The sequence below is a fragment of the Apium graveolens genome, chromosome 3 (genome assembly GCF_009905375.1).
Source record: "Apium graveolens cultivar Ventura chromosome 3, ASM990537v1, whole genome shotgun sequence".
Lineage (NCBI taxonomy): Eukaryota > Viridiplantae > Streptophyta > Magnoliopsida > Apiales > Apiaceae > Apium > Apium graveolens.
The window spans coordinates 192,551,668-192,623,756 of record NC_133649.1 but is presented as its reverse complement, the minus strand read 5'-3'; the positions used below and the strand labels follow the sequence as shown (position 1 = coordinate 192,623,756).

General features: G+C 33.3%; 1 protein-coding gene across 1 annotated transcript; it reads right to left on the bottom strand.

The window, feature by feature from the left end:
* Positions 1–38,860: 38,860 nt before the first annotated feature.
* On the bottom strand, positions 38,861–47,901 carry LOC141712994 (uncharacterized). Its single transcript, XM_074516171.1, has 8 exons — positions 47,410–47,901; positions 46,187–46,304; positions 45,726–46,069; positions 44,392–44,508; positions 44,118–44,234; positions 40,551–40,667; positions 39,487–39,585; positions 38,861–39,398 (listed from the first exon to the last, which is right to left on the bottom strand). The coding sequence occupies exons 1-8, from the start codon at positions 47,787–47,789 to the stop codon at positions 39,275–39,277; spliced, it is 1,416 nt and encodes a 471-aa protein (XP_074372272.1). The 5' UTR covers positions 47,790–47,901; the 3' UTR covers positions 38,861–39,274.
* Positions 47,902–72,089: the final 24,188 nt, after the last annotated feature.

Sequence of the window (72,089 nt, the reverse complement as noted above, 5' to 3'; positions counted from 1 at the left end):
CTTTTTTTCTTCGAGCGTGCCCTAATAAGGTTGAAGTCCTCTGGAGGCTCCTCGCATGCATAAGACGCGCCCTAGGTATGGGAGGTCCCTCTGGATGTCCTCCTCTTCATTTATACTCTTTTAATGTTTCATTTACTTCCCAGTTTAGTTGTGGGATTAACCTCCTTGCCAATCCTTTATAGCTGTTTTACTTGCACTACGGAGCGGCCATCCCGTGCTGCCATATTGGACGGGGCGCGCCCTGGGAGGGTTCGGGAGCCCGGATCATTCTTCGTTCATTGATTTCTTTACTCTTTCTCCCTTATCTTAATATTATATTTTATAGACTCTTTATCAACACTTGTTCTTCATTGTCGTTTTCTACTATAGCAGCCGTCATAACATTCTTGTCATAACAGTTGTGGCATGCCTCCATCACTATAATCATTATATGCTTTTAATATAATGACCGTCATAAGCCTTCATATAGAATTTTACTAGTCGCTGTTGTAACTACTAATGGTCGATAGTTATCACAAACGAATCCCATTCAAACGAATCCCATTCAAATAAATCTCATTCAGGGCTAGCCACGTATAGGTAGTACCCGGAGCTCTGAAGACGCGTTCTCCGCACTCGTCCTTCTTCTTCCTTTACGATGATTTGACCATTTCCTCGAAGATCCGATAAAATACCCATGACGATTTTATGGCATAACGATATAAACTTAGCATTAGGATATTGTACATTAGAATAAAAATGATAACTCTCTATAATATTTTGTGTATCAATAATTTTTCATATTCAAATCATCAATTTGATAATCTGACAAAAAAAATCATTCCGAATGAGTTATTTTGATATTAATTTTTTCCCAAACTTTTTTCCCCAAATGATGACGGGTCAATGTACATATAAGAAAAAATGACAAAAATAATACTTTTTCGGTACTAAGTGATAAGAATGCCCAGTTTCAATATTTTGGCCATTTTTACGGATTAAATACTCATTCTCATATTGGATATCTCAAAATATTTTATAACTTATTTTCTTGTGTAGAAATGCATTTTTCAAAATTATTCAAAAAACGAATTTGGTTGAAATGCCCCGTTTGGGAATGGGGATTTGGGCATATACCCCGTTTGAGAAAGCATATCTCATATACCTAGTCTCATAGAAAGCGTATTTCAACTTTAAAAAGTTATGTTAAATACTCAGCCTGAGATGGCGTATTTCAAATACCAAATCTGACAAAGCGTATCTCATTGGTATTTTTGCCCGCATTTCTCAAATTTGGTATTTATGTCGTCAATTTCAAAAATTATATAATTTTTGGCCATCACCCTACACATAATAATCTTATTTAATTAAAATATCGGACCATGTTTGTGGTAATATGGGATCCAAATCAAAATTCGTCATGTGTCATATTACATCATTTATGTAAAATTTGGGAAAAATATTAATATAAATATAAAAATAAATCAATTAATGTAAATATTAAATATTTAGGTAAAAACTTTTACAAAATTATATGAAATATATAGATTTAGATCATTTCTACTTTCAATATTATAAAATGATGCAATATTTTAAAGTGTTTATTATAAATATACATATTTACAATAGTATATATTTATTATAAATATTAATATTTATAATAAATATTACTCCATTGGTCCCAATAGGTTTTTAATATTTGAAACAGAGTGTTCGACACGCATTTTACTGATCTTATCTAATAGTTCCATAATTTATTTTGAATTTTTTTCCGAATAAAAATTTAAATATTTAATATTTTTTCATAAGATAAAAGTTTTTAAAATAATTTATAAAACTATATAAGAGGCTTAAAACGTGGTCGATCACCCCGTTTCAAATGTTAGGAATCTAATGGGATGGAGGGAATAATAATTAATTTTAAATATATTTATTTCCTGTAGCTAGTATCATGCCGTATATCTAAAGAGTAAATACAAAAAAAGAGTACATCTTGATCGTGTACTTCGTGTTCATATACATTTTGTCGTGTCATGGACTCGTTATACAAATAAAAGTACTAAATTTCCATGTCTTGTAAAAAATTATTGGGTCTAGCGACAAGCCTGAAAACCATAATCTTATAAAACAATGTCCTGGATGAAAAAATTAAGTTATGGGCACGTACCCTCACACACAATTTCGAAAACATTCATATTGTATGGACCACCATATGATTCAAGTAACGAGATATGAGGTTATTAATTTCTCTCCTAAAAGTTTAATTTAGGATTGGGAGGACTCCTGAAAATTTAATCTAGTAGGACATAATTCTGAGTTTAAAAAAAAAGATGAAAGTAAAAAAAATACCGAGCTTTTAAAAAATAATAGTAGAAAAGTAAATTTCACTCTAAAAATGGAATGAGGGGAAAAGAGAGTGGGAGAATAAATTATCGAAGATGTGATATATTCTAGTTGACTAAATCTCACTTTTAAAATATAATAATAGTACTAGCATGATAACTCGTGCAAAGCACAAGCACCATTTAAATTATATAATTCGATTATTTTAGTTTTTGAAATTGGGACTCGTAATTTTAAAATATTATATGTTATTAGTGCGAGATATTTGAAAAAATATTATATATATATATGAAAACTGATACTAATTTGAACTTCTTATATGAATTTCATATGTTATTATGAAAATATATTCTAATTTAAGAATTTCTAAATATTTTATATATAATTTAAAAGTGTAATTTAAATAAAAACAATATTGATTTTTAAAAACCTTATCCAAATATATTGACATGTGTGAGTGTGTGTAAATGCTCAAATTAAAATTAAGAATTGATATTTTATTCTAACTCTTTATACATATATTTAATCATAACAATGCATTCAATTCTAATATATATTTCCATTTTCATCCTCATGCATCCTTCATGTTTATACCATTTTCGGTAATATAGTGATACTATCATTACATAACGTAAGCTTTTACATCCTTATCGTGTATACATCCTCCTCACTCAGACATTCCTCTGTATCACCAAATCGACCATCATTTTAGCAAATACTTAGAAACAAGTTTGTGCCTGGATTTCAGCTACATTTCAACTACATATCCGCAGTCCGATTCATCTTATTTTTCATCCTGTCACAATATATATGAGTTTATAAACTCGCAATGATATTGTTTTCGCCTACTCCACATCAACAATACTATAACCAGCACCTTCGAAAATTGTCAAAATTTGACATGTGTAAAATTGTGGTAAAATGTGTTTCAAAATTTTAGTTATTTTGATGTAGATTTTAATAATTTTACTTTGATTTTTGTTATTTTTGGTGGTGTGGATGGCGTTGTTGATCTAATTTTAGTAAAGATTTTAGTGATTTCAGTTTGATTTGTAGGGGTGTGTGGTAGTGGTGCTGTGGTAATTATGTGTGGCAAGGAGTTATGATACAGTGTATACGTCAAAAATGATTTAAATGTTTATTAATCAGCTTATATATAATTTTTTTATTATATAATGATTAACAGTATGATATGTTATATATAATTCTTTCCCTAAAACTCTATTAGTAATCCAATAAATATAAATTTACGTGAATGTATACTTTATATAGTCTTACATTAAAAAAATTGTACTAACTTAAAATTTTGAAACTTTTAAAATACGGTTAATTAGTTATTTTTAGAATTTATCTTTTTAAGTTCAATTTTAGTTGCCCATAAATTCAATTCATCGAGCACCATTATTTTTGTATTGTATAAAATCTAGTATCATTTTTTTCTTGTTTGAACATTAAAATTAATATAGCATAAATGTTATTTGCCAAAATAGTTGATGAATTACATCATATATATCGAGGGTCTTCTTGTAAAATTGAAGCAATTGTGACTTTAAATTCATTTATATTCAAAGTCATAGGTTCCATTCCTATGATAAAAAAAAACATTTTCACTAATACATTTATATATGAAGTACATTAGTCATTTTGTAATTTGTTCAAAGTCAAATTTTAAATTAGTAGAAAATATATATTAGTATTTTCATAACTGATAAAAAAATATGGTGGCCTATATTAAATATAAACAATAGGCAACATAAATGATTCAAATAAATTTTAATTTATTTATGGAGAAGAATGTTTTGATACTTTTATATTAATAAATCGGAAAAAAAAATATTAAATTATATATAGTTAGCGAATTTTATGTGCATGTTGTTAATGAATTTTTAAAAAATATTAAACTTTATTTTGTGTAGAGGTTGGAGATGTGAAATTAATTCTTTTCTATTATTGAGGTTAAGGGTTCAATCCACAAGCCAAACATATTTCTTCAATATTGATATAAAAGAGGGTAAATAGGTAAGTATAACAAAAGATAAATGGATAATTTACTAAATAGTTTGAAACCCATGATTATCATCAAAAAAAGAAGGGCCTATAATAGGTATAATTTTATAAAAACATTTAAATTTTTCTGGTGGAATGGTTGGAAATCCGAGCATATTTATTTCCTAATAATTAGGTGAAAGGTTCAATTCTCATGTCAAACGTATGTTTCCAATATTAATATAATAGAGGGTAAATGAGAAATTTACTAAATATCTTGAAAACGCATGTTGGCCTATAACATGTATAACTAGCATAAAAACTCGTGTGAGGCACATGTCATATTCTAGTATAATTTTTAAAGTTCTAAGATCGCATTGTGTGCGATAGTAGCATTACTCTAGCAATATAGTTACATTATTACCAATTAAAATCGATTTGGTGTGTGTAATCTTACCTTGTTATCATCTATAATACTTGTATTTTTTTAGTTACGAATTAGTAACATTAATACTAAATATTTGGTGTCTGATTTATTCATATTTTTTCATTTAACTTGTCTTTTGTTGCACATTAGTATACGAGATTGTGTACAATATCTATAAAAAAGCGTATACCGACTTCCTTGTGTTTATGTTCAATGTTTATAAAGTGTCATTTATAGCTCATTTGGTATAAGAGTTAAATTTGATATATTAACATAAATGACAGAACAATATGCAAGAAAAATCATTATGTACCAAATTCTAAAAAGCAAAGTTTTTTTCCAACTAACATATTTGCATCCCTACATAGCGGTTTGGTGTGAAATGTGCATTGGTACATGATGTAAAATACATAACCACTAAGATTGGCTCATACTATTATTAGTTGTGTTTGTCGAGTTTTCTCTTCTGTACATTTGTTGATGTTTTTGAAATACCCTGCACTAATTTAAAAATGTAGAAATATAGTTTACAATTTCAGTGAAAGTGTGCGCTATTTACAGTGTTATCTAAGTTGCTTATTTTGTTATAAAAGTGTATTAGTTTATTACGGAAATTGCTCTACATCCCACATATTCATTCTCAAAAGTATATTTACATCCAAAAGTATGTTTTCTACAACCTCAAGTTGTAAGAGGCCACTGACATGTCCACAGTCACAGGTTTGGGGTTTCGACAAAAGGATATGTAATAAATAATCCTCGGTAGACTTCACAAAAAAATTGAAAGAAAACCCCACTACCACCCCTAAATAATATTTCCCTTCCAAACGATATTGAATCTAAATTTCATATTTTATAGTTGTAAAATAACATTTTGTTTGTGAAACTATGTATTTCCTTATGATAACAGTATTATACGCACATTTATTAAATTTCAAAATTTAGAAAAAGACAAATTTATCACGCACCTTAAATTTTAATTAACAAATTAAGTTCATAATCTGTTATATAATTAATGACTAATCAATTATATCTAATTTTACTTACTCGATTATCAATATTGAAAGTGATATTTAAATTATTTATATATTATAAAGACTAGCTATTAATATTATTTTACTAATATGATTAATATTTTTGTTAAGTTGTGATAATTAAAATATCAAATATTTTTTCACTACACGACACATGCGTACACACACATGTATCGTGTATATGATCTGTGTACACACATGTATCGTGTATACGATTGCAAATACATCATTTGGTCATGTGATCTGGTTGTTATATAATTAATGACAAATAATTTATATCTAATTTTGCTTATCAATCAAGCATCAGTACTGTAACACCCCCAAATCCGGGGTCGGGGATCCGGGTTGTCACGAGTTCCATTTCCCTTAATAACACCCAATCTTAATAAACAACCAACTACTGCATACTGTGACCCCACAATATACACACACACCACAAGTTATAGTCTCATAGATGAATATCAAAAATAACACAAGTCATTGTATTCCACAATTATAAGTCATTACACCTCAAAAGGGTTTCTGAAAAGATTTACATAATCTTTGCCATTATTATAATTCGTAAATATACATAAGTCTGGTACATCAAAAATTGAAAGTCTAGCCTATTGGTAGTTCATACCTCAGCTACAACGGCATTCACGCCTACAGGAAACTACGGAACATTTCCTATCCGCTCGCGAATTGGGAGCTTGGTCCTGTTCATCTTGTCTAGCTGTTATTGTGTGATGAAAGAATATAGCAAGGGTGAGCAACAAGTCCACCAAAATAACATGTATAATAATTTACAATATATGAGCATTCTCATAGTACTCATGGAAGTCTTGGTCAAGAAGAAATGAACCAAGTTTGATATCTTAATACGACGAAGTGGCAAAATATTCAGCATATATATACATATATACTTTTTAAAATCTTTAAAATCCTCTGACATGTATAATATACACAGAGTTCCAGTTTATAACTGTTAAAAATATCGTTGCAAGGTGATCTCATATATCTAACCTTGTCTCAACGTTATTCTGAAAATCTTTTTCATGCATAAGATAATCATTTACTAGATATAAGTTGAAAAGATGAAGTTACAAGACACTCCAATATACTTATATCTTTTCTGAATACTACTTGAACTACCCCCGTTCAAGGTATAAATAGTTCATCCCATAGATGAAGCTACAAGACAAAACTTGTATAGAATCAATATTTGAAATATCATCAATGTGAAATAAAGTTACGAGATACTTTATTTGATGAAAACATCATTTTGAAAACTTGACTCTGCCAACACTCAACAATTGCCCAACCGTAGCCTTTCTATCAAAGTGCTCTGGGTAGTGTTGCAGAAATATCCAACTGAATGATGAACTCATTACAGGAGTTTTCCGCGCCAGGAAAACCACTCACGATGATCAGTCGCAGTAGTGCAACCCCACAATTTTCTACATGTAGAGGAGAACAGTCGGATTTACTTGTCGACTGAACACTGGACTCCTAAGGAATGGACCGTCTTAGCGGAACTTCCGGGCCATTTGGGCCAATAAATAAGGTTGGGCCGGCGCCACTCGACCACTTACGCCACTCCTAGTTTAGATGAAATCCATGACTCTGAAACGTAAAGCTCGTCTCCCCTTTCCCCAAGTGGGAACTTATTGATATGACTCCACCAAGAAGTCGCATTTAGTTGGAAAGAAAAACTCACTGATATTTCCCAGGCGATGCCTGTTAATGGATCAAACTCATTCCAAGAATTTTACTTCCCGAGTGTTGGGTAAGTAATCAAAAACTCTTTCAAAAACAGCAACCTTGTTGCGAATATAAAAATACATCACGGAGCCGGATCCCTCAGATTTTTGAGCGAGTATTTAAATCCCCTTTGAAAGGAAGATCTTAAATTTGAAAGCGAGTTTTGGGATCCGCTCTAACTTTCAAAATAAGTTTTGATAAAGTTTGAAAATAATCTCTGAAAATATTTAAAGTAAGAATGATTTGACAGTATCAATCATTTTCCGAATACTTGGAGAATATTGAAATATTATTCTTTAAGAAAATAAAGAATATTATTTAATAAAATAAGCGGAGTCATAAGTCCTCGAATGAATATTCAAACTAATATTCATTAAATAAAATAAGCGGAGTCATAAGTCCCCGAATGAATATTCAGACTAATATTCATTAAATAAAATAAGCGGAGTCATAAGTTCTCGAATTAATATTCAGACTAATATTCATTTATTAATAGAAATAAAATAAGTTTCATAAATAGAAACTCTATTCAAATAATTAAACTAGTCTTTGATCGTAATAGGAGTCTTAAATGAATATTCAAAAAATAATATTCACTTATAATATAAAACTATTGATTAAACATTATTCGATTAATAGTTTTGAAAACTATTAATATATATATATAATATACTCAGGAACATCGTCTCCCGGTTAAGAGAAATGTTCAACTTCGGGTCCCATATATTAAGGGTATACGCAAGTACTGCTTATCTCTAGCATAGGTATTATGCAGTTTATAATCAATTGAATCAACCATGGGATATCAAGATTACGAAACAGGCATGCATATATATCATATCAACATGCTCCAATATATCGTAAGACTTGCTAATAATAACCATGCACTTATCTCAAGATAATGCATCAATATATTTACATCACAACAATAGTATAACGGGTAGAAAACTTACCTGAGCGTTCCGGGGTAGACTTAAGCTTAAAGTGGGTCTGGTAAACTATGAACAACAACATAAGCCGGAATTAGACCACGGTCGCTTAAGAAACTAGTCAAAACTCACTCATACCCTAACGGTCGCTTATACGCTTAACGATTTGCGTTAATCACTCGTGTACCCTCGGCTCCACTAATTTAAATAAATTAACCGCTATAAATTTGAAGGCGAATCTTTTACGAATACTCTACCAACTGACTAATTAATCTTACATAATTGTTTCGTACTCCATTTAGTCATTTAAGGACCTTAATCAAGGTTTCAAACTTAAGCTAGGGGTAATGGTTCGCTCGCGAAACGCCGTTACTTAAAACGATCGCTTCTCCTAAACCGTACATCGGATCTAAGCGAAACACATACCAAAACGAAGCTTACGACACAATCAAGTTAAAAATAGAAAAGTTACACATTGGTCAGTGAGCTTTCTATCCCAAACACTAAGTACAAAAAGTTGAATGAAAATGGGCATTACGACGGTTATGTTTACGTGATTACCAATATTCATACTACTCCAATTCCTTACCAATTCACTACAAACCACCCAACCATCAACAATACATCAAACACAACTTAAAACAAGTCAATGTTAGTCCATAATCTCAAGTTTTCCAACTCATTTAACCACAAACATGATCTACTATCCATAACTTAAGATTCATTAACCATTAACCAAGCTTCATATCCAAAATCACTCCAAATTCAATCAACCTACTTAATAATCAAAGATCATGCTTCGCATTTACAAAACCAACCATCAAACTCACTAGCAATCAAAGTAAAGGCTAGGGTTTGAAGTTTATACCTTCCTTGGTGTATGGTGAGTTGCTAGGAACCTTAGGGAGCCTTGATCTATCCTCCCACTAGCTTGATCTTTCCAAAGAAATCAAGAACACAAAATTAATTTCAAGAAAGTACTATTCATCATCTTCTTGAATGATTTATAGAAAATGCTAGGAAAGGATTTTGAAGCTAAGATTACTAGGAAGTATGTAACTTAACTAGGAGAAACTAGGATAATTACCATGTAAATTTGCAAGTGGAGGAGCTTGAACTTCCCATTTGTTAAGGAAGAAGCCGAGAGCAAGAAGCTTGGAAATGGGGGGAGAGAAATGAAATGTTGCTTGGTTGATTTTTGTGAATGAAATGAAATGCTTGGTTGAAAATCAACCTTTCTGTTAGGTCACACACACACTGTAGAGGGGGTGAATACAGTGTATAGTACACTCAAATCGAACTTTAAGAACTTAAGTAACAGAAAACAAACTTTATTGAAACAATAAACTCTGTTACAGTATGGAACTGTTACCTCTCAGTGATGAACAAATATCACGAGAGATGCTAGGGTTACAATGAATAATCTTCTCTAATAATGATAACACTTATAGTGTAAACCCTATGTCTGTGTTTATATACTACACAGTTACAAGATAATCGCTAATTGATATGGAATATAATTCTGCTTCCTAAAATATATCAATCAGATATCTTTTCTTCCAAGTATTCCATTCTTTACAGATTTCCTTCTTCATGCATATCTCTTCTTATGTTTATCTTGATCTTCTTTCCGTTAATCAGCTACTGTCCTTATCTGATCGTCCTTCAGCACTTAAGTTCTAATATCTATCTTCTGATGATTATCTCCTGATAACATAAGTACTGATATCCTTAAGTCCTGACTTCCAGTATAAGTACTGATCAACAGTTAAGTACTGATTTATCCTGTTCAAGTAAGATCTGAAAGCTAAACATAAAACATATTAGCCATGACATTATCAAATAATATATCTAACAATCTCCCCCAACTTGTAAATTAACATAATATACAAGTTTAACAGATATTTGATGATGTCAAAAACATTAAGTACAAATGCATGAGAATTTGACTAGATAACTATAACTTACAGTCCTTAAAGCTTTACCAATATTCAACTTCTGATAACAACTTCAGTCTGTACAAATATCAGAATTTAAGTAGTTGTAGATCTTCGACTTGGCTTCATCATCTGATCTCTCTGATGTCAGGAGTTGTTCTGAGATAATTCTTCAACAAACATCTCTCAGCATATCTGAGTTCATCAATCATTCTCCTTTTGGCATCTTTAAGCTCTGCAGTATCTTCACCAGTTTGAAAGATTGCAGCTCTGAGATCATTGATCTTTGCTTTTCTCAACTCCTGATCTAGTCTTATGACATAAGCTTTGTCAGACTCTAGATTGAATTCAAGTCCCTTAATACCAAGATATGTTCTGATCTGTGTAGTATTAGGCTTCATATCAACAATATCACCATTGTGATCTCTGTACTTTGGAACATATATGTTGTCAGACTTAACAGAATAAAGCCTTTTCTGTCTCTGAATCTGTTCTTTTAAGTAGTTTGCAGCAGTCCCTGTTATTCTGTCATCCACTTGAAGTAAGAAAAGTACATGCTCCAATTCTTCAAAATACTTCAATGGAATGGCATTTTGTCTTATATGATAAACCCTACCATCTGTCATGAAATACAACATGATGTATTCTTTCAAGTAGGTATGGTAAACCATCTGTACAGATTCCAGTTGATTCAATCTCTCAGGAGTTGCTCCAATACATGGTTCACTCAAGGAAGTTGGATCATTGGTAGTGTTGTGTACTCTTCTTTCATCAGCACTTCCCAATCCAGTTTTATCTCTAGCTTCCTTTCCAGTAACTACTCTTTCTTTAAAACCACTTGCAGTAGTCTTCAAAGATTGAGTCTGTTTTGCTTTAGTGAATCCTGGTAGGAGTGTCTTTGATCTATTTTCTGATATCAAGTTAACTTGAGCTATGTCAGAGGTTACTTGCTTCTTCTGAATATCAGAACTTATAATTTCTTGACTCTGAACAACTTGAGCCATGTCAGAGGTTGTTTTAAGAACTTTTCTTGAAGTCAGAGCAAGATCATCCTTTTCATCAGTAATTTCTTCTTCCTCAGGAGGTACATAAACCTTGATAGGTTCACCAACCTTTTCTTTACCCTTGGATCTTAGATCTATCTGTGGTTGTGATCTAGCCAATATTGTTTCAGTATGTGTCCTTTCTTTGATCACAATGCCTTTGAATTTTGGAAGTGATTTTTTACCAGAAGCTTCGGATTTAGATGTGACTTTCTCTGATTTAAGTCTGGCTTCTTCTTCCTTTAAACTTTCCAAGTCCATTCCTGGATTTTCTTGAAGAAATAACTGTCTTGACATTTCCTCATCAAGATCTAGAAGTTCATCAGAACTTATCCTTTTACCAGCAGCAGAACTTATTCTTTTCCCAGTATCAGAACTTGTCATGTGACTAGCTTGTCTTGATGTAAACCTTCTACCTTGACTATGACCGCTACCCATTCCAGAGTATCCTTGATCATCATTTCCATCATCCTTTCCTTGCAGTGTCTTGTTAGTTTTGCATTTGGACTTAATTACCTTCTCCCCCTTTTTGACATCAGCAGGTAGTAAAAGAGAGATAAGTAATTCCACTGAGGATTGGATTTCAGTAAGTTGCGATTGCTGAGAAGCTTGATTTGTCAGAATTTCATCAATCTGAGCTTGTTGTTTCTCTTGAGTTTTCTCAATATAAGCAATCCTGTCAATGGTAGGTTGAAAGAACTTTTTCTTATCAATTTTCCAAACTTGTTCCTGTTTGATAAAGTTCTCCTGAATCTTGTGTAGCTCTGCATGAGTAGTTGAATGAAGACCTTGTAGATGTTTAGTACTCAATGCAGTGACTCTAAGCTGGGTTTTAAAATCATCAGAATATAACATTTCATCAACTTTAGTCAAGTGCTCAGCAAGATGTTTTTCAGTTGGAACACATGAAACTGAGTTCCATTCCTTAGTCCACTCCTGACCTGCAGGAGTTTCACTCCAAGGTACTGGTGCTTCCCCGGTAACAAACTTCTTTACCAGTTCAGACTTAGGAAGAGTCTGTTGAGGAGTATGTCCTGAAGGACCTGCTTCATCAGCATCTACAGTTGGAGCAGCATAACCAGTATCTCCAGCATTTGCAGCATCAGAACTTAAAGAATCAGTATCTTATGATAAGACAACAGTGTGAGTAGCAATGGAGGCTTCAGCATCCTCTAATTGCTGATCTGATACTAAGTTCTGATCAACAGCCATATCCTGATGCTCACCTAAAGTCTGATAATCAGCATCTTGATGCAGAGAAGGTGTTGTTGATAACTCTGGAGTTTGAACAGCATCAGTAACAGGTGTTGTGGAAGGATTATTTGTTGTTGGAGCTTCTAAGAGAAATACTTCAGACACAACCAAGTGTTGAACATCAATATCAGCACTTGTGCCTGGATCAACAAGAGACACAGATGGTGAGTTAGCCTTGTCAGATACAGCTTCCTGAGATGGAGTTGATGGAGAAGAAGTGACTGGAGCAAATTCCTTGTCTTGTGAGATCCGAGATTCCTGATCCCCTTCCTTAGCTGCTTCCTCTTCATCATCTGAAACTGGCCTTTGTGCCCTCTGTTTCTTGTACTTCCTTGTTGATTTGGATTCCTTGGGAGTTTCAGGAACTGTCATTCGTCTAAGCCTCTTGAGAAGCCTAGAACCCCCAATTTCAGAATCCCTCTGAGAAATCTCTTTCTCAGCTTCAGTTACAACACGTTCTCTAGCAGGAACCGGTTCCTCAGAATCAGATTCATCTCTCAATGCAATCCTCCTTCTCTTTTGAGGTATTTGAGGAACATTCTTTGTCCTCTTTGGCTTGGAAGATGAAGATTTCACAGTAGGTGCTGAAGATGAAGGTTGAGCAGTCTGTGAAGTGGAGAGATAGGATTTGAGATATGTTCTGAGGGTAGGTTGAGTAGAATGAGAGGTAGGTACTGAGGTTGATGGATTTTGGGTGTTTGGAGTTGGTTGGACATCAGAGTAAACAGATCTATAAGTATCAGGATCAGCATTTACTAGGATCTGTTTTACAGACTGAGGAATCTGTAATGGTCTAACCACTTTTTTCTTAGTATCAGCATTTACCAGGTCATTAAAGTATCATTTTGCAACCTTAAAAGGTGGGGTTTGAGTGCTGACTAAATGAGGTTCATCAGTACAATAAGTGTAAATAAGTTGACAGAATCTAGCAAAATAAACAACATCTCGATCCTCTGTCATCCTATCCCCAATAAAACCAATTAAAGCAGTTGCAAAATCAAAATGAGTTTGATTGATAATTGCATACCCGATGTGCTGACTCATAATTGGAATAGCATCAAAATTCGAACATTTGTTCCCAAAAGCTTTGGTGATGCAATCAAAGAAGAAACTCCATTCTCTTCTGATATTAGCCCGTTTCAACTGTACAAGTTTCGTCAGACTCTTCTCATATTCCAATTCAGCCATTAACTCCCGAAGGGCTGAGTCCTCTGGAATTGAGAAAGTACAATCTTCTGGAAGATGTAAAGCCCTGCGTACTGTACCAGGAGTGACTACAAAGGATGAATCACCCACTTGGAAGATAATACTGGGAGTTCCACGTTGACCACCATCATCAAAAAGTCCAGTCCTCCAAAACCTCAGAAATTGTTGGCTTGAAAAGAATTCAGGTTGTGTTAATGCATACCCAACCTCACTATGTGTAAGAAGATCTTGCACAAAGTACAATTCAGATGGAGCTTCAGTGTGATCAAGAACTGCAGCATAGTTGTTGGGGACAAACTTAGCTCTATCAATGATTAAATCCTTTGGTGCCATGTGAAAAAAAATTGAGATTCAAGTATGCTTGTTAGGTGTTTGATATAATGTCTGTATGAAAAACCAATGTGAGAAATAAAGAGAAAGAGAGTAAAAGTAAGGAGAGAGATAAAATACGAAGAAAATAAAAGATTAAAGAAATCTTCTCTCTGTTGTACTTATACTCTGAACAAAAATGTTACCGTTGGACACCTGTCAGACATGCAGTAATAACGGGCAGTTACTGGGCTCGAGAAAATAGGAATCATTACTTACCCATTTGCCTAGTTTCAAGGGAAAACCGTTCCATTTATCAAGAGAAACAGTTTTAATTCAAAATTTAAACCGTTATCACTGATTGAATTATTTTTCACTGCATCATTAATATTCTGAAAATACATCACATGAAAATGACCAAGATAAATTAGATAAGTAAGTGCTGAAAACGAATCAGAACTTAATATAAAACAAAATTTATATGATCATCAGAATATCAATCAGGATTTATCAACACAAGATAAAATAACTCAGAGATAAAATCTTGAAGTAAAAACAACTTTCATTAATATATCAAGACAATACATTTATGAAATGGAAATTACATCAATACTTATACAAGATTTCCCCTAAGCTTCTAAACCGAACATCAACAGCCTTAGTCCTAGCTAAGAAGCCTGACAAAGCTGATGATGAAGAAAAATAGGAAGAAGACAAGATTAAATCATTTCTTCTTCTTCCTACTCTCAACAAACAGAATGGCGAGTCTGATGATTCGCTCTTGCTAGCGGAGAGCTTCCAGCCTTTCCTCCTCCAATCGCTCCAAATATGCAATCTTTGTGATTCCTTTCACCATAAGAGCACACAGCTTCATCATCTCCTCATCAGCATCAGTCTCAGGCAAGCTTTCACAATCTGAGTCATCATCACTCTCAGAACTTGATGACTCAGTATCAGACTTTATGAAAAGAGCTTTACCCTTGTCTTTCTTTGAGGAAGCTGCTTTGGGGAATTCTTCTTCAGCCTTAAGAGCAATTGTCCTTGACTTTCCTCCTTTCCTCTTGCTTCTTTGTTCCATCTCCAGCTCATGAGTCTTGAGCATTCCATAGATTTCGTCAAGAGTTGTTTCATCAAGATTGTAGTTGTCTCTTATTGTCGTTGCCTTCAAATCCCAGCATTCAGGAAGAGCTAACAGGAACTTAAGGTTTGAATCTTCAAGATAATACTCTTTATCAACCAATGACAAATCATTCAAAAGTTTGACAAATCTATCATATAAATCATTCCATGACTCATTAGTCTTTGAGTCAAAGTGTTCATACTCTTGAGTGAGTATTGTCTTCCTGTTCTTCTTAATTGTGACAGTTCCCTGACACCTTATTTCCAGAGCATCCCATATCTCCTTAGCAGTCTTGCAGTTAATTACCCTGTTTGACATTACATTATCAATGGCACTATGCAGTAAGTGTCGTACCTTAGCATCCTTAGCAATTGATGCTATGTCTTCAGCAGTATAATCACTCTTCTCCTTTGGTACGGTCTTTGCTGCTTCACCTGCAACTGCAACAGCGAGCTTGGTTGGTTTGTGAGGGCCTTCCTTGATTCTATCAAGGTATTCTGGATCTGTTGCTTCCAGGAACATGGTCATCCTTACCTTCCATATGGGATATTCAGATGGTCTCAGTATGGGAACTCTGATGGTCTCATACCGACTCTGAATTTGTGTATTTGGTGGTTCCTCAGTTTTGGTAGGCTTAGTTGGAGTTTCTGTGTCCGACATGATTGTGTTTGGATCTTTAACTGTATGTATGTTAATAGATAGGCTCTGATACCAATTGTTAGGTCACACACACACTGTAGAGGGGGTGAATACAGTGTATAGTACACTCAAATCGAACTTTAAGAACTTAAGTAACAGAAAACAAACTTTATTGAAACAATAAACTCTGTTACAGTATGGAACTGTTACCTCTCAGTGATGAACAAATATCACGAGAGCCGCTAGGGTTACAATGAATAATCTTCTCTAATAATGATAACACTTATAGTGTAAACCCTATGTCTGTGTTTATATACTACACAGTTACAAGATAATCGCTAATTGATATGGAATATAATTCTGCTTCCTAAAATATATCAATCAGATATCTTTTCTTCCAAGTATTCCATTCTTTACAGAATTCCTTCTTCATGCATATCTCTTCTTATGTTTATCTTGATCGTCTTTCCTTTAATCAGCTACTGTCCTTATCTGATCGTCCTTCAGCACTTAAGTTCTGATATCTATCTTCTGATGATTATCTCCTGATAACATAAGTACTGATATCCTTAAGTCCTGACTTCCAGTATAAGTACTGATCAACAGTTAAGTACTGATTTATCCTGTTCAAGTAAGATCTGAAAGCTAAACATAAAACATATTAGCCATGACATTAACAAATATATCTAACACTTTCAAAATATCTTTGCTTTTGCTTTAATAAAGTGATGATCTCACCTTGATTACATCATCACAAGGACACTTATTTAATCCTTATGGTTGGATGATGTCATCCTCCCCTAATCCCTTTGATTAGTGCTTAATTACTTGGCTGATGACCGCTTATCTGTTATACGGTTCGCTTAACTTTCGTTCTCGTTTGTCGTTTGAGGGATCATATCCGGGATCTTATTACTTGGGTTTCCCTAAACCTTTCTCAACATTTTATATTCCTTTTATGATCCTCTCTTATAATCCTTGAATTTAAATCCTTCTAATTATGTTACCTTATAATCAATTCTTTCGGTATCTGGTGGATTTTCGGGAAAAATTAAAGTGTTCGAATTTGGATCCTGACGATCTTTACATACACTCATATATTTTATGGACTACTAATAAGATCTCAGAATATCAATAAAAGAACCCCTACATAATGTGGCATGAAAAATTTCCTTAATCAGCATAATCAGCAAATTCACTATTCATAAATATTACAAAAAGTCCAAAATTTTTGGGGTTATTACAGTCTCCACTCCTTAAAAGGATTCCATCCCGGAATCAGATAGAAAACAGTTGGGGATAACTTTCTAGCATTGCACTTTCTAACTCAAGTCAATTTTTCCACATTGTGATTCTATTACAAACTCTAACTAGTTTGATAACCATGTTCCTAAGCACTTGTTCCTTTTTGATTCGTAACCCTCACTGGTTGCTCCACATAGGTTAAGTCTGGTTGGAGGTTTACGTGTTCATATTCCCCTATGTGTCTCGCCTCTGGATCATATTTCCTTAACATTGATATTTGGAACTCATTGCGAACTTGTTGCAGGTTTGGGGGTAGGGCTAGTTCGTTTGATAACTTCCCAATACGTCTTAATATATCCAAGGGTCCAACAAATTGTGGGCTTAGCTTTCCTTTCTTTCCGAACCCCATCCATCCTTTCCAAGGGAATACCTATAACAACACTAGGTCCCTTACTTCATAATCTTTGTCCTTTCGTGTCAAATCAGCATACTTCTTATGTCCATCTTGGGCTACTACCAGTCGTCCTCTGGTTAGATCTATTATATCCTTGGTCCTTTGGACCACTGCTGGTCCGTGCATCTTGCGCTCTACAACTTCATCCTAAAATAAGGGAGATCGACATTGTCTTCCCTCAAGGATTTCATAAGGCGACATCTCGATACTGACATACGATCTATTGTCGTAATAAAACTCAATCGGCGTTAAGTGATCATTCCAAATTCTTTCAAGTCTATTGTACAGACTCTCCTCATAGCTTCTAGCGTTATAGCTTTTGCTTCTCAATACCCACTCTTTTCTAGTTCGTAATCGTTACTATCTTCCGTACAGAATATTATTCTAGATATACCTTTACTCGCTAGAGTTTTATAACCTTTTAATAGATGCGTCAACTTTAGTATCATGACGCATTTCCATTCCGAGTACCACCATACTTTTACTACTCCTTTTTCTCGCTGCTTCTATTTTCCAAAGTTTGATCAATCATATAGAAGTAAAGAAATTTATTGAGAGATCACTATGATCATGAACACTTGTTATATTGAATAGTTAGTAAAGAAGGTGGCCAACCTTTAGTACTTGACAAATAATTAAACAACATGTGGTATCCTACTAGGCTTCTATCACACAGATAGATAGTCATTCGGCAATACCCCTCCTTCTGGAAGGGTAGTTCTTCTCAGTTTACATGAAATGAAAAGGAGGGAAAAAGAATGAATTTAAGAGCATTATATAAAAAAATACTACCACAAAATATCTGACTTGGAATCTACCTCTGAACTATAGAGGTTTATCAAAAGAGAATGAAACATATGTACATATATCAACATCAAATATTATCGCATCGCAATTCACGTGCCTGAATATTTACTATTTCGTCAATCGTTCTATGGACCCATGCTCTTGCAAAGCTTATAAACAATCATCTTTGAAACCCCCCTCGACATTGAAAATCGAATATGGGATTTCATTCTAGACATCGTCGTTACTAGAGTTCTACGCTTGCATCACAACCTTCCACGTATAGTAATACGACTCTTTGTCGATAAAAAAGAATAAATATTTAATAGGTAGATAATCGACCTAGTTTTTCTATCAAAGATAACTTATACATCAACAAGACCCGATTAGTGGTACTCAATCTCAACTTCCATACAATACAACTCTCACGGTTGTTATCGTCTCATTATTTAAGGAATCGTTGATTTATTACTATAGTCCAGCGCTGACCTACTGTAGTCATTCGTTTTAGCTAATCATACGGAGTCCATACCTACCGTACCGAAATCTTCTAGAGAGGCAACATAATTACCATTTCATGATTCAAGAAGAACACTCCTGAGCTTGGCGTACATATGACATGAAACAGATAAAATTGCAGAAGAGTTTCAATCAAAGAAATGATAGCAGGTTAACACCATTATTAACCATATGTCTTTATTAGGAGACATGAAGCTCAAAGGTTTATTTAGTCCTTTTGCAACATGGCTCTGGCTTATCTCAAGATAGGACCTTATAAGATAGGTAACCCGCTCATGGCGATTAACATGAATTAAATCTTTACCAAAGTACTATTACGGTTGAGTATCGCACAATCATCAGAAGGAATGTCATTCTTTTACACCATAATACAACCTTCACGGCTTTAGCCATCATCATTGTATTCCTCTGGCACGAGCACCTATAATTGCTCTCTTACACTTAGAGTGTCGGCCACCTCATTGGTCTTTCCTAATAGTAATAGTTCCTTATAATCAATGTCATTTTAACCACCTTCAACTTAATTTTCTACCTCATTTCTAATCACTGCTTATGTGAAAATGCTTTTCTTAAGTCCTGGTGAGAAAAAAAAATGTCACGATTTTTCCATAAGTCATTGCCTTAGTCTTTAGATGTGAACATTGTCACAACTGACTCTCTATCATACTTAGGACGTCTTTTATCTTGGGTCCTTGTTTTCATCAATCTCGACCCTCATTGGGTCGATCTATACATTCTTATAGTTTAACACGTGCCCCACCTGGTATTATTATAATTACGTCATATTTCCTTTATCAAAATTTCTATTCTTGAGAACTTTGAATATTACCTTTCTCCTTGTAAAACCTCTAAGGTTATCCTTAAATCCTTCATCAGGTACACCCTAGGTACAGGGCATATCAAGATACCATTTACTAATACTATAATCATTGTCTATATAGTTCTGAAAAATTTCTCCACTGATCTTTAAAGGTTGTTGTTACATTAGTCCTTCCAATTTGTACTGTCAAAACTCGTATTATCCCTATTAAGGTTGAAATGCCAACCCTTATACATTCCCCTAGGGTTTTTCTCAAGTTATCGGGGTTTTATCCTTAATTCCACCTTTAAAAGATACTTACACTCTTCCATGGATAAATCAAGTCATATATCCTCGATAGATTATCTTATCCAATCATTCCCACCTCGATAGTCTATACCAAAGTTCACAATAGCATCCTTATTCAAGCTGAGGTCAATCCATATGGCCTCCAAAAGATAACAATGGTTATCCGCTTTTCTTTCCTTATTTGGTAATGATAACAGGGATGTTCTGGAAGATATTGGTCATGTTCAATGTGAACTTTTTAGTTTTAACTATTCATTTATCTCAATTATTTATCTCAACCGTCATCTCAATGTTGGGATATCTTTTATACGTGGTGTCTCCCCTTCTAGGTATCAAGCCGCCGGTCTTACATACACTTCACATTCTTGAAGTTCACTTCCTTCATCCCATTTTCTTAATATCTTGTTATCCTATCTCCTCAGTCCATCCATTTTTCCTTATTAATCCATCGGTCTATCTCAAAGTTTCATCGAATACTCTCAACTTAAAGGGGATTAATTATACGTATCACTTACGCCTTCAAACCTTGACTTCATCTCATGATCAGTCACCATCGTGCTGATGATGACACACTTCTCTATATTTATTGCTAGGATTTCTTAGGGTTTCACATACAGAACTCCCTTAGCGCTTCTTAACTCTATTTCCTTTATACTCCTTCCACTTTCAGTCTTTTATTTTTGTTTCTATTACAACCATTTCATGAACCAACACAACATAAGCATTGATTTCAAACATCCCGTTATTCTGAATTCGTGTCCTTCAGACAAACCTTGACGACTTTCACAACCTACATTCATGATTCATCATACTTTTCCTCCTCTGATCTGGCTCTAAAACTTCTACACAATTTCTCTATCTTCCTTAGCCTTCCATCAGCGGGTGGCCTCTCTCTTAGGAAGGTAAGTGGAAAAAATAGTCTTTTGCACTTCGTCAATCATTTAGAATCTCAAATGATTCCTCTATTTCCTTTAGCCAGGCTCTTGCCTCGACTGGGTCAGCTTGTTCCTTGGAACTCTGAGAGCTTAGCGACTTAAAGGTCCTGAAAGAATTTCTCACCGCACTGTTTCCTCAGGGTGGTGGTTGGGGGTAAAAGTATAATTTTGGTTTAGGCAGGTCCATGAATTGCCCCATAGGAGTACCATCCTGGTTCTCCCTAACTTGCTCAATTTCTGTTTTCTCAGTATGAAATGTTTCATCCTTCTCCCATAATTGGGGTTATCTTATACGTTAAAATCCTCATTTTCCACTTCATTATGTTCTGGTTTCCTTATATCTTGATTGCGACCTCCCTGATTATCACATTCAGGGTTTGCCCCAAATCTTATTCCTCTTGGGGACATAATGCTTGGATTTTTTTTTGAGAATCTCTTTATATTTGTCTTACTTACTTTGCTTAAGTCTTTCCCTCGTACAGTCCTTACATGATTGTAAATTATGAATTCTCAAGTTCTATAAACTTCATGACATTCTTAAGTGTTAATAGTGCAATTAACAATATGAACTTATCACAAACAAACTGATCTGAACTGAAAGGAACGAATATATACAAAACTATTTGTTCGAGGGTACAACAACTAAACACATGAAAGAGAATTACATCATTTGATCTGATCGCTTCTATCCGAAAAGTACTACCACAGGTAAGCATCTAGTCATTAAAACTAATCATTCATAACTTAGGCTAATCCTCCAAAAGCGGTCTTGCATGAAAATCCTTGTTTGATCGCTCTGACTCTGCACACTATTATGGATCAAGAAATGCGGGCACGCACGACATCCCAAACTTGATTCATCAAGGAGGTGATGAGGTCTAAGATAGTCGCAAGTAGAGCTGGATCAATCTGACCCTTAAGATGGCCTCTAGCTGTAATTCAGGTTGTAGCCTCAATCATGTCCATGCTATAAGCTAATCTTGCCGGAAGTACCCCGCCCTCACTCCTTAGTCCAGTAAGTCGATCCAACAGATCACTCCTAACATTACGGGCCTTAGACAGGCCACCCAAAGTCATATGATAATCAGCGATAAGAGAAGCCTAAATGATAGCACCTAGCAGTCCATAGGGTGCAGGTGGTGCAGACCCAGGAGATCCAAATGGATAACCAAGCACGGTATCGGGTGACAATGGTGCAGGAGATAAAGGTGGCATTTCCTCAGTAGGTGCTGGGCTCTGTACAGGGGAGGGAACAGGAATTGGTGGAACCTCATGGATGTCTACAGGAACCTCTGGGAGAGGGTCTGATACTGATATAATTGGTGTTGTGGAAAGCCCCACTCCTTCTGTCCTCATTATCCTCAGTGCCCTTGGTAACTCTTCATCCTCTAGTGCCACCCTCGCGGCCATCCTAGTTCTGGTAGTCTCTATGACTACGGTCATCAATTCCTCAGCGGCCCTCTCTTTATTCGCGTCAGGATCCTCCACGAGATCCTCCTCAGCAACAATCCCTTCTGGGATTACATCCTCAACCATAACATTCTCAATATGAATCTCATCCGGTCCCTCGTTAGGGTACTCTATCGGATTCACAATCTGATCTCCAACATGTAATAAAACATCCTCATGCTGATGCTCCTGAACCTCAGGGTTCGATGCCCCGCTGCCCTATATGATAACAAACTATGTTATTATCATGAAATTTATAAGGGTTTCCATAAGGGTTTTAACTGTCAATACTACGTTAGGTAGTCTGACTATGAACTTGGCAAGAGTTCTTATTATCTTAGTGAACTTATCATTTTAATGACGCGTCATCTCTGAGGTTTATAACTCTGGGCTCTGATACCATTTATATAACACCCCCAAATCCGGGGTCGGGGATCCGGGTTGTCACGAGTTCCATTTCCCTTAATAACACCCAATCTTAATAAACAACCAACTACTACGTACTGTGACCCAACAATATACACACATACCACAAGTTATAGTCTCAGAGATAAATATCAAAAATAACACAAGTAATTTTATTCCACAATTATAAGTCATTACACCCCAAAAGGGTTTCTGAATAGATTTACATAATCTTTGCCATTATTACAATTCGTAAATATACATAAGTCTGGTACATCAAAAATTGAAAGCCTAGCCTATTGGTAGTTATTACCTCAGCTACAACGGCATTAACGCCTACAGGAAACTGCGGAACGTTTCCTATCCGCTCGCGTATTGGGAGCTTGGTCATGTTCATCTTGTCTAGCTGTTGTTTTGTGATGAAAGAATAAAGCAAGGGTGAGCAACAAGCCCACCAAAATAACATGTATAATAATTTACAATAAATGAGCATTCTCATAGTACTCATGGAAGTCTTGGTTAAGAAGAAATGAACCAAGTTTGTTATTTTAATGCGACGAAGTCGCAAAATATTCAGCATATATATACATATATATTTTTCAAAATCTTTGAAATCATCTGACATGTATAATATACACAGAGTTCCAGTTTATAACTGTATAAAACTATCGTTGCAAGGTGATCTCATATATCTAACCTTGTCTCAACGTTTTTCTGAAAATCTTTGTCATGCATAAGATAATCATTTAATAGATATAAGTTGAAAAGATGAAGTTACAAGACACTTCAATATACTTATATCTTTTCCAAATACTACTTGAACTACCCCCGGTCAAGGTATAAATAGTTCATCCCATAGATGAAGCTACAAGACAAAACATGTATAGAATCAATCTTTGAAATATCATCAAAATGAAATGAAGTTACGAGATACTTCATTTGATGAAAACATCATTTTGAAAACTCGACCCTGCCAACACTCAACAATCGCCCAACCGTAGCCTTTCTATCAAAGAGCTCTGGGTAGTGTTGCAGAAATATCCAACTGGATGATGAACTCATTACGGGAGTTTGCCATGCCAGAAAGACCACTCACGATGATCAGTCGCAGTAGTGCAACCCCACAATTTTCTACATGTAGAGGAGAACAGTCGGATTTACTTGTCGACCGAACACTGGACTCCCAAGGAATGGACCGTCTTAGTGGAACTTCCGGGCCATATGGGCCAATAAATAAGGTTGGGTCGGCGCCACTCGACCACTTACGTCACTCCTAGTTCAGATGAAATCCATGACTCTGAAACATAAAGCTCGTCTCCCATTTCCCCAAGTAGGAACTTGTTGATACGACTCCACCAAGAACTCGCATTTAGTTGGAAAGAAAAACTCACCGATATTACCCAGGAAATGCCTGTTAATGGATCAAACTCATTCCAAGAATTTTACTTCTCGAGTGTTGGGTAAGTAATCAAAAACTCTTTTATCAAAACAGAAACCTTGTTGCGAATATAAAAATACATCACGGATCCGGATCCCTCAGATTTTTGAGCGAGTATTTAAATCCCCATCGAAAGGAAGATCCTAAATTTCAAAACGAGTTTTGGGATCCACTCTAACTTTCAAAAATAGTTTTGATAAAGTTTGAAAATAATCTCTGGAAATATTTAAAGTAAGAATGATTTGACAGTATCAATCATTTTCCGAATACTTGGCAAATATTGAAACATTATTATTTTAGAAAATAAAGAATATTATTTAATAAAATAAGCGGAGTCATAAGTCCTCGAATGAATATTCAAACTAATATTCATTAAATAAAATAAGCGGAGTCATAAGTCCTCGAATGAATATTCAGACTAATATTCATTAAATAAAACAAGCGGAGTCATAAGTCCTCGAATGAATATTCAGAATAATATTCATTTATTAATGGAAATAAAATAAGTTTCATAAGTGAAACTCTATTCAAATAATTAAACTAGTCTTTGATCGTAATAGGAATCTTAAATGAATATTCAAAAAATTATATTCACTTATAATATAAAACTATCGAATAAACATTATTCGATTAATAGTTTTAAAAACTATTAATATATATATATAATATACTCGGGAACATCGTCTCCGGTTAAGAGAAATGTTCAACTCTGGGTTCCATATATTAAGGGTATACGCAAGTACTGCTTATCTCTTGCATAGGTATTATGCAGTTTATAATCAATTGAATCAACCATGAGATATCAAGATTACAAAACAGGAATGCATATATATCATATCAACATGTTCCAATATATTGTAAGACTTGCTAATAATAACCATGCACTTATCTCAAGATAATGCATCAATATATTTACATCACAACAACAGTATAACGGGTAGAAATCTTTCCTGAGCGTTCTGGGGTAGACTTAAGCTTAAAGTGGGTCCGGTAACCTATGAAAAACAACATAAGCCGGAATTAGACCACGGTCGCTTAAGAAACTAGTCAAAACTCACTCATACCTAACGGTCACTTATACGCTTAACGATTTGCATTAATCGCTTGCGTACCCTCGGCTCCACTAATTTTAGTAAATTAACCGCTACGAATTTTAAGGCGACTCTTTCGCGAATACTCTACCAACTGACCAATTAATCTTACATAATTGCTTCGTACTCCAATTAGTCATTTAAGGACCTTAATCAAGGTTTCAAAGTTAAGCGAGGGGTAATGGTTCGCTCGCAAAACGTCGTTACTTAAAACGGTCGTTTCTCCTAAACCGTACATCGGATCTAAACGAACCACGTACCAAAACGAAACTTACGACACGATCTAGCTAAACATGGCAAAGTTACAGATTGGTCAGTGAGATTTCTGTCCCAAACACTAAGTACAAGCAGTTGAATGAAAACGGGCATTACGACGGCTATGTTTAAGCGATTACCAATATTTATACTACTCCAATTCCTTACCAATTCACTACAAACCACCTAAACATCAACAATACATCAAACACAACTTAGATCAAGGCAAGGTCAGTCCATAATCTCAAGTTTTCCAACTCATTCAACCACAAACATGATCTACTATCCATAACTTAAGATTCATTAACCATTAACCAAGCTTCATATCCAAAATCACTCCAAATTCAATCAAACTACTTAATAATCAAATATCATGCTTCTCATTTACAAAACCAACCATCAAACTCACTAACAATCAAAGTAAAGGCTAGGGTTTGAAGTGTATACCTTCCTTGGTGTATGGTAAGTTGCTAGGAACCTTAGGGAGCCTTGATCTATCCTCTCACTAGCTTGATCTTTCCAAAGAAATCAAGAACACAAAATTAATTTCAAGAAAGTACTATTCATCATCTTCTTGAATGATTTATAGAAAATGCTAGGAAATAATTTTGAAGCTAAGATTCCTAGGAAGTATGTAACTTAACTAGGAGAAATTAGGATAATTACCTTGTAAATTAGCAAGTGGAGGAGCTTGGACTTCCCATTTGTTAAGGAAGAAGCCGAGAGCAAGAAGCTTGGAAATGGGGGGAGAGAAATGAAATGTTGCTTGGTTGATTTTTGTGAATGAAATGAAATGCTTGGTTGAAAATCAACCTTTCAAAATATCTTTGCTTTTGCTTTAATAAAGTGATGATCTCACCTTGATTACATCATCACAAGGACACTTGTTCAATCCTTATGGTTGGATGATATCATCCTCCCTTAATCCCTTTGATTAGTGCTTAATTACTGGCTAATGACCGCTTATCTGTTATACGGTTCGCTTAACTTTCGTTCTCGTTTGTCGTTTGAGGGATCTTATTCGGGATCTTATTACTTGAGTTTCCCTAAACCTTTCTCTATATTTTATATTCCTTTTATGATCCTCTCTTATAATCCTTGAATTTAAATCCTTGTAATCATGTTACCTTATAATCAATTATTTCGGTATCTGGTGGATTTTCGGGAAAAATCAAAGTGTTCGAATTTGGATTCTGACAATCTTTACATACACTCACATATTCTATGGAGTACTAATAAGATCTCAGAATATCAATAAAAGAACCCCTACATAGTGTGACATGAAAAATTTCCTTAATCAACATAATCAGCAAATTCACTATTCATAAGGATTACATAAAGTCCAAATTTTTTGGGGTTCTTACAAATACTAAAAATGACAATAAAATTATTTATATATTATAAAGATAAACTATTGATATTGATGTCTAATATGATATATTTAGAAATGTAAAAGTGGATTGTATATGATACATCATTAATTCATACTACAATATTGTATCATCAAAATTTGTAATAAAAACAAATATGATAAAATAATTAAATAATTTCAATAATCAAATTTCAAATATTAATACATTCATGTCACACATAAATGTTACATGATATGTGTCTGGATGATGATATGTATGCTTTAATGGCATGGTAGTATGAATTTGAACAAATCAATTATTAGACTCATGTTCAGTTCCCATAAACAACTTTCTTAATTACTAATAAACATTGGATAAAGTTGCCATTTTAAATTTAATAAAATATCTCATAAATTTACAAGCTAATAAAAATGTCTCAATCTTGCCCCAGGTTAGCCAATGGTCATTAAATAGCTATATTTCGGAATACAACTCTTATAATTTTTGAAATTTCAGTTTGTGCGGATTTTATTTAAAAATCAAGTATATAGCCCCTAATTATTTCAATAAAGTGTAGGAAAAATGTCAATGTAAACAACTTATTCTCAATCATTATCTTATATCATGCCAAGTTTACAGTCTCCTTTTTCAAGGCTTTGATAATTGAGGTGATGACAAATATTTTGGTTGTATGTAATCTTTGGGTTAAAGATTATTGATATCTATTGTAATTTGTGTAATTTCAAAATATATGGGTGTACAGCGATTGAAAGTGTCATAAATATTAGTATAAGATCATAACCTTTTTAGGTTCATATGAAAAAAATTATACGATAATTTATGTGATTAATTTAATTATTATTCTTTAAATAACATAAAAAGGATCAAATCAAGTCATATAACTTGGTAATTCTAAATATAAAGGTAATTTCAAATAGATTCACTTTCCTAATAGTTTCAGATCTCTGAGATAAATAATATGAAGATTTTTTATGATAAATACTTTGATTTAAGTTTTTACAATACGAAATAGTTTTGTGTCAAATTAATTGTGTGGGGTTCAATATTTCATTCAAAAGTTCACATACACATATTTTAAAATTTGATAATAATGCATATTTTTTTAATAAATTAAATATTGAAAAAAAGTTAGTTGAGTACTAGGCCCAAACTTTTTAATTGATCATGTGATAATTTGTACAGTCTTGAGTATTTTTTAATAACCAAGCCAAGTCCCTCATAACTCACCACAAATCAATCTAACAACTTTAATCTACATTATTTATTAACTTGAAATTATAAAGGCTGTTATTCACTAATTCATTTGGATGTAAAATGTTTGAAAAACCTCATTTCATTAGGATGATGTTCTCATGGAACCAATAAACAAACGTGTTAAATTTAAGAGTTAAAAAATGCATTTTAACTCGATAAGCATTTGACATCATCAAATTTTGAGTAGTTTTTAAAAATTTAGTGACATTTCGATGCTGAGTTTAAAATAAGTTTAATTATATTAGGCTGAATTCATTTGGATGTAGAATGTTTGAAAAACCTCATTTCATGGAGATGATGTTCTCATGGAACTAATAAACAAACATGCTAAATTTGAGAGTAAAAAATATATTTTAACTCGATAAGGCTTTGACACCATTTGTAAAAATTATCAAATTTTGAGTAATTTTTAAGGATTGAGTGACATTTCGATGTTGAGTTTAAAATAAGTTTAAATATATTAATCGGGATTAAAATTTGAAGATAGTTATACTTGTAAGTACACCTCTTCTTATCTCATAATTTTTTACTTCTTTCACTTTTTACAGTCAATTTGACAAAATGACTAAAATAAAATATTTTGTTCTCTTAGAATTAAATTACATATATTTTCTAACAATATAATTTTAATAATCATTTTCTATTATATATGTATCCACATTAATTATTTTTTTGTATACTTTTATGATTATCACATTTAAATTCATTAAGTAATTATAAATATCTAGTTAATATATTACAGTTGTTTTAGATATATCAAATATTTACTACTAATAGTATTTCACAAAGTTGAAAGATTTAAAAAATATAATACAAAGCAGCAAATGTAAGAATAAAAAGATGATTAAAAGTTATTCGTTAGTCTTGGTATATATAATACTAAATATTTATTTATTCGACACACATAAGTATATCTAATATGTGTATGATCAACAACTCATTTGGTTGAGTAGTTTGATTGTATGATATTTTATAGAGTAATTGCAACACTTGAGTTATGTGTATGATCAACAACTTATTTGATTGAGTAGTTTGATTGTATAGTTCGATTTCTACTAGAAGTATTTTTTTAATAGTAACTAAAAGGGCAATTTAGATATTTCAAACTGAATAAAACGTCTCACCATTTAAATTGAATAAAATTTCTAGAATAATATGATACAAAGTACCAAATATGAAAATAAAAAATGATTAAAAGTTATTCGTTAGTCTAATATATATGATATCAAATATTTATTTCTTTAAGACATACAAGTAAACCTATTATGTGTATGATTAATAACAAATCTGGTTGAGTGGCTTGGTGAGATGATGTTGTGAAGAGTAATTTTAATACTTGAGTTCGAATCCTACATAAAGCATCTTTTAATAGTAAATACAAGTGCAATTTAAATATTTCAAACTTAATAAAATGTCTCATCATTTAAATTAAATAAAATATCTCATTATATTCCCTATGTTGGGCTATTAATAATATAATATAATAACTAGCTTTATTACCCATGCAAGGAACGAATTTGCTCGAATCATGTTATTTCTTACTTTTACTGATTATATTAATTGTAATGTCTCGCATATTTTAGTTGTGTGGATCATTTCAATTACGAGTCTGTCTACTTATCAAGGTATGAGCATATTCAGATAAAATATTTTTTTAAATTTTTTTTACTATATTTATATAATACATTTTGTAAATATTTATGGTTTGGAGAATATGGAAAATGTTTTGAGAAAATCTTCCATACAACCCTTTATGACAATTAGTATTGAGTCTACTATGTAATAGAAATTGAATGAAATGATTAAAGATAACTTGATTAATATTTATAATGATGAAAGTTAAATATTTCTCACAAATACATGTTAGTTTATAACACTAATAAAAATTTGCAAAAAAAACATTGAGAACCAACCAACTACATATAGTATACTGAAATTTAAGTTGGAACATATTTACGAATTCAATGAAATAGGGGTTAATGTGTGTAAGGGTTTGTATAATGTGTGCACATGGGCACACATTAATGACTTATTTTTGTTCTATTTTTACGAGGTGGCTTCTTGTTATTGATTGAATTTTGTGTGCATACAGGGGGGTTCATTATCATTAATAAGAAGGAGCCAACCAAAATTTGACCACTCATATTTTTTGTGTGTCCTTGGACACATACACTAAAAATGGTAATGTAAATATGCAATGAGTCCTTATGTGTGTCGTTTCAAAAGATTCATTGTTTTATTGATGTTCTCATCCCGTCCAGCTTCGATGTTCACATGTTGTCCTTTTGTTGTTATCTATTGTCGTTATCAATGACTTCTTCTCCCATTCAAGACACAGGCATGCTCTACGTTATATATTATACCCTTACAGATGTAAGCTGATTCTAAAATTGTAGATTCATAAATAGTATTCTATATTCACAGTTTTATACTAATTACTGATTTATTAGGAAAGATATTTTGTTTGTAATATAAGAGTGTGATTGTATATGTATAGGTTTGGTATACACAATAATCTGCTCCCTTAAATCTTGGAGTCCTTCAAATTTATTATTTTTTTATGATCTCCTCTCATTGATAGTTTAAAAAAAACCAAGTTCTATTTATTAGAAAATGTAGGTTTTAACCATCCATAGTCAAGTCATTTTGAGTTATATTTTGAGTACTTGATTATTGCATGTGTACAAGCGTAATGAATGATACTTGGAGTGTGTTCTCTTTCAAGTGAGTATTTTAAAACACATTTAATTAGTAAAAATAATTAAGGGATGAATGAGATACAATCATTAAAGTCGGTCCCTTTATAGAGGAAATTTGTTGTGAAACTTAAAGTACCACATTGAAGTGGTAAAGAGCTTTCCTTAACTTTTTATAGCAAGACAATTATGTAGTGTTAACTTTTGTTAACTGGATGATGCTCGATCTTAATTGCGGTACACATGTTTCTCGTATATAGATTTATTATATAGCTATATAATAATAAAATGAAACCCTCAAACACATTTCCTCTCTCATCCCTATTAATATTTTGCCTCGGTGACATTGTTTTAACTCATTCAACATTGTGAGGTTTTTTCTTACGTCAATACATCATCACACTCGTTTTATTATGGGAACTGCTCTCTGACACATACGGTGAGGGGTAATTACACTCTAAAGAGACCGTATGTTGTTAGACTCGAGTTTATAGCTTTCTCCTTATTTGTTTACTCTTGTTTCTGTTTTACTCATCCATTATGTCATTTACACACATGCAAACACAAATTTAATTGTTTGTTATAACCTGTGTCTTTCTACGGATTTTTCAACACTTTTTGTATACCTTGGCCCCGTTAGTTCTTCATGTTCAGATTACCAAATTTTCATTACTATTATGAAGTAACACGACATGACGTGAAATGTTTAATTATCATCACAATTAATAATCATTCTGAACTTCATCCATTTTTTTCTTTGTTGATTTAATATGATTTGTCATAAAAAGCCCATTTTAGCAAAAATATGAACTTATAATATTATTTTCTATAAAACTAAGACCATTTTAAATGCTACACTTCCTACATAAGTTTTTAATAAATATATAAATATTTGTCAACTATAAAAATTTTAAAAATTTATTTAATACGCATATATATTTAAAGAAGAGAATAACATTCTCCTATAAATCTTGCGGTTCTTTCAATCATATTAAACAACTTCTTTATTAAAAAATGATTAAATCATGTTGTAGCGCATGGGTACGAGCATAAAGTTAGTATAGCAAGATTAGCTTAAGAAAAATTATTAGAATTGTGTTATGGAAAACGTTATGAAATTAATGGACTATGATTAATGAATTACAATTGTCTAATAAAATATTGTCAAAATTGTAAAATTTAATATATACATGTTTAATCCAAAATTTAATAATATAATTCAGTATAGCGATTATAAGAATATCGTTTTATTAAATAACAATGATCTCGCTGCAACGCTCATGTACGAGCACGAAGTTAGTATATTAAAAATGGGCTAATTATCATTCTCGAATCATATTTTCTTATATGAGTATGAAAATATATATTAAATTAAATATATACAGAGTTGCAACGCATAAACATTCATATAAAGTTAGCATATACAAGTATAAAGTTAGTATATAAAAAGTGGGCTAATTATATAATTCTCAATTCATATTTTCTCATATAAATATTAAAATATGTATTAAATTAAATATATACAGTGTTGCAATGCATAAACATGCATATAAAGTTAGCATATACAGGTATAAAGTTAGTATATAATTCTCAATTCATATTTTCTCATATGAACATTAAAATCCATATTAAAATAAATAAGCCGAGTTGCGGCGCACGAATACGGGGACAAAATTAGTATATCAATGTGTTAATTAATGCAAACAATAATTTGAATAAATGTATCCAATAAAATTTAGTATAAATTAAAAAATAATTATAAACTTCACACGAGTGTAAAGTTAGTATATCCAAAAGAGTTAATTATCGAAGTCTGAAATCATTTTTTTTTTTAGAATTTTGAATTAAATATAGGTTGAACCACAATAGGCCTCAAGCTCAATAGTTAATGTTATTAAAATGGTAACATTGAGCCTCTAACTCAATTGGTTGATGATACTAATGCTCACACATATGTCTTGGGTTCAATTCCCAATAATAACAATACTTTTTAACATATTTATCATATACAAGGGTAAAATAGGAATTTCAAATTAAATGTTTCTAATAAAATATTTCACAAAAGTTGATCTTGCAGTATTATATATATAGGGGGCTACTCCAATAAAAAACCAATTTAGAATAGAAACTAGAAATCAAATAATTTTTTTTAAAATTAATTCGAAATATAACACATATGGTATGCAAATCGATCGTTGAAAGATGTAGAAAAATACCGTGAAATCGGATTTTAAAAAAAATTACGGTTTGACGAGAAATATCAAATTAAAAATGGAGGGGAAAAGCTGAAATTGGGTGTGGGAGGGTGCAGGGTAGTTGTGTGGTGTGATTTAGGGGGGACCATTAGATTGGGTAGATCTAATGGCTTAGATTAGTTCTAAATTTCTATTTTAATTCTAGTTTGTATTTGATCATTCCCCTATATATATATAACTAGCATAAAAACCCGTGCGGGGCATTGGTTATTTTCTAGAGTTATTTGTACAAATAACGTAAAATATTCTCGATTATCTATTTATTATCAAACAATTGTAATAATAGCAAGTATAACTCATCTTAGTTTTTTTTTGTCGGGGTATAACTCATATAGGTTGATTAACTATTGTGTGTATGATTTATATATAAATTTTACTAATCTCCATAAATAAATCTGACATGTAATCGAAGTACAAATAAGATAGATTTTAATTGTGTTTACCCTACAAAAGGTTAATACATTTATCCATACAAGGCATGTATTATTTTCAAACACAGTGAAAAAATTATTTGTAGTGTTGAAAATGAGATGTACATACTTATCTAGTCAAAATGTTTGAAAAGGGTAGAAATTAATTTAGAGCATATATTTCTTGATAAAAATGATTGAACTGTAATTTGATAACTACTAATAATAAACTCCATATAGTTGAGATAATGAGAGTTTATTTTCTATAATAGTCTATAACTAGCATATCACAACCCGTGCGAGGTACGGGTAATGTTCTAATATTAATTTTAAAGTTTTGAGATATTGCGGTGTGTGCGATGTTCATGATTTGTGATGAATCCGTTAAACCTTAGCTACGTAGTTATTTGGTTTCCAATGAAAACCATCTATAATTAAAAAAAAAATTGAGTTACGAAATGAGTAGCCCTAATACTTAATATTTGGCATGTGAGAGATTTATCCAATTATTTTGCACTTAACTTTGTTGTAACTGTGTAAAGGACCATGATGAGGATGAGTCCTATACTATTGTGGAACTTGAAAAGATGAACAACAAATCCATGGATTTTATAGCTAAGAAATTTTCTAATGTGAGATTTAAAAGCAATCAGTCATTTAAGTCTAGGAGTAGAGCCGTTGATATTGGAAGTGCTTACAAAAAAAGGGTCTAAATCTGTTAAGAATATCGACTACAAAACTGGAAGTGTGGATATATCTAAGATAAAATATTTTAACTGCAATGAACTTGGTAATTTTGCCACTAAGTGCAAAAGGTCAAAGCAAGTTAAGAAATACAAAACTTATATGGAGTTAGAAGCAAAATATGAGGCACTACTCAAGAAGTAACAAATTGAAGCTTACATAGCAGAAAGGAAAATGTTGGAATGATACTGATGAAGATGAAGATGGTGAGTATGGTAACTATGTCTTAATGGAAAAATCATATGAAGCTGGTGACTCATCCAATTAGATACCAATTCTTCTTTTTATCAGTATGTCTCCTTTTGAGTATAAGCACACTCTTGAGAAGTTAAGTGTTGAAATGTAAACAAGAAACAATGTCAATTGAACTATATAACAATAATTCTGTAAATAGAAAAGATGAGTTATACATACCAAGACATTAGTTATTGTATGATTTAAAAATATCGGATTAGTAATAAAGAAAGCGATGTAAATCATCAAAATATATGTGGGTGTGTTTGTGTTTGAGAGAGTCGAGAGAAAGAAATATGATAAAAGAGATTTGAGAGATATATGGAGGATAATTGAAAAAATATCGAGGAGGGGAATAAAAAAATTTAAGGTGGAATGTTTTTATCACAAGGGGGGAATTGTCCGCGTCTTTTTTTAGATTTTTAGAAAATAGTTTAGACATCGGTTTTGTTTACAATTGATGTATAAAACACCATTTAGCATCGTTTCCAAATTTAGTCATGTTAAAAATATCTTTAACATCCATTATTTTTTACAACGATGTATATGGGTGATATTTATTGACTTTTTTCTTTAGTGCAAAACTTGCACAAGCTGAAAATTCAAAAATTACATGCTCTGTATTCCGAAACATTCCTAGATAATGACTCGTGCCTCGTAAGGGCTGTAAAATTCCATTTTTACCCTTATATATTGTAAAATTTCAAAAATGTTACCACTTTGTAATTTAAGTAAAATAAATAACATAAATTGTGTTGGTATCAATAATTAATTGTGACCGCTTCTTTACTAAGTTTATCCTGAAACCATTATACTATAATGAATTTTGAACAATTATCTATATGGAAAATATGTACTGCTAATGACATATCACTAAGTTTAATGATTTAAAATATGTAAGTTGATTATATCCACACATTACTAATTTATATTATATAACTATATATAAAAGATGATTAAAATTTATTAGTTAGTCACACCTAATTTGTATGATAAATAACGCATATTGTTGAGTGGCTTGATGGTATAATATTGGGTAAAGTAATTGCAAGACCTGTGTTCGATTCCAACTAACAACAAATTTTTTAAATAAACATTACATATAGGGGCAAATTTGTCATTTCAACTAATGAATAAATTGTCTCAACAATTTTATACCCATGTTGATGCATTATATAGATAAATATCGTCATATTACTTCGTAACGTATTCATTATTCTTTACTCGATACTGGACAAAACACCCTTGTTATGTTATTCTATTTTTTGTTGTACTTGAGATAAAAAAATAGTGTCTTGAAAAGTCAAGCTAATTATGTAATTTTGACATAACTTATTGTTAGTTTCCATTTCTAAGATTAATAATAAACGTTCTTATGGTCGAACTCTCCTTCATGTTTTACTATAGTATTTTTAATCATTTCTTTCTTACCGCTCATACTCGACACTAATGATTGTTATTAAATGTGTCCAAACAATCTTAGTAATATTTTCTTACTTTCTTCAAAATAAAAGATATAATTAATTAATTACGAAATGCATCATCTGAAATTATGTCCAACATTATGCATTGACTTGTATGTGGCAACATCCACCTATACATGGCAATATCCACAATTTTGCCAATGCCAATTTTTGATCATTTTCCTTTCATATAGCAGAACACTCATATCATATAACATTTCAAGTGTAATGATTATTTTGTAGAATTTTTCCTTCAGTTTGAATTGGACTTTCCTTAGCACATGACACGAATATATCTTGTAAAAATATCAAACACGTTTTACTGATATAAAACAGTACAAACATTCTGCTTATTTGATAAGATGTTTTCTCGAACTCGTAATTAAACTAAACATACACAATGTATCGGCTCACATAGACAAATAACGAATATTTTTCAGAAAATGGATCAGATTTCAAATTCAACTAAAGTGCACCGACTCTTTATAATCGTGACATATTCAAATATGTATGTATTTGTGTGTGTGTATTCAATTTTATTCAATTTTTTCGGCAAACTAAAAAAAATATAGGAATGGGTAAAAATTATTTTATATAAAAAATATTTAAAATAAATTTTTAAACTGAAAATGATTAATAAATAAGATAATAATTTGTTAATATATTATGTTTGACCTTATATTTTAAATTTTTTTTGTAAAATTAACACTACAAATAATCTAATAATGATATTTAAAGTTAAATAAAATGTCTTACTGTTAAATGACACTCATATATTATATGTATAATTAAAAACAAAAATGACAACTTGGTCTAATGGTAGATAGATTTATTGTTTATGAGTAGACTCTGGTTTTATCCTCATTAACAATATTTTTTAAAAATATAGAAAATATACAAGCTATTCTGTCACTTCACAAAAATAAAATATCTCACTATTATTATAGCCATGTTAGGCTATTATATACAGAAGAAGAGATATGGTACAAAATAGTAAATGTAAAAGAAAAATATGATTACAAGTTATTAGTAAGTATCAATAATTAAAATACCAAATATTTATTTGTTTAAAGATACACAAGCATTCTTAATATGTGGATGATTAACAAACACATATGATTTAAATGGAACAGTGGTTAGAGCTCTTTCAAATCAATTGTAGCACCTAGGTTCAATTTCCTAAAAAACACATTTTTCAATAAATAACACATACAAGGGTAAAATAGTCATTTTAATAAAAATAAAAAATCTCATGAATTTTATCACCATGTTCTCCTTTTATATATAGAAGAGATAGACTCGTATAATAATCCGTGCGAGGTACGGGTCAATATTTGGTAATGGCAGCGGGTATGATTTTTGAATTTCAGTTTGCGCGCTGTTTGTTTGAAAATAAAATGTATAGTTCTCCATGATTGATTTGAAGTGCACAAAAAATATCACTCGAATTAGCTTATACTCAATGATTGTTTAGACCGTTGAGTGATGAAAAATTGTGCAGTATTTACAGTTTTTTCTTTTCATGCTTTAATGATTCTAGTCATGATAGATATTTTGGGTATATGTGATCTTTGAGTTAAAGATATGTCGATACTAATTATAATTTGTGTAAGTCCAATATTTAGGGAGTCGGTGTAATTGAAACTTGTTGTACTTGAAATGAACAATGTCTCCGTCCAATTTCAGTGATCTCATATTAAATTGTCGATACAAGGTTGTTATATTTATGGCAGTGATGTGTAGTTAATAATATATGTATGTCAAATGAGATATATGTATTTAATAATATGTTATAATGTTGATCGTGTTGATATATATCACATAGATTATTTTCTATCATAGAGATTAATATACATAGATTATTTTCTATTATAGAGATTAATAGAGCATTATTTTAATCATTATCGACTTTTATTCGTGAATAATTTCAACCTTTTTCCATATACTAATTCAATAATTATATTTATTTAATTTCAACTCTGAGCCTTTTATCTGATATGATAAATAAGAGATTACATCGATATCAACTGGATTCAAAACATCTGCATGCAAGCACACATGTTCGAACAACAGATTTTGTGATGAATCGTGTCAAATTTCATATATGTTAAGTCTATAAAATAACCCATCTCTGTTCAAGTTAGTAAATTTGATAAATATCAATTATTGAATTGATCTTATAAAAAATATCAAACATATTTAATTTATTGGTATAAAATATTTTGTGTTATTGATCAAACTGTCTTTGTCAGACTCGTAATTTAAATTGACCAAAATTTACGTAATAAATCGGTTCACATAACCAAATGACGAATATTTTTCAAAAAATTTGGGCCAAATTCTGAATTAAAATTAAGCCCGAGTATTTGTAGTATCGTTAATAAATAATATTGGGTCAAATTATGATTATTTAACTGAAGTACACTGACTCGTGGTAGCTCAATTGGACGAGATGGCTAGATGGGAATATGGGATACAGGTGGTAGCTCCGTATGGGATATTTCCTCCGAGTATCTCTACAGTTGCAGAAAGTGATTAACACTAATATTTTAAAACGAAAAAAGTACATACAGTAATTGGGGAGTAAAGTCGGACGCTGTTACTTTTATCTTTTATTTTCAATTTTTAGAACCTTTCGCTACACAGCTAAATTTTCATACATCGATCACCGTGGTCCGTGTATGGACTAATTCGGTTCTTACTGATCTCCAAAAATTTAAATGACCTTGACCCAACACCAACCAAAATTGCCACCTTCCCTTGTAGACCGTCTGATTGGTCATTCTATACCAGCAACTAAAATGGAACTGAAATTACATTCATCCGAAAATATATTGTTAAATAAAGCAAGACTCCTATAATAAAAGAGAAATAAAAAAAAAAAAAAGATAAGCTGGCTAACATTGTCATCCAATGCCCCAATATTTGCTCATTTCTGTTATCAGCCATTATGATTTGATGAATATGAGACAGCACCCAACTACTGGTATCATATAGCTGCAGAAGTAACCTAACTGAAAAACCCCATATGCAAGGTACAAACTAAGCTCAGTCAGACAGCTGATACTTCAATCTCTTTTTCTTCTTGTCAGGTAAAATAACATTAAAAACGCCAAATGCATAGTTTACAGCATTTGGCAAATAGCAAAACTCCACCCTTCATCTATATAAATCGTCATTTCCCACATTTGAGATATTGAGCCTTATTAAACTATCTGCCAGGAGGGGGCTTCCTCCATAACTGGTCTTCATAACGTGTTTCCACCTTTTCATTTGGACGATCACCATCACACTTCCGGCATATCACATTCTTTGCGTAATTCAAAAAATCACATCTACAGGAAAAAACTGCCCTGTTAATTTACATGTCCAGGCAGTAATTATAACTGTTAAAATATCAGCTAAGATATGATAAACACTCACGAGGGACATTCCCAGTCTCCAGGGTTCAGCTCCCTTTTTGGACGCACTTCTTGGCAACATTTGCACTTCTTGTTGCTTGCAAAATTCATGAACTGACACCTACAAATTGTACATTAAATAAGATTTACTTTAGAAAGCACACCTGACACAGCAAAAATCCATTGGCAGCTTTCGTTAGAGCCAGACTTGAGGTTATTAGTTATTTACAGCGAGCTTAATTTGTTCATAACTCATGGAAAACAAAATTACAGAAAACTAAGCTGATTTGACGTTGTACAATTCTAACCACGTAAATAATCATCTTATTTAAAAAAAAGTAGAAATATACTGTATACAACATACCCTGTACCTGATGAGCATATAATTTTTGAATTCATATTCATATATATATTTATTTTGTTAAAAAATATTATTATATAAATCTTGGATATTCTTAATTATGCATATTCATTAAATTTATAAACATTAAATAAATTGATATAAGTTTATGCAAATGAAGAAACATAAAAAAAATTAATGAGAGGCGAACACAAAAGAGAATTTGTGGATGTTATAAATAGAAAAATAGAGTATAATAAATTAATGGGGAAGTTAGTGTAAGATGACTTCACCAATTTAATGAGAGCATACATCAACATTGATGACATCAGCAATTCAATGAAAGCTTGTCACATTGGCATTTATGATGTCAGTTGTACTCTATTTTAGTTATATTTATAGGTTGTTTAACCAGAATATATTTGATTATCAGAAATAGACTAACAGGGGGTTAACAAATTAGCAAATGCATAAAAGAAGCCCCTGTTGGTATATGATTTATGGTACATTTGATTACGCTGCTTTTAGACTAACAAATGCATAAAAAGGACCACTCACGGTGCTGAAAACAAATAAACCTTCCCTTTGGTAGAACAGTTCATAATGAACCATATAACAACCCACAACACAAAACCAGCTATGTAAGCTTCCTGAATAATTATAACGGTTTCTAAGCAAATGATGTGCGTAGACATTATATAGGTATTCCTTCACACTCGAAAGATGAATAATTATATGGAACTTACTCTGGACAGTTCCAATCTCCTTTCTTCTTTTCCACTGCATCAGCGCCAACTCTTTTTGGACCCTCCGCTTTGCATTTCAAGCAGCTTATATTTCTGGCAAAGTTCGTATAACTACAACTGCAGTAAATTGAATTGGCTTCATTTAAGTTAAAAACATGTCATGACATGTTCGTGGGGAAAAAAAGACATATCCAAAGGGTACTTAAATAACATCGCAACAAAGAAGATTGTTTTGACAAAAAAAATACTCCGTCTGTTTAGAGGTGTGCACTATGATAAATATGGAATTGTAACTAGTGTCATTTTGCAACAGTCTACACGTTTTTGTTTCCCAATACACCTACAAGCTGTTCGATTTTCTACCACAAACAACATTTGTACTTTAAATATAGGTTATGCTATATCATGAAACGACACAACCACCAAATCCTTCGATCAAATGAAAGAGGAAAGTTCATTAATGACAATGTAAAGAAAAGGTGCTAAATCATGAAGCAAATACATCACAGAGATCATACTACAGGATTTGGAAACCTAAAGACTCTCTATTTTGCTGAAGAAGTGATTCTATCATGAACAAACAGCACAAAGGATTTTATCAACTAGAAAGATAATGACTTGAACAAAAACTGCCAAGAGGTTACGTCAGCAATCATGATATGGATCAGAAGCAACTGTGAAGTCATAATCAACGATGGAATTGTACAGGTTATCAGAGATTGACTAGTATTAAAAATTGTAAGCTTTCCTTTATAAAAGATCTGATTGAAATATTCATTTAACCTCCGTCTTTGACCTAAAGCAAATCCTATTTTCTAGGAAGTATTTCACTTCGTTCAACTTCATCTCAGATTGTGTAACCCCGTTTCAGACTCGCTCTTAAGAGAACTCGTTCGGAACGAATTCCAGATATCTATTCTTACTTAGAATCGTTGGGATATAGCTGTCGCCTTCATTCTTACATAACTCTACAGCTTGGCTGATTGCATCACATTGAGAGATCCCATTATTTTGAGACTATTGAACAGCCTTTCTAAAATATCTCTTGGTTCTCAACTCACCAAGCTGTAATTTTGTTAAACCATGATATTATAAAGTTGAAAATCTACTAGATCATTATTCCGTAGAAATGAAATTTTGAAAGATGACCTGAAGCAAAGCATGAGATTAAAATAGCACTTTCATTTCTTTAAAGTTACCATTCAAAAACAGATTTTATTCTGATTTAATATGATGTTTAATTATATAAGATATAGATTATTAAGAATGTAGGATTGGCAAAGTGTCGTTTATGTGTGGTGGAGAGAAAGCTACAACTGGTTTTCAGGGGTTTGTGTAGCGAGCCGAAAAAGTAGTTGGGAGAGGGAGTTATAATATTTGCTTCAGTTATAAATTTTGCACGGATCATTGTTTGTCTTGAGTACAATAATCTTGAGTACAATATTTAGACTTACCATTAAAATTATATATTGCACACAGCTGGCCAATATATTTATAATAGACTGTTCTCTTACGTCAGTTGCCTATTCATCATTTCAGTACAATTTTAAAAGGTTGTTTCTATCAAGACACCTAGTTATAAGGTCAATTACAGAAATTAAAATACTCGCACATGTCTTCACTGAACCTTAAACTCTCAACCTCTATATATTTATAATAGACTGTTCTCTTAAGTCAGTTGGCTATTCATCATTTCGGTAAAATTTTAAAGGTTGTTTCCATCAAGACACCCAGTTATAAGGTCAATTACAGAAATTAAGATACTCACACACGTCTTCACTGAACCTTAAACCCTCAACCTCTATTACCCCCCCTGTAGTTAAGCATTTACAAGAAGATTAAGATTGTAACTAGCACATAGTAAGGGTAGGGCTATTAAAAAAATTCGAAAAATCCAATATTCATCCAAAATATCTGTATCCGCAAATAAGCGGATATAATCCGTATCCGGAACGCGGAAATTATCAGAATCTGATTCCGACAATTTCGGATGCTGATACAGATATATAGGCATATTCGTATCCGAAAATATCCAAATCTGAAATTAAATATATATATATATAATATTTAAATATTCTATATATGTATAAAATTATATAAAATTTAAAATGTATTCTATTAACTTTTAGTGGGTCCGTACATATACATATATATTTTTATATATATTCATAAAATAATATATTAATAGAAATTTAATATAATTGTTAAAAATTAGAGACATGTGGAAAATATCAGTTAGAGTTTAATATTTTAAAGATAACAAAATTTGATGACAATATATTTAAAAATTAATTTTTGAAAAAATTAAAATTGACTTTAATCACTTACTCTTAACGCAATTAAAAAAATTAGTTTTAATTTCTACATTTCTTTGGCAATTTTTTTGAAGTTTTGAATATAAAAAAAATCTGATTGAAAATCGGATTCGTATCCGGATAGTATCCATCGGATCCGGATTCGGATATTATCCTTTAAAATTCTCAGATTTGAATAGAGATACAAATTTTCGGATCCGGATAAGGATACAGATAGATTTGTATCCGAATTATCCGTTTGACAGTCTAAGTAAGGATCAACTAAAAATTAATTTGATTTAGAACCTAGGAAGCACCGACACTCCAAAAAGGATGTCGTATGCGTGTCGGACACGGCCGACACAGAGACACGGCACCGACACGGCTAAGTCCGTGTCCGACACGCCATGTGGCGTGTCGACAGAAAAAGGCGAACCGACACAGGTTCGACACACGACCGACACGGGTTCGACACGCGACCGACACGGCCCACCGACCCAGCCCATATTTTAAAAGCCCAAACCATCTTATATTAACCCTAATTTTATGTCCCTTGATGAACCGGAAATGAAAGTTGTTCTTTTTACACAAGATGATCAATAGAATGAAAATGTAGAATAGATGTTATAGTAGTTTATCACTTATTATAAAGGAAACACTATTATTATTATGAATGAAGTTGTTTAATATTTGACATACACAAATCTTATATTTTTTATATTTTTTTTTACTTTTTTTTGCCGTGTCCCATATCCAGGACACTTTGATAATTGACAAATCCCTATGTCCTGTGTAGCCGTATCAGTGTCGGTACTTCCTAGCTTAGAACAAACCTAGCATTAATACAATATATACTGAAAACTTTTGACAATTGACTGGCCTTAGTTAAGTGTGGCCTTTGTTAAGTGTTAGAAAACAAACAAACCAATCGGATGTTGCCAGATAATGTTAAGTAGAATGTAAATAGTTTCCAAAATTTCTCTATATACCTAAAGTGATTTGATGGTCCACGATAATTCAGAAAAATATGATCGGGAAGATTTATTACGTAATGAAGATTTTAAAAGGTTACTTAGCATAAAAAAAGAAAAATTTAATAGGTTGCGTTCATTTTAGCAACAAGCCACACCATATAGCTGAATCCCAGCATTTCAAGCCAGCTGTTATCATGGGGTTCAACGCATGCATAACATATAATAACCATAGGGTTAATTTTTGTCAAACAGATCAATGACAACTTGCCAAGCAACTTTAAATAAAACATATTTCTTACTCTCGGCAAATCCAATCGCCTTTTTTCATTTCAACATCAGCGTGAGTCACCTTTTTAGGTCCATCTTCACCACATTCTCGGCATTGCACATTTCTAGAGAAATTCATGAAATTGCATCTGTAACGACATTGACATGATGGCAATCAGTTCATATAGCAGGGTCATTTTACATGCAAAGTCAGCATTAAAACTAGAGCCGCCTTCTTAAGCAAGATCCAATACAACAGATCAATGACAACTTGCCAAGCAACTTTAAATAAAACATATTTCTTACTCTCGGCAAATCCAGTCGCCATTTTTCATTTCAACATCAGCGCGAGTCACCTTTTTAGGTCCATCTTCACCACATTCTCGGCATTGCACATTTCTAGAGAAGTTCATGAAATTGCATCTGTAACGACATTGACATGATAGCAATCAGTTCATATAGCAGGGTCATTTTACATGCAAAGTCAGCATTAATACTAGAGCCGTCTTCTTAAGCAAGATCCAATACCGACGGTTTTCCAAATACCAATTATTTTTATGAGAGAAAAAAATCTCTTGCAGGACAAATAATAAACAGAATCAACTAATATCAAATACTCCTTACCATTTACAAATGAATGTCATCAATTTTGTGTCAAATTTACTTGCATAGTAAGAGGATTATGATGTTTAAGCATCTCCTTCTTACCATTTACAAGTTGTGACGGACACCTTACAAAAATTGAAAGACCAGTGTATCACTTATTCCCACATCAAGGGTGCTAAAGAAACCGCCATGCATGTACATGATTAGTATATTATGGCTTCTCCCAGCACGTTAAAGTTTCAAAAAACAAGAAAATAGCTTACACATAGATTTTGATTTTGGGACATAGCATGCACACTCTTTTAAGTACTCGAAATTTCATATGGACACCATATTACTGGTTCAGTGAAATTGTTGTTTCCTTATCAAAGAACATATTTTGTTCCCTTGCAGTAATTCAGTCCTACCAGTAGTGGCCTTTCAAATTTGGAATGTTAGACGTCTCCAAAAGTGTCTTGTGGATTCTGGCCTCCAAGGTGACGACATCTTTCTAATTATGCTTTCTAGTACTAGAATAAAACCCCCTAGAGAAAAATAATAAAGAAGTTATCTATTAAGAAAAAATGACCAGAATGACTTGTATGACCTAAGTACTTCTTTTTTGGTTTTAGAGCATTTTAATTATTGATTAGATTACATAACTTGGTAACTGCACATCCTTAAATATATAGCCTTAATATTGCCACAGTAGTTCATTATTATATATTAGGCAACTGTTTTATTAATGCTTGGCTCCTTTCCTTTAATTTGGATTGCTTAAATATTACAATATCATTAATTAATGTTTCTGTATTCGATATACCACGTATACTGACAGCTGAAAGAAGACTGGGTGAATATTATGTATTCTCATTCGTTAAAATCTTGGTCATCAAACACCTTTTTAGAGTTTCTTAAAAAGGCTCAGAACCAACCTCTAAGAAAAGATGTGTGAAGACGAGAGAAGTACTATTCACTCAGCATGAGTAAGGTTCACAAAAAATATAACTAGAAATGTTCAAAACTTCAAGAAGAATAATGATAACATCACTTACGCGGGGCACATCCAGTCTCCTCGCTTCAATTCTACGTCTGGTGAAAGCTCTTCCTCTGCCAGCACTGAAGATTTCTTCTTTTGATTTAGTGCTATGGCAGTAGGCTTTGAGGTTTCGGGATTTCGAGCCGTTTCACTCAATTCAATTAACTTTAAAAGCAATTTTCTTGCAGATACTTCAATATGTTCTTTACCAGGAGACTTTTCACCTGTAATAACAGCTGAATCTAATGCATAGGCCAGTAAGATACGCACAATATCCACTGTGCCCGCTGCAACTTCAGATTCATTTGGTATTACATTGGCCTTGTCACAAGATCCTCGGAGCAAGCAACTGCTACACACCTGCATGTTAAAATTTTACAAAGACCTCACCAGTAAGTTCACCACAAAAGAAATTATTAGTCCTTACAGTGCCCATCAGCAATTAAAATGAAGTACATATATTATTCGAGGACTTACATCTCTTTCATCAAGTTTCAAATAAACTCTCAACCTTTTCCCCGAATTGACAGATTTTCTATACACATTAGGACATCCTTTCTCCACAACAGCCTGAATATCTTGTCTTGACAAAGATCTGCGGTGTTTAAATCCATTACTTCACCATTTTTCTTAAACAAATTAAAAACTTGTCTAGACACATATTTCGAGTAACTAGTCGCTTTAAAACCTCAAGGTGTTATAAGTTGGGGGTGGCAGGGCGTCGAACTTGAGTCCTATGTCAGTCCAAATTCTGATACCATGTTATGTTGAGTAACCGGTCTCTCTAAAACCTCAAGGTGGTTTTTTCACACAAAAAAATTATATGATACTATCTGGTGTATTTCATGACAAGCACTTAATTTTTACTCGACTCTTCCCATATATATATAGATACCATTCTTTATATACATTAGTAAGCCGAAGCATATTGAAGCACAAATTTTCAAAGAACGCAAATAATCTAAAAAAAATTGGCATTAATAGTACCAATTTTATTGTAACATAATAGATAGTAATAAACGAATAACAGATACTTTAATATGCATTATAACTACTAAAAGGCTGCAAGACTACAAACTGAACAGGTATTTTGATGTAATATGATATGCACAACAGAAGATATGCACAACTAACTCGAATAGACCTAGGTTTTCATATTCAAATTATGAGTTGCTACTTGTTATTAGCTTGTAATGTTCAAACTCTTATGTTGCTTTAACAAGTCCAGGAATTTATTTTACTTTTAATAAGCAGTAAATATTTTAACATCTCGTTTTAACTTTTAAAACCAATCCATAAACTTGCAAAGTTAAAAAGTAAATAAAACTCCACAAAGTAATAAGCACTGTTACCATCAGCGATCACCATCAACAATGCTAACCAATATAATACATTAATTTAGAGCTCTAGCATATTCTAGTAGAGTAGTGGTCGATAATGTCAGTATTCGTCCTTTTCTCATTTTAACATAATTCATAAGGTAAGCATTAACAAGTACAGAGAAAATCCAACAAGGCTGTCCACTTCCATTTCGGAACATCCAGTTCCCAAAACCTAATCCTTCCCTGGAAACTTAAATAATTTCGAATATCCCAACTTCTAAAGTCAAGTTAGTCAAACAAATAACAGAAAGTAAACTGCACTATAATAGCAATTAGGCGAAAAATGTAAGCGAGATAAGCAAAAGAAATGGCCTCAACTGGAAAATATCGAGACGGTCACGAGCAAAGCTAAGACAAGCGTCTCGCATGATATTCATATCCTTGTAGTCAATCCTATGAGCAATTTGAGGGCTATCAACACCGCCAGTGGATAGATAGCCTTTGGAATTCAATTTATCGACGAAAAGCACCCATTCGGGCCACGGATGATGCAAATAAACGCCTGATTCCGGTACATCAACACTAATATTAGCGTCAATTAGGGGTGTAGAGGAATGGGAGTAACGGTGAAAGTGTAGAGTTGAGTATGAAGGGAATAGAAGCGTTTTGGTGAAGAATTGAGGTGGAGAGAAAGCTCGGTTGCCGAGGTATGAGATTATTAGTCTCGTTGTTGCTGCTGTTGTACTTGTACTTATCATTTTTGGTAATTGTTGTGCCCCAAATTTAACAAACCGTAACCGTACTGTTACTACTTGAACGACAGAGAAAGAGAGCAGGGTTTAGAGATGGCACGGCAGGGGTTATCGATTATTCCGGGTTTGGATAATTAGATTGTAAATGGGCTGCTACCCCAAGGGAGATGGGCTAGAGCTTGAGGGGCCGAGCGAGTCGATGCCAATCCAATCCACTTTTCTCGGGAGTTCTAAAAAGAGTTTGATTCATTTTTATTTTATAATAAATAAAAAACAAAATTTTAATTTTTGACTAATTTATAATTCAAAATTTTTATTATGTGCTCATGGACACATGATAGGTGCAGAAAGTTATAATTTTAGTGCATTTTAATTGGTTCTTTTTTATAATAATGGTGGACCGCTGCATTCACACCAACTCCAACAATCAAATTGCCCTAAAAATATCAGTTTTCGGGCTCATCATGTACATAAGTACCCACAATAGAAAAATCGTTTATAATTTTAAACAAGGTTGATGTCGGACACAAGTTGAGCCAGGTTATAATTAAGTTTAGTACATAGTCGATAAATTGAATAAGGAGTCATTTGGTTCACGCCGGAAACCGGAATAAAATTCATAATGATAAATTAAATGGTCCTTGTTTGGTTTGGATCTGAAAATGAAATAAAAGTTATATTATTATCTTGGTATCAAATTACAAGTCATATATATTTGTAATTTTAAGAACATAATTTATTTACATTTAAATAAATTAATATAGTTTATTATAATAACATTATAGTTTTTAATGAATTATAATATTTTAATTTTCAATTTATAAAAACTAAAGAAGAAGTTAATTTTAACATTAATATTTTTAAAATAAATTATATTAATGTAATTTTTAATTTATAAAACTAAAGAATAAGTTAATTTTGATATTAAAAATATAATTAATAAATCAGTCCATCTTTTATGATGTAATATACAAATCATAACTGAAAACGAAAATAAAAATAGAAAAAGGAAAATAAATGTCTAGTGGGAACTAGGAGATGTGGAGAATGGATTTTGGAATTATCGGGTGAAGCTAAAACTAAATGAAAAGAAACAGAATGATATTTATAAACGGAATGATATTTATATTTTATTATAAGAGTAAAGTGTATTTTGTGTGTCATATCATCTGAGGTGCAGAACTTCAAAAATTGCTATTATGTATACCTATACTTTAAATTTTCTAAATACATGTGTACACCCGTCAAATAATGATGACTATGTTACTTTTTGTGAGGCATTTCGGACAATACATAAACAAGGTTCGTTTTGCCAAAATCAGTCTCATTGACGATTACATCTACTCTTGTCTCCCTCTTCTATCTCTTTCTTATTTTCCCTCCTTATATTCCCGCATTTTCCCCATCATTATTAATTTCATGTCGTTCTTCGTTCGTCCTCAACAATGCTGTGATTTCGGAGAGATTTCTGAGATAAAGAGATTTACAAGACAAATGAAGCTCCTAATTGTGACTGTAAAGTTTCTTACCCTTTAATTAAAGTATGTATCCATATATACTCTTATGTTTAATCATGTTTTTCTAAAATAGGGATGTATGTGTGCAGGGTATGTTCTTATTAATTAAGGTGTGTGTAGGTAATGTTTAATTAGGATTTTATATTTGTATGAAAAAGTTATGAATTTGGCATGTGGTATTGTTGAAGCCACGTGTTTTCATGAACTATGTGATATCTTTGTGTTTGTTTACAGTATGTATTTACTATACATAAAGATATAGAAATGTGTGTCTTTTAATATTTGTTTATAGTGTGTATAGACTGAAAGCATGTATAAAGTAAGATAGTGTTCCGTATAAAACTTATTTTTATATTTTAGCCTACCCAGACTCACTTTTAAACTTCATTATGAGGACCACTTTACTGAGATAGATAAGAATAAAGAATACGTGGGTGGCTCATATGATTATTTTGACTTGTGTGAATCTGATACAATGAATATGCTCGAATGAATAAGTATATATAAAGATTATGGGCAACTGCTGTAACGTCTGGGAAATCTACGTCTGTATTATATCATATTTATAATAAAGTATGTGTGTTGATGTGTCATTTATGTGTAAGTATTTGTCAAACCCTAGTTGTTACGTGTTACGCGCATTTTGAGTCATTCCGGTATTTGTAAGATACTTTTCAGATATTTTATTTTGCATTTATCGCTTTCATTTTAAACATTTTACGACCCAAACCATGATTTTAAAGCAAATATTTCAAATAAAATAATGGGCCTTATTTTTCATCGAACGGCTTTTACCATCGCATTATTCTGAACATCTAGGCATTTTATAAATTTTCTCATTTTGTGAAAAATGACTTTTCCGGTCCCCATTGGCTGTTAAAAACCCCACAAAAATCACATTTTTACTTTTATAAAATTATAGGACTTTCATTTATATAATTTCTTTGTATTTTTGCATTATTCACAATTTTTGGGAAATTTTGGCATATATATTGTATATATAAAATATTTATAAATTAAATTTTAATACTCAAAAATTATAAAATTAGGGGCCTATTAATTTTAGAAAGTGAAGAATTAGGGTCTTAATTTTATGTAGGAGTATTAATTTTACTACTATAAATAGCCTAATTTTTATTTAATTATTATTAATTATTAACTAAAAATCAAAAATTAATTAATTTTCTCTACAAACCGGGTCGGGAAGAACCAAGTCGAGTCGAGGAATTAAACTGTGATTTTGATATGATTTCTTCACCAAATCAAGCAGTTCAAGTACTCAAATCAAAGGTTTTGATATGTTCTTTCTGTTTTTGATATCAATTTCACGTTTTAATGTATCATTTTTGATTTTCGATTTCTAGGGTTTATGTTCGAATTAGGCCTTTTTGATTTCAGGGTTATTTTGATGTTTTGATGATTGATATAGCTTTGTCAGATGATTTACAGTTGATTCATGGTATTTAATTGATCAAACGATACTCAGATAGCAAAGTACGATTTCTAGGGTTTATACCGAATTTTCAAATTATAACTCGATGATTACTGTGAATATTTGGTTCTTGTGATGTTAGGGGTTAGTTTGTATGTGTTCTTAGCTTTGATTTGCACTATAGAACGTTGAGTTTGGTTTACAGAATCAAAAGATAGGATTTTGGCCGGAAATTGAAGTCGGTTTGATCGGAGATTAAGTTTCAGGGATGTTTTTGGTTCGTTTTGGTCGGGAATAGATTGGGGTAGTTGCCAGGAATGAAAACCCAGTGAAAAACACACCAAACGGTGTTGTCAGAATCCGGCGGGTTCTTCACGACCCGGATTTTGACTCGTTTGACCCGTTCAGATTACCCGGTTTTGATCTGAATTGTCAGATATTCTGATTCTGACAAATGTTTTTGGAATTTTAATTTTAATTTTATTTTTATTAATTTTAAAAATCAGTTTTATTTATTTTATAAATTGATTAATTAATTACTTAATTAATTGATTTATATTATAAATAATTCTGTAATATTTTCTAAAAATCAGATTTAATTATTTTCTCAATTATTTATTATTTCTTTATTATTTATTAATTATTTAAAAATGATTAATTTTTTTGATAATTAATCAAATAATTTTCAATAAATCATAATAAATTCATTTTAATTCCAAAAATTATAGAAATATCATTTTTAATTATGATTTTTCTTAGATAATTATTTAAAAAAAATTTAGGATTTTAAAAATTAGTAAAAATTATTTATATTGAATAATAAATTGAATTATTAGTGTTTAATTGATAATAATTAGACCGTTAGTCCGATTCGAGCGAAACGAGAGCCCTTTTACTCAGAAAAATGAATTCTTTTTATTAAAAATAATATTAAAGCCTAATTTCTTCTAGAAATTAATTGACCTTGTTACTTGTTTGATTGTCAGTCGAAATGCGTGCCGAGACGAGTCCGAAAAATTCCGGAAAATGGGAAACGAGTCAGATGATGATCAGTTGAGCGATCAGCGAGTCGATTTTGGTTCTAAAAATTATTTTAACTATAAAAATAACTATGTGCTTATATGCTTATGTGTATTATGTGGTTAATCGAGTCTTACTTGTTAATAAATAATATATGAGTCAGTCATAAGCGCATGGGTAGACGTTAGGAACGGTGTGAAGTCGATTCAAGATGCAATTAAAGTACGAAATGACTAAATCAGTCTAATTCTCTAACGGAAATTAAGCCAGGAAGGCAGGTTGAGTCGGTAATAGACAAAGGTGACGCATTTGCAGTAAGTCGCGCAGAAGACAAGTTTTTTCCCTATTCTACTTTCAGAATAGTGACATTTCTTCAGATGCTTATCACGTTTGCACTCTTTTGATTCTTGTGCATAATCACTGATATACACTTGCTATTCCTTTATTCATATTTTATTTCGATTCTTGATTTCTCAGTTTCCTTGGATTCTTGATTCATAATTCATTGGTTACACATTGAGATTGATATGTTCTGGTGATTAGAATATATCAAAGCATACCGATTGATCCGGTTGCTAAGCGATGGACTGAATAATGATATTTTGGGGATTGAGTGTGTCTTAATCCTGAGGACCGGGATATGACTGGTGCCTCGATATGGGCCGTAGTGCCTGGGTACCCGACTAGATCTATATATGGGGATATAGATCTGCATTATATTCTGACTGATCAGCAGAATATAGATGCGAACTTGTGTCCAGTTTAGTTCATTTGTACTCGCCAGTAATGGCCTTCTTTCTATTTTTGTGGGGTGATATCTTTGCAGATATACCCGGGTTACAGATACATTTAAATTGCTTTAACACTGTTTATATTTTGCGAAATTGTTGAGCAATTTTTGGCTCACCCTTTTTGTTGTTATTCACCTTATTGTTTTCAGTTAAGAAGGAATATGAAACCCATCAGGACTCGAGTGGTAAAGAAGCGGGTCAAGCCTCGGGATCCTCTCATACCCAAGGTGTTGATCCCAATTCAGGAAGAAAGTTTTGAGTTGCCCGAACAGGTGGTGTGTAGATAGTTAGTGTGTGTGTTTGAATAAAAGATGAACTTAGTTTAAAACTGATTAGACAATGGTTTGTAATAAAAAGAGTTTGTGAGATTTTGAATTTTGGGTTGTAATAAAGTAGTTAGAGGTTCTTGTTTTCATACTTCAACCTAAAAAGATCCTGGTTAGTGTTAAAGGGGTTTAGTTTTATTTCTTTATTAATTGTTAATCAGATTGTACAGGTTTGGTGATTAGCTAGTAACCCCCAGACTTATACCCCGGGTCTAGAGGGCGTTACAACTGCGGATATACATCTTCTATTACAAGTGGCCAGGAATTGATATGTTAAGAGGGTTTGCACACCCTATGTAATATTCGGGAAAATTCTGTAAATATTTTATGATACATAAAATAAATATTATCTTTTTAACTAAATTAAAATATTTATTGCCATAATTTGATGTGTGTTTGATATTAGTGGCAGTCCTACAAGGTCTGGGATATTTTTTGAATATTTGTTATGTGTTTAAAATATAATTATATGAATCGGTACGCAATTTGGACTCGTACCAGATTACGTTTGTTCCGTGCTACGTGTTAGAACTCATTTTGTGTGCTAATTGCGTATATTATATTTATTTTCGGGGTTTATTTAAATTTATAAAGTATTTTGGTTTCATAAAAATTATCGGATCGGGACCCGACCGAGACGTAAAAGCCCACAAAATTTGTAATTATATTTTTATAAAATCAAAGACTCTTCGAATATTTCTTGTTTTCGTATTTTTGAAATGTACATAATTTTTGGGGAATTTTGATATAAATATTGTAATTATTTATAAATTATATTTTAATAGCATTTCCCCGTAGATTATTATCTTCGAACTTGTGATTTTAAATTATACAAATAAAAGATATCGCTTTGTGTTTATCGGGATCGTTTGTGTAGGTATAAATAGGCTTCGTAATTATCCATTCGAGTTATAAAAATCCAGAAACAAACACATATTACCAAAATTTTCTCTCGTTTATCTTATATGTTTATATTTTTGAATTTTCATTTCAAAGAATCACAACTTTCCAGTGATCCAAGCATCCGTTTATTATTTTCTTAATACTGAATCGAAGCTCTCGACGAGATGATCGTGTTGACACCAAGAACACGAACTAAGGTTCTGTATTTTTCTCGTTTCGTGTTCGTTGAAATCGGAGAGAATTGGGACCTCTTAATTCAGTGATTATTTGATGATTATGATGTTATGATGGTGTTCGTGAGATTAAATAGATGATGTAAGCTTTGTTTTCATGTATTAAGTAACGATTTTGGTTAATAAATGGATGAATTAATTGTTTGGTCGGAAAAGCTTGTTAATTTGCCGATTTTTATGGTGTTTTGATCGAAATTCATGATCGATGGATCGTTTATTGCAGTTGATGCTTTGGCTGAGTTGTTAAGAGAAATTAGGATCATTTTGACTGAAAAACCGCTAGTTTTGGAGTGTGTTTGAACCCCAATCGGGGCTGTCACAATCGGGAAAAACTCGCTGGATTCTGGGCTTCTTCCCCAGTTTCCGGTGTATTCTTCACCTACCCGGTTCGTTCTTCACGACCTGATTGTAACACGTGTATAGCCCGATTTCAAACTTTTTTTCATTAATTCAATTTCCAGAAATCTGTTTGTGCAAATTTTTCTTTTAAAAATAATTCAAAATTCTTATATTTAATTCCAAAATTCATTTTTAATCCAAAAATCAATTTGGTTAATTATTTTAAATAATTAACTAAATTATTTATTTCTAGAAAATTATCATCTTTTATAATTTTGGAAAATCATAATTTGATTTAATTATTTATAAATTATTTATAATTATTTATGTATGGTTTAATTATTTGATTAATTCATTTAATCAATTAATTTTATTTATAAATAGCTAAATGGAATATAATTATTTATTTTGAGATTTTAAAAATATATAAAGGTATTAAATAATCAATTAATATTATTATTAATTGATTTATTCTTATTTTATTCATAATAAACGAACGCGTCTAGACTCAGAAAAATATTCCGCTTCCAATAAAAATATATTCGAGACCTAAATCCTTTTGTATCTAAAGGTCTCTTCTTTTGTGAATCGTTCTAAGTCGAATAATCATCGACAATTAATATTTTGACCTGATTTCAATTTTAAAAACACGAAGACATCTTTTCACGATATGACGTATGTGCTATATGAATTACATGATTATATGTTATGCGATACGCATGCAATCTGCTTATAGCTTTCAATTCCATATTTAAATAAATGATCGGGTAGATGCTGAGACGTATAGATATCATTCGAGTTTTTTCCGGTTTATTAAATAAGTGCGTTTAATTTATAGAATCAAGGCCAGGAAAGCAACCAGGTTGTAGACAGGGCTAATCTCAGTTTTTCTTACCAGGAAAGTATCCATGTCCCATTCTAATTTCAGAACATATGAATATTTATATATTTAGAGTTGATATTATTGTTATGCAGATTCTTGTGATACAGTATATTTGAATACTCGTGGATCGATTGAGTTCGGATTATTCTTGTAATTGTTCTACTAGAATATTATTTCCTATTTTTGATAGATAGTGATTAACTATTCTATCTAGATATACTCTATACAGTGGAACATGATTGTTATATTTAGCGAATAACTAATCATGCTAGTTATTTTGCCATATGTTCTTACAGTTACTCCGGACCATGTGAAATGAGGAGTTGGTTATTTGAGGATATTGATTGATTCGATTCCTTTATGAAAAATATTTTGATTGGATGAATGCGTAAGTGACCCGGACGGACAGTCCAGCGGAGGGCCATGTATTATATGAAATATTTATAATACAACTTTTGCCACAGAAAGATATATTGCCTTTTTATTTGAGTACTCGTGTTGTGGGACATGTTTCTATGAATCACTATCCAGTGCTATCAAACAGACTGGTCAACTGTGATAGTATGTCCGTTGTTGAAAGATTCCATTCTAAAACTTATTGCATATTGTTTATAGCTTATTTAGCTTTGAATATTGTTCAAATAATATTGTTTATCTCTTGATATTTATTTATTAGCATAATACTGTTGCTATCATTTCAAGCATATATATTATATTGCTTGATGATCATTTCATATCTTATACCTATTTTATTGTGCTAATCTTTTCAGTGAGAGCGAGCGATGCCTCGTATGTTACACACCGCCAGGAAGAGGGTGCCATCTGAGCATCCTCGGATTTTAGGTTTCAGCTTCCACGGCAGTTAGGAATCAAAAGACGGTGTAGTTTATACATTAGTTTGTAAGGTATTAATAAAAATAATATGGTATATAAAACTTATCTACACTTTTTGAGGATTAGTATAACTTCATGTGGAGGTTATCCTAATCAGGTTTATAGTTGTAATAACTCATAGTTTGTTATAGTGTCTGTTTCATATTAATCTGTGCTCGATCCTTATGCATGCAGGGGTAATAATTAGTATTTTATTTCGCTGTGTATATTATTTAACTGTTTAGCAGTTAGTGACTCCCAAATCTAGACTCCGGATTTGGAGGGCGTTGCAAGTTGGTATCTATAACGACTAGTATATTCTTGTATTATTTTAAAGTGTAATGGTTAAATAATTAATTATATAAAATATGTGTATTGGTTTTGGCAGCTGTGTGTTGTTTAATATTATTAGGTGTGAAGTATGGTGTTAAGGCTTTATTTGTGTAATTAATTATTGAGCTGTATTGATTTGTGATCACCTTTAAAAGTGATTTTATTGCATTTTTATTTTCATAAATATTTGGATTGTCTAAAATTGTTTTTAAGATTTTATAATTTCAATAATTATTTTTAGGATTTTATAAAATTAAGAAATCAATATTTCATTGATTATTTATCTTTAAATGATTTTATGTTTCATTTAATTGTAAAATCAGATTTAATTCCAGGATTCTTCAAAAATTACGAAACTCATATTTTATCAAGTTTCTAATATTTCGAGAATTTTAAAATTATTTCTGAAATTTTTGGGATTAATTTCACCCGCGCGTTGATTCTTTTAATCGCTAAATACGGGTATAAGTTGCGCTCCAAAAATGGTTTAAAAATTATGAAATTTATGTTTTATTAGTTTCGGGATGTTTATAAAATTTTAAGATTATTATGGTATTGTTTTGATTAATATTTATTCGCAGATTGTACCATTAAAATAGTTTAAAGCGGCGTGAATTGGCTTGCAGTCAGTTAAAACAAAAATAAAATGACACGTATCCATTAAATTGGACATTTGCCGTGAGATTGTGTATCAGGAGGGTGAGTCATTGTTGTGTTTGGGGGTAAACATCAATCTCTGTAGTCTCAATCTCTCCTCTCTCGTTATCACTCTACCTCCTCTATCTCCCATTTCTTCTTTTCTTTCCCTTCGTTCTCCTATTTCTTGCTGTTGTTCGCCGTTTGTGTTCCGGCCGTTCCTTTTTCCGGTTGGACCCTGCCTTCGATTCACCCCTGTATAATATATATATATATATGTGTGTGTGAGTATATGTGTGTGTGCGCGCGTACGAGTATGGTTGTGTGTGTGTTTTGTTCCCTTGTTGTTGTTATCTTGCTGTGGCGCCTGTTCTTGGCCGTTTTTCGGCTGCCCTGTTCTTTCGGTGGCGCGTGCATCCACTGTCCTTGCTCTGTTTGTTTTGCAGATTGTAATTTGGGGAAAATTAGTATATTAATTCTTATTATTATTTTCTGCAGGAAATTTATTCGAGTAACATTCGTGAAATGAAAAAAAAAATTCATGTGGGGAATAATTAAATTCGTAATTGGTGGAATTTACGTTGAAAACTCGAATTAACCGGGCACCCGTAAATTTTACCGCCATTGACGATAAACTTCGGTGAGTCAACGGTGGACCGTGATGATACGTTCTGAGTCCTAATTTTATAAAATAAATAAAGTAGTTCGTGTAATTAGTTTCGTACGTAATTACTTGGTTAATTTTGCAAGATTGTATTATGTTTTGTTGAGAATTGACGTCGATTATGTTTCAACGGGTAGGCTTATAAATAGAGGAGTCACTGTAAAAAAATTTCTAAAAATTATTTTTAAATATGAGAAACGTACTTTACGAAATACAACATTTTAACCCTATTGTGATTTGGATTATGTGATTATGTGTATATACATTATACGAGTCTGGTTATCGGATTGGGTTATTTAGGATTCGAGGATATCAAGCATGTCGGTGTAACTAATTAGGGTATTCTGTTACTGTAGATCTCAGTCGAGTCTCGTAAGGACTGAAGTCAGCATAAAAAGCTACCTAGGGTTGTAAAGAGTTGCAAGGAAAATACCCTGACCATTCTTTTATGGTTCAGTACATATGGATAAACTTTTATTTTATTCTCGTACAGGAACAGAAATGTTTAAAGTTACGTATCCCCTGTAGTTATGAATAATTATTTTAAACCTGTTTTGGGGAAAAGTAACTTTGAAAGGTATTCATCTCGAATGAAAATGATTTGTGAACCAGTTTTACGTGTGCTGTTAAATGAATGATTTTAAAATGAGATAGGTATAAGTGTTTTTAAAACTGGATAAAATGATCAGATATGGGATACTTAGGGGCCAGAGTGGCCTATTGAGGTTGCGTAAGAGGGTAACTCGGTTGTGCACATTACATAACCGATTATTCCAGCAGGTCAGAGACCTAGCTAGTCTCTGAGTTCCGGAACATGTGTATGGGATGACAGTTAAAGCCATTTGGTGTTAATTGCCTGATCAACTGTCTTCACATATCCATTATGTATCTGATTTGTCTTAGCGATTCCAGTAAGGGAATAAGTGACTGATGCAGTTGACTAACAAAAGTGAATAGCATGCTAAAATTGGACTCTGCTATTTACATAGCACACAACTATGTTGTTTTATTAAGAGCATGCTAGTTAGTGGTATCCAGTTTCTTCTATTTACCATTCGAAATGATTTACAGATTACAAATTTCATGTTGATTATAGTTATGTTCCTATAATTGTTTACTTTACTGCTTTTATCTTGATATTCATATGTTGGTACTGCTGAGCGATTATATGCTCACCCTTGCAACCTGTTATATATATATATCGTAGATTCCTAGAAGACCCCTCAGACCTTGGCAGAATCGTGTCTCAGCCCCTTCTGGACCTGGCTCCTCTGAGGTAGTCGTATCAGACCATGTGCGGTCTGATTATTTGCTGAATAAGTTTAGTGTGTCGTACTTTTAATAAGTGGTTTGTAATAATGAGTAACTTAAGTTATACTTGAACCTGGAGCAGATCTTGGATTTGGGGTCGTGTTGGTATATAATAATAATAATCTTGTAGTTTATATTTCTGGTTTGATATGTTTGGTGACGTCAACTCATGAGCCCGGGGTTGAGGCCGTCACAGTTGGTATCAGAGCTACATGTTCAAGTCCCTGATTTAGGTTAGGGACTGAGTCAACAAGGTATAGAAACTGTGTCTTAAGGTATGAGTCAGCAACTCATGTAGAGGAGCAAACCTTAGAGTCAGTTGAGGGTTCTGACAGCGTTACCCTGACATCTATTGATGTTTTGATAGTACTGCCTTAACCTTATTGTGTTTTTCCTACATATTTATATTGTTGGCAGTGACCCATAGTGATATCCAGTTCTCTATCCCGGGAGAACATATCAGACTCAAACAGTTCAGATTCATAGAGGACCTTAGAAGTGGTAGCTGAGGAGACTCCTTTGCCTCATCCATCGGTGCCTCCGTTTGTACCGAGGGATATGTCAAGACCTAGTGCCCATCCCCGTTGGGTACGCAGATCAGTGTCAGCGGTTAGGGACTTTCCTCTGGGTTGCGGACCCCGCTCTTCTTTCTCTAGAACACCAGCCCCTCATTCTACTCATTCAGGTACCTTCTCCCCGATTCCATATCATGTTCACCAGGCAGTGAACAGATCTTTTCTTAGAGAGCAGAGCCCGGAGCTGGCCGCGCATCTTGATCGAGTACCAGTTGGACCCTTTCAGGGAATTCCTGTTCCTTCACCCGATATCCAGGCCCGAGTGAGGACTTTGACTCAGACTGCTGTGGAGCGAGCTAGGTCTATTGACCCTTTTATTAGCTTTGAGTTTAGGGCCATTCAGTACCAGGACTTGGTTAACTGGTTGGTGTTCGAATTAGGCTCGATTGGTGGCATTGGCAGTGGTTAGAGCAGAGTTGCAACAGTATTAGACAGAGCTCAGAGTTGGTTCTTCAGGAGTTTTGTAGTTGTTTTCTTTATATACGTACATTATGTTTGTACTAGTCGGAGGCTGTTATATCAGCCAATTTTGTTATGTACTCGGATGGTTTTCTAGTTGGATATCAGTTATACCAGTTGGATTTCTGTTGGTTGTTATATAGTAGCTTCTTTATTATATTATACAGTTTTCATATATTTGTGCGTTGTTATTATTGTTGTTACTGTTGCTTCTGTTGCTGGTATTTCTAGAATATAATCATTCACTCAAGATGATTCCAATTAACTGAGGATGAAGATATTGTCTTAGTGGCAACACTCTCCTGATGCATATGTATAAACTGTTTGGGGAAATCTATTTTCTTATATATGGCTGCTATGTTTCAGGAGAATGCCACTTAAGAATAATTCTTAACCCAATAACAGATCTGTTGGGGATCCCTCTATAAGTGAATTGATAGATTTGTTGTGTCAGCGGTTTACTCAGCTGGCCCAATAGCAACAACAATTTCAGCAGCAGCAACAACAATTTCAGCAACAGCAACAACAATTCCAGCAACAACAACAGAAGCAACTCATACAACAACGACAACAACAAATCCAACAGCAGCAGTTACAGATCCAACAACACCACCAGATGAGGGAGACGACCAAAGTTGTTAGTTTTAAGTCTTTTCAGGCTGTGAAACCCCAAGAATGTAAAGGTGAAGTAAATCATGTTGCTGCCAGGATCTGGTTGAAGGAAATGGAGAAGGCTTTTGCACTCACCAAGGTGAGTGAGAATTTAAAGACATATTATGCTAGTTATTTTCTGAAAAATGATTTAAAGTTGGTGGGAGTCAACACGAGCATTAGAAGGAGAAGGTCCTATTCCCTGGACCTGATTCACATAACTGTTCTTGGAAAAATATTTCTCGGATTATCTCCAGAGTCAGATGGAGATGGAGTTTTTAAAGTTAAAGCAAGGGGACAGAAATGTCACAGAATATGAAGCCAAATTCATGGAGTTGGCTCGTATAGCACCAAAGTATGTGAGTTCAGAAGCTCAGAGAGCGAAGTGGTTTCAACAAGGATTGAAGCCAGAGATTAGGAGTGGAGTTGTAGCTTTACAACTCAAGACATATACTTCAGTAGTTCAGGCTGCCTTAGTAATAGAAAGTGACCAGAGGTTGGCTGCTAAGGAAAAAGGTGAGAACAAAAAGAAAGTTTGAAGGTGGGCCTGCAAAGTCAGAACAAAAAGGGGTAAGCCATAAATTTCAGCGACGATTTGGAAGGAATAAAGACAGGAAATTCAGAAGGCTGAATTTCCCACAAGCTGGGCCCAACACTACCTCAGTCATTTCTACTCTGACAAAGTCCAACCAGCCGATGATCGACTGCAAGACATATGGAAAGAAGCACAATGGTCAGTACAGAGAGAACGTCAACTATTTTAAGTGTGGCAGAAGGGTCATTGTTCCACTAAGTGCAAATCTGAGAGCCAAGGAGTAACCTGTTTCAGCTAAGGCAAAGTGGGGCATATGGCTAGGAATTGCAGATCAGTTACCTAGGGCAGTATAGGGAGAAGTGCATCTCAAGGATCGACAACAAGTACCGCGAGAGCTAGAATTTTCAAGATGACTAAGAAATCTACGGATCAGGATTCTGATATAGTTGTAGGTACGCTTTCTCTTAATTCTGTGCCTGTTAACGTTCTATTTTATTCAGGGGCATTTAAATCTTTTCTATCCATGAACTGTGTGAATAAAATGCGATTAATGTTGGAAGACTTAGATGAACCTTTGACCATAGAGGTGGCTAATCAGGATAAAGTACTTGTAATTCAATTCTGTCCTAAGTGCTCCATAGAGATTTCAGGACATTCTTTTCCTGCCGACCTAATACCTTTTGAGTTAGGAGAATTCGATGTTAACTTAGGCATGAACTGATTGTCTCTATATAAGGCAAATATTGACTGTAAGAAAAAGAAAGTCGTTATGTATACAAAGGATAATGTAAGGGTAAGCTATCAGGGACAGAAGCAGAACAAGAAGTTTCTTTTAGTACTGTAAGCCAAGAAATTATTGCGTCAAGGATGTGAAGCATATTTGGCTCATGTGGTGGACACCAAGAAAGAGACCCCTACTCTGGATGAGATTCCCTTAGTAAGAGAATATCCCGACATCTTTCCTGAAGACTTGTCAGGATTACCACCTGATCGAGAAATAGAGTTCTCTATTGATTTGATACCAGGAGCCAAACCAGTTTCTAAAGCTCCATATCAAATGGCTCTAGTAGAAATGAAGGAATTGGCCAGGCAACTTCATGAACTATTAGATAAAAGAGTCATCTAACCAAGTGTTTCTCCGTGGGGTGCTCCAGTATTATTCGTAAAGAAGGATGGAAATATGAGGTTATGCATCGATTATAGGGAACTGAACAAGTTGACGATCAAGAATAAGTATCCTTTGCCGAGGATTGACGATTTATTTGACCAGCTTAAGGGAGCGTGTTGTTTTTCAAAGTTCGACTTAAGATCTGGCTACCACCAACTAAAGATCAATCCTGAAAATATACTGAAGATTGCATTCAGAACAAAGTATGACCATTATGAGTTCTTAGTGATGTCGTTTGGATTGACCAATGCACCATCGGCTTTTTTGGATTTAATGAACCGGGTGTATAAGGAGTACTTGGATAAGTTTGTTATTCTATTTATTGATGACATCCTCATTTATTCAAAGACTCCAGAAGATCACGCAACGCACTTAAGGATCGCCCTTCAAAGGTTAAGAGAAAAACAACTATATGCGAAGTTTTCCAAGTGTGAGTTTTGGTTAACAGAGGTACAGTTTCTTGAACATGTGGTAAGCAAGGAAGGTATCAAGGTAGACCCTGTAAAGATTGAAGCCATATCCAAGTGGGAGCAACCAAAGACTCCGACGAAAGTAAGAAGTTTTCTTGGGCTAGCAGGATATTACCGAATATTTGTGAAAGATTTCTCTAAGATCGCGTCTCTGTTAACTAAGCTCACCAGAAAGAATGATAAATTTATTTGGACAGAAAAATGTGAAGAAAGCTTCTAGGAACTGAAGAAGAGACTAGTGTCAGCTCCAGTACTAGCATTTCCAGATGAGACGGACAACTTTGTGATTTATAGCGGTGCTTCTTTAAAGGGTTTAGGTTGTGTACTGATGCAACACGACAAAGTCATCGCTTATGCCTCCAAACAATTAAAACCTCATGAGCAGAAGTATCAAGTCCATGATCTTGAGTTGGCAGCTATAGTTTTTGAATTAAAATTGTGAAGACATTATCTATATGGACAAAAGTGTGATATTTACACAGACCTTAAGAGCTTGAAGTATATATTCACTCAGAAGGATTTAAACATGAGACAGAGAAGATGGTTAGAGTTAATCAAGGACTACGACCGTTCCATTAACTATGATCCAGGTAAAGCTAATGTGGTGGTTGATGCCTTGAGCAGAAAAGAGAGGTTGAATATGGTTCAGATTGTAGAAGAGCTAGCACGAGACTTAGAAATGATGGAAATTGAAGTTTGAATTCCAAGAGAAGGTAAGGAGCAACTGTACGAGATTACCTTCCAACCAACACTGATGGATAAGATTAAAAGATGTCAAGAGGGAGTTATGGAGCAAGAATTGGATAATCTGACAGGAGAAGAACTGTGCACCCAAAAGGATAACCAAGGTATGCTTAGATTCTCTTCTAGAATCTGGATCCCCAATGTGACGGAACTGAAGAATGAATTTTTATACGAAGTGCATAATTCTCGGTTTTCTATCCACCCTAGGAGCACTAAGATGTATCAAGATTTAAAGAAAAACTTCTGGTGGCCAGGAATGAAGAAAGATATTGCAAAGTGGGTTATGAAATGTCACGTGTGGAAGATGGTAAAAGAAGAACATCAAGGACCAAGTGGATTGTTACAACCCCTAGAGATTCCCCAGTGGAAGTGGGAAGAGATTGTAATGGATTTTGTGGTGAGATTGCCAAAGACGAGGGCTAATCACAATGTTATTTGGGTAATCATTGAAGATTGACAAAGTCAGCACATTTCCTCCCAATCAACGAAAGGTATTCTTTGGGAAAGCTAGTTAAGTTGTATTTGGATGAAATAGTGACCAAGCATGGAGTTCCTGTGTCCATTGTATCCGACCAAGACCCGAGATTCAATTCAAGGTTTTGGACCAAGTTCCAAGAATGTCTAGGAACCAAGCTGAATATGAGTACTTCCTATCATCCTCAGATGGACGGTCAAAGTAAGAGAACAATCCAGACCATAGAAGATATGTTAAGAGTTTATGTTTTAGATTTTAAGGGAAATTGGGATGAACACTTTCCTTTAATTGAATTCTCGTACAACAATAGCTATCATGCCAGCATTGGAATGCCGCCTTACGAAGCTTTGTATGGATGCAAGTGTAGATCGCCATTGTATTGGGATGAAGTAGGAGAGAAGAAAGTGTTAGGTTCTGAGCTGGTTCAGCAGACCAAAGATGCAGTTGCATTGATTAGGAAAAGGTTAGAAGCAGCCCAGGATAGACAGAGAAAGAATGCGGATTTGCATCGAAAAGATATGAACTTCGAAGTAGGGTCACTGGTATTGTTGAAAGTATCACCCTGGAAAGGATTAGTGCAATGAGGTCAGAAAGGTAAGCTCAGCCCCAGATATATAGGACCATTTGAAGTTTTGAAGAAAATAGGGAAAGTCGCCTACGAGATAGCGTTGGCACCGCAGTTGCAGCATATTCATAATGTGTTCCACGTATCCATGTTGAAGCCATATATTCCTGACTCAAATCAAGTTATAGAGTATGAACCAATTGAGCTTCAGCCAGATTTGTCCTATGTGGAACATTCAATCCAAATTTTAGATCGTAAAGAGTGAGTCCTTAGAATTAAGTCAATCCCCATAGTGAAAGTGCTTTGGAGAAATTCTCGAGTAGAAGAATCTACTTGGGAATTAGAGTCATACATGCTTGATAAATATCCTTATTTCCTTAGTTAAGTCAGATTCTAGGGACAAAATCTTTTTAAGGGGGGGAGTATATAATGACTCATATATTGTTGTATTATTTTAAAGTATAATGGTTAAATATTTAATTATATAAAATATGTGTATTGGTTTTGGCAGCTGTGTGTTGTTTAATAATATTAGGTGTGAATTATGGTGTTTAGGTTTTATTTGCTTAATTAATTATTGAGCTGTATTGATTTGTGTTCACCTTTAAAAGTGATTTTATTGTAGTTTTATTTTCATAAATAGTTGGATTGTCTCTGAAATTGTTTTTAAGATTTTATAATTTCAATAATTATTTTTGGGATTTTATAAAATTGAGAAATCAATATATCATTGATTATTTATCTTTAAATGATTTTCTGATTTCATTTAATTATAAAATCAGCATTTAATTCCAAGATTCTTCAAAAATTATGAAACTCAAATTTTATTAAGTTTATAATATTTTGAGAATTTTAAAATTATTTCTGAAATTTTTGGGATTAATTTCACCCGCGCGTTGATTCGTTTAATCGCTAAATGCGGGTATGAGTTGCGCTCCAAAAATGGTTTAAAAATTATGAAATTTGTGTTTTATTAGTTTCAGGATGTTTATAAAATTTTAAGATTATTTTGGTATTGTTTTGATTAATATTTATTCGCAGATTGTACCATTAAAATAGTTTAAAGCGGCGTGAATTGGCTTGCAGTCAGTCAAAACAAAAATAAAATGACACGTATCCATTAAATTGGACATTTGCCGTGAGATTGTGTATCAGGAGGGTGAGTCATTGTTGTGTTTGGGGGTAAACATCAATCTCTGTAGTCTCAATCTCTCCTCTCTCGTTATCACTCTCCCTCCTTTATCTCCCCTTTCTTCTTTTCTTTCTCTTTGTTCTCCTATTTCTTGCTGTTGTTCGCCGTTTGTGTTCCGGCCGTTCCTTTTTCCGGTTGGACCCTGCCTTCGATTCACCCCTGTATAATATATATATATATATATGTGTGTGTGAGTATATGTGTGTGTGTGTGCGCGCGTACGAGTATGGTTGTGTGTGTGTTTTGTTCCCTTGTTGTTGTTATCTTGCTGTGCCGCCTGTTCTTGGCCATTTTTCGGCTGCCCTGTTCTTTCCGGTGGCGCGTGTAGCCACTGTCCTTGCTCTGTTTGTTTTGCAAATTGGTATTTGGGGAAAATTAGTATATTAATTCTTCTTAATATTTCTGCAGGAAATTTATTCGAGTAACATTCGTGAAATGAATTTTTTTTTCGTGCGGGGAATAATTAAATTCGTAATTGGTGGAATTTATATTGGAAACTCGAATTAATCGGGTACCCGTAAATTTTACCGCCGTTGACGATGAACTTCGGTGAGTCAATGGGGGACCGTGATGATACGTTCGGAGTCCTAATTTTATAAAATAAATAAAGTAGTTCATGTAATTAGTTTCATACGTAATTACTTGGTTAATTGTGCAAGATTGTATTATGATTTGTTGGGAATTGACGTCGATTATGTTTCGACGGGTAGGCTTATAAGTAGAGGAGTCGCTGTCAAAATTTTTCTAAAAATTATTTTTAAACACGAGAAATGTACTTTACGATATACAACGTTTTAACCCAGTATCAGGAGGAGTCAGTTCTCACAGAGCCTGTGGTTGGTAGACCAGTAGACCCGATGGTGGAGTTGGTCCAGGAGGTAGTAGCGGATCCGGAGACGGTCACAATTGCAGAGAGAGAGGTAGTTTTCATTCGGACCGAGGTAGCTGTTGATATTTCAAAGGCAGGTGAGGCTCGAGTCATGAGGATCATGGAGGAGGCGCGCTTAGCCGTGAACAGAGAAACCATTCATGCCAGGCTTAGTCATCCCCAGAGACAGAGTCCTACACCATCTACAGCTTCAGTCACCTCACGAGCCCCAACAGTAGTAGCTCATAGTGCAGTTCCATACCATGTGTATGCCGCGATGCGGGGAGAGCGAGATTTTCTCATGGGTGAGAATGCCGGTATGAGTGAGGCCATGTGAGAGATAACACATGCTACCTCCATGAGGACATGTATTTCTGGTTTTGAGGTTCAGTCCAAGTTTAGGGCCATTGAGCAAGTCGCGAGGCAGAGGTTGTCAGAGCTCCCATGTAACACCCCTAGATCCGGGGTCGGGGATCCGGGTCGTCACGGTCTTTATTTCCACAATATCACTTCACTTAATTAATAATAATAACCTTATGCTGTGACCCCACACTAACACACACCACAACCCGTTATAGTCTCAGAGATGAAATAGAAATAAGTACAAGTCTTTGAATCCACAATTTAAAAGTTATTACAACCCAAAATGATTACTTGATAAATTTACAGTTAATTGCCATTATCTGCCACAAGTTATAATTATACATAATTTGATTCTCAAAATAGAATGCCTGATCTACCAATAGATCTACCTCTGCAGCTATAGCAACTACAACATCATCGGGAAGACGCGGGACGCTTCCCACGCGCTTGCGCTGGGTCTGCTGGAGTCTGGCCATCTTTCCTAACTGTTGTTGTGTGATGAAGAAATAAAGCAAGAGTGAGCCTTACAGCTCGCAAGATAATATATAGTGATAACAATAATATAAGTATCTAAATGGATACTTACTAGAATCTTTTATCATGCGTAAGATAATTACTTACTAGATATAAGTAAAAACAAGGGATGAAGTTACCAAATACTTCACTATACTTATATCATTTAAAAAGCTGCTTGAACTACCACTGTTCAAAGTATAATGAGCTTTCAACAGTTCATCAGATAGATGAGACTACAAGACAAGATTTGAATAGATTAAATCTTTGAAATTTTATTAAAGGAAATGAAGTCATGATATACTTCATTAAGTTCTGATATATATATATATCCACATATACATCTTCTTTATACAATTTCCTGAAAACCTCTGTCATGTAAAGTATGGACAGAATTGCAATATCCAATAAATTTGGAAAGGAAAAGAATTTGGCATAAACCAGATATCTTGCTGATCAGGCAAAGATACCAATAAGTAACCTTTTCTACTAGTAGATGGACGAATTCCCCACTGGTCATCACCCTGGTCGTAATAGGACCTTATGCTGGACTGCCACTCAGCCACTTATGCATTTGATGGACTCCCACTGAGCCACTTACACTATCATGGACGCCCACTGAGCCCATGTTGCTTATGCCGACTCAATAGATGGACTTACTTCCCGAACGTTGGGTAAGTAATCAATTCATTTACCAAAACTGCAACCGTGTTGCGAATATAAAATACACCACAGAGCCGGATCCCTCAGGTTTGAGCGAGTATTTAAATCCCCTTAAAAAGGAAGATCTTAAATATAAAAATGAGTTTTGGGATCCGCTCTAACTTTTAAAAATCATTTTGAAGACTCGAAAACACTTTAAAGAGTGTTTGGAGTAAAGCTGATTTAATGAAGTAAACCAGTCCCCAGAATATTTAGAAAATGTCTAAATATTATTATTTAAATAATATTCCCATAAAGAATAATCTTTATAAAAATAATTGAAGTAGAAGTATTAAAACTTATACTTGAAACGAGTATTAAATAACCAAAAATATACTTATATGAAAGTACTATCTTTAATTGAATAATCGAAAATAAGTTTGATTATTGACACCTTATTCTTTAATAAAATAAAGAATATATTTCAGCAAATAATCGGAGTCATAGATCCTCAAATGAATATTCAAATAATATTCATTAAATAATATAAACTGAGTCATAAGCCCTCGAATGAATATTCAAAATAATATTCATTTAATATAAAGGAGTCATAAGCCTTCGAATAATATTCGAAATAATATTCAATAATAAAATAAAGTTAAAGTTATCGAATAAACCTTATTCGATTAATAGTTTTGAAAACTATGACCATATATATATATAAGTATATATATATATATATATATTTATATCCATATATATAAAATCTACTCGGGATCCTTGACTCCCGGTTTTAGAAAATATTTTCACCTTTATGTCCCTATACTAAGGGTATATGCAAATTACCGCTATCCTCTAGCATAGGTATTATCAACAATTATATATGGAAAGAATACGAAACAGGAATGCATATATATATACCATAGCAGCATGCTTCAATATATAACAACATTTGCTAATAACCAACATGCATCTATCGCAAGATAATGCATATACACATATACATCACAACAACAGTATAACGAGTAGAAAACTTGCCTGAGCGACTTGGGGTGATAAAAGGCTCGGGACGAGTTTGGTAACCTATAAACAACAAGTAAGTTGGAATTAAACCAAAGTCACTTGTAAATCTATACTTTAACTAACTTAGACTCTAACGCTTATTCTGCACTTACTGATTCTCTTAAGTCACTCGAGTACCCTCGGCTCCATCATTTTTAATAATTTAACCTTTACGAGTTTTAAGGAGATTCCTTCACGAGTGTCTTACCAACTGCCTAACACACTTACCATAAATGTTTCATACATTAATTAACCCTTTTTGGTCTTTAACCTATGTTTCAAAGTAAGGCGAGGGGAAAAGTTTCATTCGCGAAACGTCGTTACATGAAACGGTCGTTTCTCCTAAACCGTGCATCGGAATCGAACGAACTACATATCAAAACGAAGCTCGTAACATGAGCTATCTAAACATGGCAATGGTCATAATCTAGCAGGGGGTTCTCGGGTCCTAATGTTATGCACAAAAACAGTCTAAAGAAAATCGGACGTTATGACGGCTATGTTTACGCGATTTCCCAATTTTAAACCATTCAAAACCAACCCAATTCAACCTCAAATCCAACATACAACCAACATCCATCCTTATCACATCATAACAACCCCAACCAATTCAATTTTAACATTCATACTTATGCCTAAGCTTAACTTTAACCATACTTAAGTTCTTTTAATCAAAACAACAACATTTACCATTCCATTTCACTACCATTTCAAATCCCAAACTCTAATCACAACAACAAGCTACAATATCACCCTACTAATCAAGATCATCTTATAATACATAGGAATATAGGGTTTGGAGATGGTATACCTTCCTTGAAGTGGTGGGAGGAGCTAGGAAGCCTTAAAAAGCTTTGAGAAGTCTTAAGAATGCTTGGATCTTCAAGGAAAACAAGAAAAATTTTAAGTTAAAAACTTGAAAACACTATTCATAGTCTTCTACTTTGATTAAATGAAGAAGATGGAGAAGGAATTGATGGCTTAAACTCATGATATAGCCCTAACTAAGCATGAAGATGATTAGGGAATTAACTCACCAATTTAGGAGGCTTGGATCTTGATTTTGAAATTCTTGCCCTTTAAAAAGCTAAAAAGCCGAGAGCAAAAGATGAACAATGCCTTGGTTCTTTTTGATTTTGATGAAAAATGATTTTGCTTGGCTTGGTTGATTTGTTTTTGTGTTTGATTTAGTCAATTACCTTGTTGCCCTTGAATTTGTGTGGTTCTCATTCAACCACACCTCCTTCCTTCCCATGTCATGCCTATGTCATGTTGTGATGTCATCTTTCCCTCCTTGTCCTCCTCTCATTGGTTGGGTGACATCACTCCCTCTAATCCCTTTGCTTAACTTCCTAATCGTTTGCCTAATGACTGCTGATCTGTTATACGGTTCGCTTAACTTTCGTTTTCGTTTATCGTTTGAAGGATCATACCCGGGATCTTATTACTTAGGTTCCCTTAACCTGTCTCAATACATTATATTTCTTTTTATGATCCTCTATCATAATCCTTTAATTTAAATCCTTTTTATCCTGTTACCTTATACTCAATTCTCTCCGTATCTAGTGGATTTCCGGGAAAAACCAAAGTGTTCGGAATTGGATTCTGACGATCTTTACATACACTTATATACTACATAGAGTACTAATAATATCCCAGAATATCCATAACAGAACCCCTACATAGTGTGACATGAAAAGTTTTCTCATTCAGCTAAAACACTATTTACAAGGGTTACAAAAAGTTGAAAATTTTGAGGGTTATTACAGTCTCCCCTCCTTAAAAGGATTCCGTCCCGGAATCAAACAGAAAACAAATGGAGGTACTTTTCTAGCATTGCGCTCTCTAGTTCCCAAGTTGATTCTTCCACATTATGATTCTGCCATAGTACTCTGACTAGCTTGATCACTTTGTTCCGAAGCACCTGCTCCTTCTTATCTATAATCCTTACTGGCTTCTCCACGTAAGTTAGATCTGGCTGCATATCCACCTGCTCGTACTCCACTATATGTCTGGCATCCCGATGATACTTCCTTAGCATTGACACATGGAACACATTATGAACTTGTTGCAAATTAGGGGGTAAGGCTAGCTCGTAAGCTAACTTTCCAATCCGTCTTAATATCTCAAAAGGTCCAATGTATCTTGGGCTTAGTTTTCCTTTCCTTCCGAACCTCATTAATCCCTTTTAAGGGGATACCTTTAGCAGTACTAAGTCCCCTACTTCATATTCCTTGTCCTTTCGGGCTAGGTCTGCATATTTCTTCTGTCTGTCTTGGGCTGCTACAAGTCGCCCTCTGATAAGATCCACTATATCTTTGGTCCTTTGGACCACTTCGGGTCCGAGCATCTTCCGCTCTCCTACTTCATCCCAGTATAAGGGAGATCGACACCTTCTTCCGTACAGGGCCTCATAAGGCGGCATTCCGATGCTAGCATGAAAGCTATTGTTATAAGAAAACTCGATCAACGGCAAGTGATCATCCCAACTCCCTTTAAAGTCTACTGCACAGACTCTCAACATATCCTCTAGTGTCTGGATGGTCCTTTCACTCTGCCCATCCGTCTGGGGATGGTACGCGGTACTCATATTTAACTTGGTCCCCGCGCATTCCTGAAAGCTCCTCCAAAATCTGGAGTTGAACCTGGGGTCTCGGTCTGAGACAATGGACGCTGGGACTCCATGTCGCGTCACTATTTCCTTAAGGTAAATGTCCACCAGTCTATCGACTGTGTATCTCTCATTGATAGGAATGAAATGAG

Excerpts from the sequence above, each read along its gene's own strand:
- LOC141712994 (XM_074516171.1), bottom strand. The coding sequence starts at position 47,789 with ATGATAAGTACAAGTACAACAGCAGCAACAACGAGACTAATAATCTCA. Across the intron at positions 46,305-47,409 it reads GACCGTCTCGATATTTTCCA|ATCTTTGTCAAGACAAGATA; the intron begins GTTGAGGCCATT and ends TAAACACCGCAG. Across the intron at positions 40,668-44,117 it reads GGCGATTGGATTTGCCGAGA|TTGTAGTTATACGAACTTTG; the intron begins GTAAGAAATATG and ends AATTTACTGCAG.